This window comes from Lactuca virosa, chromosome 2 (assembly GCF_052849685.1).
Source record: "Lactuca virosa cultivar CGN04683 chromosome 2, Lactuca_virosa_CGN04683_v6, whole genome shotgun sequence".
NCBI classification, from domain to species: domain Eukaryota; kingdom Viridiplantae; phylum Streptophyta; class Magnoliopsida; order Asterales; family Asteraceae; genus Lactuca; species Lactuca virosa.
In genome coordinates, this window is record NC_136427.1 from 40401118 (window position 1) to 40463901 (window position 62784).

Sequence of the window (62784 nt, forward strand, 5' to 3'; positions counted from 1 at the left end):
TATATTGTGACCGGTTTTGGATGCTAAGGGCTCCTTTTATAGTGTGGCAAGGATTAGGGTTAGCACCATGTAAACCCTAATACCCATGACTCTTCATATTACCTAGGATCCATGGGTTAAACCTCCATGTATTATCCATGGACTACCATATTGGTTTAGCCCATCCTAAATAACATAAGCCCACACCATAACAATGATTGATTTACCAAATCAATCCCCTTATATTTAATTAGTCTCTTTTGATCACTGAATTAATTCCAAATTAATTCTTGATCAATACTAATTAAATAATATGATTTCATATTAATATATTAGAACTTATAATATATTAATAAACCATAAATAACCTCTTCTCAAAGTCCATCCTATCAAATTGTCCTGATGATATGCAACCCAAATGGACCATGCTACTCTCGGATCAAGTACATATCAATTAAAGTTATGGGCTTAGACACCTAATCCAACAGTCGTCCACGTGGATAAGTCTAATAACTATAATTGCAAGTACGGCTCCAAAATCCCGACTAGCAATCGTAGCTCTTAAAATCCGTTGTCGAACTCTGACCTAGTCAATGACCCGTCCATTAGATAAGGGATCATATATTCCTCCATTCTAGATATCGTATGGACTAAGACACGGATTTGAAATCATTCTCTCTGTCCATCTGTTGTTTCCCGATTTCCGATTTATGACGACTGACTAATTGAACAAATCAAATCAGTCCAGGCTTGGCCAAGCACTTAGGGTTGTCATCACTAAATCATCGAGGGGCCCACAGATATCGCTTTTATCCCACATTATGTAAAAGGAATGGATAAACCTTGACTCAAATGCTTGCTTGTACTTACTCATCAAATCACACACAACAATAAGTTTTATAACACCGAGTTACTGGTGCGTTTTCGTATCATCAATATGCAACCGACTTGTACAATACAACTCACATGTCTTGGTTTCAAGAATATATGATATTATCATGTCACAATCACTCATGATAAAATCTATAAAGTGATTCACGTGAGCGTGGGTTTAATCCAATACTCAAATCTTATTACAGGAGCACTCATGAATGTTTGTAGCAATCTTTTGTTATGTCTAACACCTTAGAAAATCCTACAAAAACTCATTCATGACAGTCTTCTTTCATAACCTACTTCCAAAGTATGATCGACTGTGGATAGTTTGAATAATCTTATTATTCGGGAAGTCAAAACATGCGAAGTGAAACACAAGAACAACCGAGTCCAATATGGTCTCAAAACTTTTGAATATAAATAAAAACACCTTTTATTTAATCACCATATTGATTACACATTATTCATTGTATAATATTTCGAACAATCAACTTAATCCTTGAATTATAACAATAGTTATCCCATGCTCCAAGCATGCACACTATGTTTACCTATGGTCCTTACTTTGTGAAATAGATCAATTGAAAACATTTCCAATGATGCTCATTTCAAAATTCCAAATCCTTATCATAAATGTAAGAATACCAAATTCTTGCCATTTACTGAAATTTGTTAGATTTTAAACTTATATGCAATGATCCTCTTGTAATGACTATGCACAAAAGTCATAGAGACTTGGCAAAAGACATTACAAAGTATTCCAATAGAGAGCAATTCCATGGAAACGAAGTCTCATATTCAAAGTGCATTCCTTTGAACATCCTTCTTGCATTAAGTTTTCTAATCTTACACATATTTAAATAAGAACTTCCACTTATGGAAACATTTCCATATTCCCATTTTGACTATCACTTCTGAACAAGAGCTACCTCTTCTCAGAGTATGTCAGTATGGTCCTTCCAAATTTTACACTATACTTCCAACTGTCCATAAGTAACCAATCTTTGGTAAACCTCATATTGTCCTCGAAAATTGCTTAACCATTTTAGTCATATCTCGTTCTAGTCCCTTTTCCCTCTTAATGCCCCAGACATTTGGAAAATTAGAACAAATTAATATTATAGCATATGCAAACGATCCTATATCTGAAGCATATGGGATACGTTACATAATGTTTTACATAAAGACATGATACTTTACCAGTCTCTTGCTATAACATTTCCATATATAGAATTTCCTTATGTCAAAATTTTTCAACATAGCATTCATATATATATATATATATATATATATATATATATATATATATATATATATATATATCCTTGACTAAATTTGATTAAAATCTCAATCTAAGATTTTAGATTTGAAATGAAGTATGAATTCCTCTCCCTTAATTATAGCAAAACAATTTTTCAAACCCAGCAACTTTGCGAATTGAAACTTTTGTTTTCTATAATTAACATTGCTAACTCGCAACACTTAACGTAATAATTGTGCTCCCACTAGCATAATAATTACTATCTTACTAGCATAACACTTATGCTCCCACTAGCTTTAACATGTATCCAAAATCAGTTGGACTTCTAGAAATCTATACTTTATTGACTTTCACACAAAAGTTTAGATTTCTGATACGAGATGCTTCGATAAGCCTTTATCTAAGATCATACACCTTTTATTAGAAAGTTCATATGTGTGTCTAAGCTATTCAAAACTTACAACAATAAGTTCTAAATGTTCAAACTATTTGCCATTTCTCATAATTTGAACTATGAAGAGGAATGTCGTAGTCATAATCGAATTTGAGAATGCAAATATCACAATTGCTAACTTTTTAAAACTACTTAGTGAAAGTGTTTTCCCACAATCATTTTCATGAATTGGAGAGAAACCTTATGACACTTATATTTTTATGGTGTATGTGTTCCTATCGAAGTGAATTTGTCAAAACCATAATCACAAGAAAAGGTTAGTGACAAATCCAAACTCATATGGACTAAACTTGTTCAATCTTAATTTCTTGCCACCTGGTAGCACAGGGGCCTACCATGTCTTCCAAGTTTGTTTAGCAGTCAATTGAGTACTCATAGAACTCACATGCATAGTCAACCAACTGGAATGGCACAGAAACAAGACTATGTCAACGCGATAGGTTACAAACCTCAACTGTTGCTAGTGATTAACAATAGGTTTATTCTTGATTAGTTCTTGAAGCTTTTCAAGGTATTTAAGACTCCCACTGACCTCTTGACATATAAGATTCTCTTTGTCAAGAAACATTCCTTGACAAACAAATATTCAAGAGTTAATGTCGTTTCTTATGAAGACAAACACTTCACACAATTGGTCTTAGTTGGTCTTTGTTTTTTCCAAAACATCACAACTACCAATTTCAAATGTACAAGAGTAGAAAACATTTTACTCTACATTTGATAAGCGTTATAAACCTTTCTTAAGATTATGTCACTCAAGGCTCGATCTTGGAGTACGACTCTAAGACTTGATTTTGGAACAAAGTATGATTTACCTTTTGATTTAACCATTTCAAAAATTCATGATTCCTCTTTTTAGCCATACGAATGCACTAAGATGTCCTTAGAGGATAAATTGTGATATGGTTTCAAATTCACTAAGATAATAATAAAACATGATACTCAAGTACTCTCCCTTCCTTTCAGATTGGAGAAACTTTTATCTTTCTGCCTAATTTGATTCTTCTTATTCGTTCTGCTATACATTGAAACCTTTTCAATGATTCAGAGTTATACTTAATCTTGTAAGCATAACCATATTTACTAAAACTTGTAGTAAATCATGACGAATAGTCTTTATCATTCTTTGTGGTGGACCTGACCGGTGCACAACCAAGTGTACATGATCCCCTAGTCCTTCACTTGACTCACATATACATGTGAACAAGGAATTAGTCTTAATTTCCCAAAGATGAAGGTTCTCATTCATCACACAATACAAGTCGCATGATTCCAAGTTTCTGTCCAACTGAAACTTGGGTGATGATAATATTTCCTTATTTGGTAAATTTTGACACTACCACAAACGAAAGAATCAAATCCATTTTCCAATATTGCTAACAATATATAAACACCAATTTTCATAAATGCCATTGCAAGGAAATATAAAACAAGATAAAATCAAAATTTTATTTATTTATAAAATGCGGAAAAACTTTTCCTTACAACGCAATTACAAATGAAAATTATGTTATTACATATGCCTAAGCAATCTATCATAACTCCTAAGCAGCAACTCAAAAATCTGATCATCGAACCATGCGATCGAAATCCATCTCTTCGCGATCAGACTCATCTTACTCTTCCTTTAAGTTTCCTTTCTTTTCTTTGATCCTACAAAACATCAAAATGCAATCTTATCACATCATGTATTAAGAATCTACAAATAGGAACTTAATAGAGTTAGATAATGTACTTACCTGAAGCAGAGTCAAACATTTTGACTTTACCATCCTTGTGGTCTTTCATGTAAATAAGGCAGCTTCGCAACCAATGCCCCTTCTCTTGGCAATAGAAACATATGGTCTCTTTGGGAATGGTACACGGGACATTCTCAGACTTAGCCTTTCTCTTTACCATTTGGTCAAGTGACTTGACCATGGCCAATCCCTTTCCATTGGGAAGAGAAAGCTTTTCTAGACTTCTAATGTTACCATTGTCAATGTCCATGGAAGTTTGGGAGATTGATCTTCCAAACAAATTTGCATTACCAGTGCGCCAAATCATTGTTGATTCAGCAGCAATTAGCAAATAGGTAAGATCAAAAAGGGTCATGTCGCGGTCTGTCATATAGTAGTCCTTAATGAACCCGTTATATGACTTAGGGAGTGACTGAAGAACCAAGTCAACAGCCAGCTTCTTTGAGACATCGACTCCTAACATTCCCGGTCTGTCAATGTGTGACTTCATCTCCAAGACATGTGCACACACAGACCTTCCATCTTGATGTTTGCTAGCCAACAGGGCTTGAGTGACCTTGAACTTTTCAAGTCTATGAACATGTGGGTTAGGGGGAATTATTGGAGGAGGTGGAGGAAGTGAAGAATGATTTCTAGGAACATCATCTTCATGAGGAAAGCTTTTTCCAGAAGATTTGGGAGGACCATAGTTGTCAGGACTAGACATCTACAAGGGAGAAATTCAAGTTAGTTGATTTAAGTCCTTAATAGAACACCCAAATGAAATATTAAGGCTAGGACCCAACACAATATTCTACAATTCGGAAAAGGGATGCCGTAATCCAATTGTAAAATATTTGAAGGTAGGTAAATGACGATTTACCAATTTCCACCATGAAAAACGAAATTGATTATTAAGTTTTAAATGAATTGAAATTCCTAGATTCTTTGAGATTCATTGAACTTTTCAATGGCATGTTTAAATTTCGATTGTGCCCTTCAAGTTTGTGACTGGGATGCCGAGGATCACAAACAAGGTGTGAATAACCATGCAAATTAGCTTGGTACACTTAATGTTACAAATCATCCAATCAATGTGTCGGTTAACCACACACGCTCCATTGATCTATGATTAACATCAAGCTACCCTTTGCCACACTCTGTCAGTCCCAGATTAGTGTGGCGGTTAACCACACACGCTCCACTAACGACTTAACAAGGTGCAAAGTGCAATTTCATGGGTTAGCACCAAACTCACATTTTTCCTAAGTAACTAAGATTGGGAATTTATAAGTGTTTAGTTACTTGGTATTTTCATTATAATTTTAATGAGAATGTCCTATCCTACCCCTTCGGCTAACGACCCTCCACCAGTCTAGGAAGCGGTGGGTGAGATTGGACACCCATTAAACCACCATTTTATAGGCAGTAACCTTATACCGCCTTATAGATCGGCTTCATGAATGAGGCCTACTAACGGTAAGACTGACTTGTCTTATACATATATATAATAATTAAGCTTTTAATATTATAATAGTATAAGGGTGTATTATAAACATTTAAAATACTAGGTGGTTTAATCTATTAATTAAACTATACTTTTAATTTAATTAAACTCAAACCATATAATTATGGACTTATTAATACTCTTTTAATTAATTATCAACAAAACCATAATTAAAGTTAAAAATTCCAAACTTAAGTTATGAAGTCAAAAGGTTTACTATTTAATATTTGACAATTAAAAACTTTTTTAATCAAATTTTAAATTCCAAAACTTGAGGGCAAGTTTTGTAATTCTTCTAAAAATCCTTGAGTTTTATAACTTATAATTTATGTTACATAAATAAGACTTTCCAAGTTCCATAACTTGAGAACAAGTTATGAAACTCTTCAAGACCTTTGGACTTCAAAACTTTATGGCTAGACTTGTAACCTTTCATGACTCTTGAATTGCATAACTTAAAGAATTAATTAGTTTTATGAATGAGACCTTTCATATCCATAACTTATGGAGGTTTCATAAACTATTTAGATCAAACATTTAACCTAATAAAAATAATCATATTATTTTATCTTTTACTAAATTGATCTAATTCAATTCTTGTAGCAAAATGATTCAAATTTTACAAATAATTAGTTTATCACAAAATCAAGTAATTATCTTAAAATTTGACAATCATCATGTTATTGGATGGGGATAAACACTACCATATCAGTAAAATCATATTTTATGAACCAGAATAGTTTGTGGTAATGATCCTAATCCAAAACAGGCCAAAACTCGAAAAATCTGCCAACAGGCTGCCCAACTCGTCGAGTCTGATAATGGACTCGTCGAGTTCATGAATTTATGAGCCAACTCGACGAGTTCATTTATGGACTCGTCGAGTCCAGCAGTCAGGCAACATTTTTCTTATTTTTTTCAACTTTGAAAATAACACAATTGCATCAATATAATATAAAACTACCCATGACTCTGATACCACTGTTGGGTTTTATGTACTCTAACATTCCTATGGTGCACACACAACCCTAATGCGTTGGATCTAAGTTTTCTCTAATTATACATGCAATATTCATTTCCAAAGCATGAAGCCTAAACTAGCATGCAATTGACATAAACAACATAGAAATGAGTTATAGAATTACCTCTTTGTTGTAGCTTGTAGTTTTGGCCTTTAAGAACTTAGCACCAATAGTGTGAATGAATCAAATGGAATCACAACACACCTTTGGACAAAGGAAGACTTTTGAGATAATATACTTGTACCAAAATCGGCTCCATGCTATCCAAGAACACTAGTGTATATTGTGACCGATTTTGGATGCTAAGGGATCCTTTTATAGTGTGGAAAGGATTAGGGTTAGCACCATGTAAACCCTAATACTCATGACTCTTCATATTACCTAGGATCCATGGGTTAAACCTCCATGGACTACCATATTGGTTTAGCCCATCCTAAATAACATAAGCCCACACCATAAGAATGATTGATTTACCAAATCAATCCCCTTATATTTAATTAGTCTCTTTTGATCACTAAATTAATTCTTGATCAATACTAATTAAATAATATGATTTCATATTAATATATTAGAACTTATAATATATTAATAAACCATAAATAACCTCTTCTCAAAAGTCCATCCTATCAAATTGTCCTGATGATATGCAACCCAAATGGACCATGCTACTCTCGGGCAAAGTACATACCAATTAAAGTTATGGGCTTAGACACCTAATCCAACATTATTTGTCTCGCTGATATCTTGAGAACAGAGGATTATATGATCACTTGTCTAAATCGCATTCTAGTTCAACAATGTTTTAAGAGCTACGATTGTTGGTCGGTTCCTGAATTCGTACTTGCAACTATAGTTATTAGACTTATCCAAGTAAGAGACTGTTGGATAAGGTGTCTAAGTCCATAACTATATTTGGTATGTACTTGACCCGATTTAGCATGGTCCATTTGGGTTGCACTTCACCGGAACAATTTGGACTTTTGAGAATAGGATATATATGATTTATTAATATATTATGAGTTATAATATATTAATATGAAATCATATTATTTAATTATTATTGATCAAGAATTAATTTGGAATTAATTTTGTGGTCAAAGGAGACTAATTAAATTTATAGGGATTCACTGTGTAAATCATTCATTCTTATAATGTGGGCTAATGATCCATGATTCCTTATGTTGGGCTTGACCCATGTGGTGACCCATGGATACTCCATGGAGGTTAAAACCCATGGATCATGAGGAATGTGGAAAGTCATGCACATTAGGGTTTACATGGTGTAACCCTAATGTAACCACACTATATAAGAAGCCCTTTGGTTCAAGAAATTGGCACCTAGAGTCTTTGAAAGAGTGTGGTCGATTTATGTGAGCTAGAGAGTCCTCTTCCAAGTTTCCAAGTGTTAGTGGTGATTTGTGATTCCACTTGAGGCATTCACATTAATGGTGCTAGGCTCTTGAAGCTCCAAGCAACAAGCTACAACAAAAGGTATGTTATCTAACTTGTTTTATTACCCAAGTATCAAAGTTTTGTATGCTTGTTAGGGTAATACCTTGGAAAATGAAAGTTTACATGTATAATAGATAAAACATAGATCCAAGGTATTTAGGGTTGCATGTACACCTTAGGAGTTTTAGAATGCTCAAAATCCATCAGCACGATCCACCTCTATCCCCGATTTTGAGACTATATATCCCAAGACAATCCCTTCTTTGACTATAAAATGACACTTCTCCCAATTTAAGACCAAATTGGTCTTTTCACATCTAGCAAGCATCAAGTCTAGGTTAGACAAGCAATCGTCAAAAGAAGACCCAAAAACAGAAAAATCGTCCATGAACTTTTCAAACATGTCGTGGAAAATAGGCATCATACATCTTTGGAACGTGGCTGGTGCGTTGCATAACCCTAATGACATCCGACGATAAGAAAAGGTCCCACTTGCGCAAGTGAACGTGGTCTTTTCTTGGTCTTGAGGATCAATATGGATTTGAAAGTATCCTAAAAACCATCTAAAAAGTAGTAATAAATGTGACCAGATAATCTTTCGAGCATTTGATCAATAAAGCGTAAAGGAAAATGGTATTTGTAAGTAGCATCGTTTAGCTTGCAATAATCGATGCACACACGCCAACCGGTTACCATTCTCGTAGGTATAAGCTCGTTCTCTTCGTTTGTCACCACCGTCATGCCTACTTTTTTAGGTACCACGTGCACCAGACTCACCCATTGGCCACCCGATATTGAGTAAATAATACCGGCATCCAAGAGTTTGACTACCTCTTACTTGACTACTTTTTGCATGTTCGGGTTTAATCTCCTTTGGCGTTCCACCACTAGTTTATCTCCCTCTTCTAAATTGATTTTATGTGAAAAATATGAGAGACTTATGCCCTTGATATCGGTGATCTTCCATACGATGACATTCTTTCGTTTCTTGAGTACTTTAACTAGGTTTCCCTTTTCTTGTTGTGTAAGATCAGCTGCTATGATGACTGACTTTTGTTCATTTTCTTCCAAGAATGCATACTCCAGATGTTCGAGCAAAGCTTTTGTTCAGTGACCACGACGTGGGCATCTTGCCATATCATGGCGTCGCAGTTTTTTCCGTCAGATCGAGTAAATTCAGAATGCCACGGCGTGGTGTTATTACCATGCCTTGGCGGGTCTTCACTTGCTTTTTTCAATTCATTATACTCACTCTCTTCAAGTAGCTTCTCAAGTTCTTGCAAATCATGTTCAACATCAAAATCACCTTCTTGTAGAACCATGTACCCCTCTATTTCATTTTTCGTCCATCCTCCAAGCTCTTTCTCCAAAATTTCATCGAACACATCTACCGAAATAGCCATGTCATCACTTATTCTTGAATGTTTTATTGCTCTATTAACCCCGGAAGTTACAACTTCTTCTCCAACTCGAATAGTGATTTTAGATTCTCTTATGTCTACCAAGGCTCGGACGGTGCTCAAAAAGGGACTTCCAAGACTAATTGGTACTTGTTCGTCTTCCTCCATGTCTAAAACAATGAAATTTGTGGGAAAAACATACTTGTCAATTTTAGCTAATAAATCTTCACAAATTTTTCTTGGAAAGGTCACCGTTTTTTTGCTAAGTGGATGGTCATGCAGATTGGTCTTGGTTCTGTGAGATCAAGTTTCTTGAAGAATGAATAAGGCATTAAGTTAACACTTTCTCCTGAATCGGCTAGAGCGTGGCTCGTGGCTAGATTCCCGAATTGGCATTGAAGTGTTAAACTACGCAAATCACCCATCTTCTTTAGTAGCGTGTTCAACATAGCGGCTGAGCAGGTTTCATTTAGTACTACTTTAGACACCCACCCCATCTTCTTTCGGTTTGTTAAGAGATCCTTAAGGAAATTTGTGTACTTTGACATTTTAGCTAAGGCTTCAATGAACGAGATATTGATTTCAAGGGATTTGATGTGCTCTAGTAACTTATGGTAGTCTTCTGTGACAACCGTCAATTTCTGGTCAAGTCAAAGTCAAATAAAGTCAACAAGTCAAACCGGTCAACTTAATTAACCTTTCGTATATTATGGTTTACATTATACTTACTTTTGTACAACTCGCTATCTTAATATAAAGTATCGCTTAGAGTTTTTCAATGATCAGAAAATCTAAAATTCTAAAAGGAGTAAGTGATGTGATAACTCGATAAGACACCTTTAAGTACCCTTCGGGGGCGTATAACACTCATAACAAGGCTTAACGAAGCCTACGGTCCTTGTGCTACGAAGAAAAACACTAATAAAGGCCCCCGGAAAAATCTCTCTAAATCTCTCCCACTCTATCTCCCTCTCTCCCAAATCTCTCTCTCTCTCTCTCCCAAATCTCTCTTTCTCTCTCTAATAACTCGAGACCCCAAGGCGGATATTGAGCTTTTCACTCACATTTAGTAAGTATTCTCATCCTACATTTGAACATTCTTCACACGTTCACTCAAATTATGAATCTCTCATAACAAATGCCGCCATATTTGTTCTTAGATCTTCAACTCTCGAAGCTTTTACCAAGTGTTCTTGACTTGGAAACCCCTTTTCTTCAGCATTCATCTAAGGAAATCACTCAAGGTGAGTTCATACCCCTACATTTTCATATTTTCTTCAAGTTTTAGGGGGGGGGAATACAAGTTAATACACCAAAAAGTTAACTAAACTCAAACATCATCCTTCATCAGAAAAGTTGAGTCCTATTCACGGACTGTTTTGACCATCTTAAACTTAATATCTTACAAAACTGTTTAATATGCAATTAGTTCAGGTTTATACCTTTCTAATGACTACTTGCACATCTCCATACGATTTTTCTACAATTTATGGTAATTTTTATAAAACTGTCTATCAAGTCAGAAACGAATTCGGACCAGTCTGTGAATATGAGCATTTCCACACAAGTTAAAGACTTCTAAAAATCATAATAAAAATTATGAATAAACTAGACACATTTTCTAAACTCTCAGAGTTTACGGATTCAGTTTTCGACTTCGTATGATTTCTCTATGATTTTTCTAAAACAATGTAGAAAGGTTAAAAACTAGCTTACAACTGTCATAACACTTTGTAACATGTTGAGCAAAGTGCTTATATTTGATGAACTCATATTTTATATGTGTTTTGTGTTAAGTTACATTTAAATAACAGAAATTACTCACTGAATTGTAAGAGTCCTTTATCATTAAAAACATACAAGATGAAACATAAGAAGTATAGTTTATGAATTGTACTTTTCAAACATACTACATAAAAAGGGGATTTATTTCCACCATACAAAGGGTTTTACATTCAAACCACACGTAAACTCGTTAACGTAAGTTGTGAGACAATTCTTCAATTGTACTCTTAGAGTATGGGTTAAAATTCCTGTAAGTTATAACTAGAGTCTCTTGTAGGGAGAGCGTGATAATTGTATATAGATCTATATTAGGATTGACACCCCACACCTTGCTGCTGGCTACAGCGGGACCTACAGGTCTACAAGTGACAAATGTCATAACAAATTCTAACGACTGAAAAACGTTGTATCAGGTCATCCAGTTGTAGTATGGTTATAGCGACTCACATAGGGAGTTAACAACACTTAAAGTTTACGGGAAATTCTATTTTAAAAAGGGTTTTATCTATTTAAAACTGCATTCTTCGTTACAATTACGAAACACACTCATACATTCGGTCTTGGGATTTAAGACTACATAACATTTTATAAGGAAAACATTGGATTTTTCTTGTGTATACATTACATTTACAAATAAGGGTTTTCCAACACTACAACCAAAAGTTTATGAACTCACCAACTTAATTGTTGACACTTTTTTGAAATTACTTGTATTCTCAGGAAATCAGTGAAACAGGAAATCAACAGCTTTTGAGGATGGGACGTTAAATCGTCAAACATTTCATTTTTGTCATCATAGTGTAATTGATTTTGAAACATGTAAACTCATACTACGGTGTAACTTTTTCAATTATAATTATGATGGTTGTATTTACTATGAGCACTATTATACTCGTTGTTATGATACTATACATGAAGTCATTCCCACCCCCGGACGTTTCCGCCATCCTTGGTTTGGGGGTGTGACAGATTGGTATCAGAGCATTGTTTATAGTGAACATAGTATATCAAACCATTTAAGATATACAAACTATAAACACAAAGGGACTAAGATTCTCTGATTTAAATGTTTCCATACAATTATACTTTTAAAAATAATAAAACGTTATTCTTATGAAAAAGTATAAGTACATACATGCATACCGGTATAGTGTCATGTCTAAGGAAAATGCAAAAGTTAAAAATAGAGGAGTTGTGCACTGTGATTATGCCTTGGGATGTGCAATCAAGTCTGGGAGGAATATAGCGTGATCAAATATATTCGTCTGAAAAGTGACTAGTATATGCCGGGGGATAGTCATAGTGGACAACAAGTCCATCAACTTACCAGCACCCATACAAGAAACGCGTTAAGAATCAAACACAACCGTTAAAATACTATAGGAGTATTTTATGTTGCTTAAGCACAACATTTCTAGATTCATTATGTGCCTCTTACACCCCTGTTCTCGCACAGACGTCATGGCAGGATTTCACTTACTCGGAGACCCCTACTTTCCGAACCAGTGGAACGGTGGTTGGATAGAAGCAGAACTGGAAGAGGATCCAGAGGAAGTATTCGAGGAGGAGCCCGAAGAAGACCCCGAAGAGGCTGAAGAAGAAAAAGAACCCGAAGAGGAAGAAGAAATTGACGAAGAAGAGCTCAAAGACGAATTGGAGGACGAAGAAGAAGAGGAGGAGCCTGAGGAAGAAGTCATCAACCCTCCTTACATCGCCAGGGTGCCTGCGAACCGTTTTGGCTAAAACGGGCCTGAGCCCCGTTGGGCAACAGTGATCGAGAGATGGAGTCTTCAACAACGACAACGATCACCATTTGGCAATCAATGGGGTTACTACGACCTCAGTCATGGGGGGCCGGCTGACAGAGCCCTCCCCGTCGTGGTCCAGCAAATCACGAACCTGGGGGACCAGAATAGGGAAATGGCAGATCGAGTTCGGGATCTCAATGCTGCTGCAGAAGCCACCGATGCACGTACTAGGGACTTGGAAAGAGACTTCTATCCCATGGACCAACTCATCGAGGACCTTACCACCGCTCGGACAGAGGTAAGGGAGTACCAGGTAAGGTACGCGGCTCTCGAGGAGAGAGTGATCGCGGCCGAACGCCGAATTCCGGAGCTACAGGGAGCCTCGACCTCGTCTCAAGGCCCGCAAGGGACCAGCTGATACCACCCGCCTCGAGTAGTGCTTGAACTACTCACATTTTGTTATAAACTAGGTTTACGAGTATGCGTTGGGGGTACTCTTTCCTGCAAGTAGGTTTAACCCTGTGTCTAAGTGTTTACACTAGTCGAAGGGTCTATGTGCTGTCAAATTTTTCCGTTACGTTGATATAATGTAGACCTTCTATAAGGTCAAATTTTCCTAAAAACATGTACTAAATTGTATCAATGAAAATTGGCATGCATTTTATTTTATTGGGAGGTTACCTCAGATTCCGTAACATAACATTACAAACGATTTGCTTATGGTAACTCGGAGATTATTTAATATATACCTCGAGGTTATATGTAATTAAGAGGCGATCGACTTAGAAATGGTGAGTCCGCCTTGGATCCTGTTCCTTGTTTGGTTGTGGGCTTAGGGTAGACTCATTAAGTTCGATGGTCTATTGAACCTTAGTTACATACAACTAGTATACATCAAGTGGTCTTAGGAGTGGATCAGGCATGGAACAACAATTCATGAGATTACATTTGATTCATTTCTACTAAATTCATGAATTTATTTATATATAGACTCCTATTATGAATTGCTTGCAAACATTTGAAAGTCGGGAAATACTATCCTTGAAAATTAATAACCTAGTTCCACGACACCCGAATTATAACCATTACTAAAAGACTTATACTCATTTCGTCTTTAAAACTCTACGACAGAAAGATGTCACCTCGTAGGTCTACTAGACGCGCTGGCAGAACGCAAACAAATCCACCACCGCCGCCTCCCCAGTTTGATCCTGTTATGTTCCAGGTTGCGGTTACGGCCGCAGTGGCAGCTGCTATGTCCCAAATCAGCACTGACGGTGCAAGGAGGATAGGGAGCGGTACTAATAACTCCACTCAAGGAGATAGCCAAGGGCGTCCGAAAGAATGTTCCTATAAGGACTTCACAAATGGCAAACCCGATCCTTTCAACGGAAGCGGGGGCGTCATCGCTTTGATGCAGTGGTTCGAGAAGACCGAATCCGTCTTCGAGATCTGTGCCTGCCCCGAAGCAAGTAAAGTCAAATTCGCAGCTTGCACTTTCACCGGCAGGGCCTTTACTTGGTGGAACGGCCGCGTAAAATCACTTACACTCGCCGTGGCTAATTCAATAAGCTGGGAAGACTTGAAAACCATGATGCTGAAGGAGTATTGCCCAAGGGGTGAAGTGCAAAAATTAGAGTAAGAACTGTGGGGTCTCAAGATGACGGGCTCTGACCTTGCAGCTTACACTGCCCGATTCAATGATCTAGCACTCCTCTGCCCAGCGATGGTCACTCCGGAAAGCAATAAGGTGGAGCGATACCTCTGGGGACTATCTTCCCAGATTCAAAATAGCGTGTTGGCCTCAAGGCCAACCACCTTTGACAGTGCCAAGGAGTTGGCACAACAACTCATTGATCATCGGGTCAGCCATGTCATTGTGACAACCACCTTCGATCAAGCAAAAGGAGGGAACAACAAGAGGAAGTTCTGGAACAATAAAAAGAAGCAACCGGCACAGGACCCTGCCAAGAAGCAACAAATTGTTACCATCCATGCTGCCACTACTCCTTTAACTCCAGTACCACTGAGACAATATGCTGGAACCCTTCCCAAGTGCAACTTTCACCACAACGGTCCTTGTCGGGAAATGCACTGCAACAGCTGTAACAAAAAGGGGCATACCGCCCGTTTCTGCAGGGCGTCTGCCCAACAAGCCAACCCGGCCACCAACGCCGGAGCAAGCCGAGCCTGTTACGGCTGCGGGGGACTGCCCAAAAGCTAAAAACGCAAACACCGGCGGTGTCGGAAGGATCTTGGCCTTAGGACAGGGGGAAGCAAGGGAAGATCCCACGGTGGTTACCGGTACGTTTCTCCTCAATAACACATATGCATGCATATTATTCGATAGTGGAGCGGAGAGGAGTTTCGTTAGCCACAAATTCAAACAATTATTAAAACAAAATCCCCAATCACTAGAAGATACATACGTCGTAGAAATGGCAAATGGAAAAACAGAAAGCACTAACGAAATATACTCAGGGTATACCCTCACACTAGACAATCACTCATTCAAAATCGATCTATTGTTGGTCTCAATAAAAAGTTTTGACATCATCATTGGCATGGATTGGTTGAGCTCAAATCGTGCCGACATTTTGTGTTACGAAAGGGCCGTTTGCCTTAATCTTCTGAGTGGCAAAACTCTCGTCGTCTACGGTGACAAACCTAGTGCAAACCTACAAATCATCTCTTGCGCCAAAACCCAAAAGTATCTCCGCAAGGAATACCACGCCTTCTTAGCCCACCTAGTGGATAAGAAACAAGAGGTGAAGGACGTCCAGGACATTCCGGAGGTCTGTAATTTCCCTGACGTATTCCCAAAAGACCTTCCCGGAGTTCCACCTACACGACAAGTCGAATTCCGAATCGACCTAATCCCCGGAGCTACCCCCGTAGCCAAAGCGCCCTATCGCCTAGCGCCGGCCGAGATGCAAGAACTATCTAGCCAACTAAATGAACTGTTGAGCAAAGGGTTCATTAGACCCAACTTCTCGCCTTGGGGAGCACCAGTTCTGTTTGTGAAAAAGAAGGATGGATCGTTTCGCATGTGCATCGACTACCGCGAGCTAAATAAGCTTACCATAAAAAACCGATACCCTTTACCCCGAATTGACGACCTATTTGATCAACTCCAAGGAGCATCTTACTTCTCAAAGATCGATCTGAGATCGGGATACCATCAACTACGGGTTCAGGAGGAGGATGTTCCTAAAACGACGTTCAGGACTCGGTACGGTCACTACGAGTTTGTAGTAGTGCCCTCTGGGTTAACAAACGCACCCGCAGTGTTCATGGACCTAATGAACCGGGTGTGCCGGCCTTACTTAGACAAGTTCGTGATTGTCTTCATAGACGACATCCTGGTCTATTCAAGGAGTAAGGAAGAGCATAGCCAACATCTACGACAAGTATTGGAGACACTAAGGGCGGAGAAATTATATGCAAAATTTTTGAAGTGTGAATTTTGGATCCGAGAAGTGGACTTCCTCGGCCATGTGGTTAGCGAGAAAGGGATCCACGTGGATCCGTCCAAAATCAAGGCGATCGAGAACTGGTCAGCACCAAGGACGCCTACAGAAATCCGCCAATTCTTAGGCCTCGCTGGCTACTACCGGAGGTTCATCCAAAACTTCTCCAAGATTGCCAAACCACTTACCACCCTAACCCAAAAGAGTGTGACTTTCAGCTGGGGAGAGAAACAAGAAACCGCTTTCCAAACACTAAAGCAGGCCTTGTGAAGCGCCCCGATTTTATCCCTACCAAAGGGAACCGAAGACTTTGTGGTCTACTGCGACGCATCAAACCAGGGCCTTGGATGTGTGTTAATGCAACGAGGAAAGGTCATTTCCTACGCATCGAGGCAATTAAAAACGCACAAGGTCAATTACGCCACACATGACCTCGAATTGGGAGCAGTAGTATTCGCCCTAAAGATCTGGAGGCACTACCTTTACGGAACAAAGTGTACTATATTTACCGATCACAAAAGCCTTCAGCACATCCTCAATCAAAAAGAGCTCAACATGAGGCAGAGACGATGGGTAGAACTACTGAATGATTACGAGTGTGAGATTCGTTATCACCCAGGTAAAGCCAACGTGGTAGCTGATGCCTTAAGTCGAAAAGAATACTTGGCTCGCCGAGTAAAGTCATTAACCATGACAATCCATTCGCACCCGTCCATGCAAATCAAAGAGGCCCAGCTGGAAGCTTTGAAGCCTGAGAATGTGACGAGTGAGGCATTAAGAGAAATGGATAAGAATCTAGAAGTCAAGGACGACGGAGCTCGTTATCTCATGAATCAAATTTGGACACCGAAATTCGGTGGGTTCAGGGACGTCGTCCTGAACGAAGCACACAAAACTCGATACTCCGTGCATCCCGGTTCGGATAAGATGTACCTGGACCTGAAGAAACTCTACTGGTGGCCGAACATGAAAGCCGAAATCACTACCTACGTGAGCAAGTGTCTAACTTATGCCAAAGTTAAGGTAGAGTACCAAAAACCCTCGGGTCTACTACAGCAACCTGCGATAACTGAATGGAAGTGGGAACGAATAACCATAGACTTCATAACCAAACTGCCTAAGACAACGAGTGGTCTTGATACCATTTGGGTAATCGTCGATAGATTGACCAAATCTGCGCACTTCCTGCCAATAAAGGAGACCGACAAGATGGAAAAACTTGTTGGATTAGTGTCTAAGTCCATAACTATATTTGGTATGTACTTGACCCGATTGGCATGGTCCATTTGGGTTGCATGGCATCATGCATTTGGATAGACTAAAATGAGAGAAATAACACTTAAGATTTATTAATATATTATAAGTTCTAATATATTAATAAGATTATTTAATTAGTATTGATCAAGAATTAATTTGGAATTAATTAAGTGATCAAAAGGAGACTAATTAAATATACGGGTTGATTGTGTAAATCATCCATACTTGTATAGTGGGCTAATGCTCCATGGATTATCAAGGTGGGCTAAAACCCATAGGATGCTCCATGGTGTTTTTGTACCCATGCATCATGGAAATGAAAGGCCATGACAATTAGGGTTTACATGGTGTAACCCTAATTGTGACACACTATATAAGCATCTTATTCTTCCCAAAATCGGCGACCATGAGAAGACTATGAAGGAATGGTGAGGGCTAGCCGATTTCATGAAGTGTTCCATTTCTCTCTAAGTTATTCCAAGTGCATTTGATGTTGTGTGAACCATTTGAGGTGTTACACTTGAGGCACTAGGCTCTTAAGCTCCATGGAATCAAGATACATCAAAAGGTATGTCTTTTAACTTGCTATATTACATATGAATCAATGTTTTGTATGCTAGTTAGGATAATACCTTGAAATATTCATATTTGCATGTATAATAGAGAAAACATAGATCCAAGGTATTTAGGGTTGCATGTACACTTAGGAGTGTTAGAATGCTCAAAACCCAACAGTGGTATCAGAGCCTAGGCTCGTTTTCTTGTTATACTTGCAAAATTGGCTGAAAATCGAAGTTTGTTGCTGTCTGAACAACAGACTCGCCGAGTTCATGAAGGGACTCGACGAGTCCAAGGCTAAACTCATCCAAATCGCCGAGTTGGTTCATGCACTCGACGAGTTGGACCCCCAGACAGCATATCTTCGACTGTTTTGGCTGGAATTAGACTAGGAACATTACCCTAAGCTGTTTTTCAACTTATAAACCTGTTTTTGATGTGGTAATGTTCATGCTAATCCAATTTCAAAGATAATTGTCAATAGATTCATGTTTTGTATTAGTTTAATGGTTAGGCTAATTACATGAAAAAGTTTGATTGAATTATCTTGTTCTTATGAGTTTCTTATATTAATAGGAAAGTTATGTGACATTGTTGTTTTCAATCCAAATTAATCTAAGAGTTGATTCTAAAATGTGTTTTTGTAACTTGTCCTCAACTTATATGAAAAGTCACATTTAAGATTCATAAAACTCATAAATATTTCCATAGGTTATGAATAAAGAAAAGTCATATTCTTTTATTAGTTTAAAGTCTTCCATAACTTGTCCTCAAGTTATGGAACTTGAAGAGTTTTTTGTATTAAAACTACTTTAAACACATAAGTTATGGAAATTGAATAGTTTTGAATAGTTTCAAAACTTGCCCTCAAGTTTTGGAATTTGTAAAGTTTTCCCTTATGAATACTTTAATTCCAAGTTAAGCCCTTAGAATTTTTAAAGTTAAAATTCAACCCTTATACTTTATAGTATTATAAGTTTATATATATATATATATATATATATATATATATATATATATATATATATAAGAGCAAGTCAGTCTTACCGTTAGTAGGCCTCATTCACGAAGCCGGTCTATAAGGGGGTATAAGGTTATTGCCTATAAAATGGAAACTTAATGGGTTTCCACTCTCACCCACCGCTTCCTTAACTGGTGGAGGGTCGTTAGCCAAACGGGTAGGACAAGGACTATAATTCTCCCTTCATTAAAAGTATTAATGATAAATACTAAGTAACTAAACCGTCTATAAATTCCCAATCTTAGTTACTTAGGAAAATGTGAATTTGGTGCTAACCCATGAAATTACACTTTGCACTTTGCTTAAGTCGTTAGTGGAGCGCGTGTGGGTAACCGGCACACTAACCTGGATTTAACAAGGTAGGCAAAGGGTAACTTAATGTTTATCATAGTCTCGGTGGAGTGTGTGTGGTTAACCGGCATATCGATTGAGGGGTAAATATTAAGGGTACCAAGTATATTTGCATGGTTATTCACACCTTGTTTTGTGATCCTCGGCATCCCAGTCACAAAATTTGAGAGGGCATAATCGAGATCGAAACATGCCATTGAACAGTTCAATGAATCTCAAAAGATCTAGGAGTTTCAAATCCAAGTAGAACCTAATTAAATTATTTCGTTTTCATGGTGGAAATTGTTGAATCGTCATTCGCCTACCTTCAAATATTTTATAGCTTGGATTACGGGATCCCTCTTCCAAGTTATAAAAGTATTGTGTTGGGTCCTAGACTTAATATTTCATATTGGGTGTTATATTAAGGACTTTAGATCAACTATCTTGAATATCTCCCAAAAGATGTCTAGTTCAGACATCTATGATCTTCCCAAATCTCTTGGAACTTCTCTTCCTCCACCTCCTCCAATTATTCTCCCTAACCCACAATTTCAAGGTCACTCAAGCCCTATTGGCAAGCAAGGTCTATGTGTGATCGCATCTTGGAGATGAAGTCACATATTGACAAGCCAGGAGAGTTGGGTGTCAAAGTCTTAAGAAAGTTGGATGTTCAATCACTTTCTAAGTCACATAGTGAGTTCCTTTGGGACCACTATGAAACAGACTATGACAAGACCCTTAATGATCTTACCTATTTGCTTGGTGCTGCTGAATCAGAAATGATTTGGAGTACCGGTAAAGCAAATTTGGTTGGAAGTTCGACTTCCTAAACTTCCATGGACATTGACAATGGTAACATTAGAAATCTAGAAACAGCTTTCTCTTCCCAATGGAAAAGGATCGGCCATAGTCAACTCGGTTGACCAAATGGTAAAGAGAAAGGCTAAGTCTGAGATAGTCCTGTGTGCCATTCCCAAAGGATCCATATGTTTCTGTTGCCAAAGGAAGGGGCATTGGTTGTGAAGCTGCCTTGACTACCTGAAAGATCTGAGAGAAGGTCTAGTCAAAAAGTTTTGACTCTGCTTCAGGTAAGTCCACTATCTAACTCTATTAGGTTCCTATTTGGAGATTCTTATTACATGATGTGACTGGGTCACATGTTGAAGTTTTAAGAATCAAAGAAAGGAAGCTTAAAGAAGAGTAAGCTGATTCTGATCGTGAAGATGGATTTTGATCGCATGGTTCGGTGATCAGAATTTTTGAGCTGCTGCTTAAGAGTTGTGATAGATTGCTTAGGAATAGATAACAACATTGTTTCATATGCATTTGCATTGTAAGGATAAGTTTTTCCGCAAGTTTTAAAATAAAAGAAAATTTTTGATTTTATTTATTTTAAGTATCCTTACAATGGCATTTGTGAAAAATTGTTGTTTATATGATTCCATTGATAGCAACATTGAAAATGGATTTGATTCTATTGTTTGTGGTAGTGTCATAATTTACCAAATAAGGAAAGATTCTCATCAACCAAGTTTCAGTTGGATAGAAACTTGGAATTATGCAAGTTGTATTGTATGGTGAATGAGAATTTTCATCTTTGGAAAATTAACACTAATTCCTTGTTCACATGTATATGTGAGACAAGTGAAGGACTAAGGGATTGAGTACACATTTTTGTGCACTGGTTAAGTCCACCACAAAGTTCGATAAGATTATTCGTTATGATTTACTGAAGTTCAGTAAATATGGTCATACTTACAAGTTTAAGTATATTTCTGAAAAATTGGAAAAGTTTCAATGTAAGGCAGAACGAATGAGAAGAATCAAATTTGGCAGAAAGATAAAAGTTTCTCCAATCTGAAAAGAAAAAGATGGGAGAGTACTTTAGTATCGTGTTTTGTGATCATCTTAATGATTAAAGAACCATATCACAATTGGTCTTCTAAGGACATCTTAGTGCATTCTTATGGCTAAGAAGAGGAGTCATGAATTGGTGAAATGGTTAAATCAAGAAGATGAGTCATACTTCGTTCCAAAACAAGTCTTAGAGTCATACTCCAAGATTGTAACTTGAGTAACACATCTTAAAGAAGGTTTATAACACTTGTCAAATCTAAGAGTAAAATGTTTTCTACTCTTGTACATTTGAAATTGGTAAGTTGTGATGTTTTGGATAAAACAAAGACCAACTAAGGCCAACTGTGTGAAGTGTTTGTCTTGATAAAGAATCCGCACCATCTCTTGAATATTTGGCAAGATAGTCTTATATGTCAAGAGGACAGTGGGAGTCTTAAAGATCCTGAAAGAATTTCAAGATCTAATCAAGAATAAAAACCTGTAGTTTGACACTATCACACGACGTGAGGTTTATAACCTATCGTGTTGACATATTTCTATTTCTGTGCCCATTCCAGTTAAAGTTGGCTTTGCATATGAGTTCTGAGAGTTCTCAATTGGTTTCATAACAACTTGGAAGCAATGGCAGGCCCCTGTGCTGCCAGATGGCAAGAAGTTAAGACTGCACAAGTTCAGTCCATATGAATTTGGAATTGTCACTAACCTTGTCTTGTGATTATGGTTTTGACAAAATTCACATGGAAAGGAACACATACACCATAAAATCTAAGTGTCATAAGGTTTCTCTCCGATTCATGAAAATGATGGTGAGGAAACACTTTCACTATGTAGATTTTAAGTAGATAGCAATTGTGATATTTGCATTCTCAAAGTCGTTAGTGGAGCGTGTGTGGTTAACCGGCACACTAACATGGACTTGTGAGAAATGGCAAAGGTCTAAACAATTGAGAGTATGATTACGGCATCCCTTTTCATAGTTCTGAAATTGTTTTTGATACACATGAGTGCTATCTAAGGAAAGGTGTATGTTTTTGATAAAGTTTTATCAAAGCATCTCGTATCAGAAATTTGAACTTTGGTAAGAAAGTCAATAAAGTATTGATTTCTAGAAGTCCAGCTGATTTTTGAGTACATGTCAAAGCTAGTGGGAGCATAAGTGTTATGCTAATAATCATCATGTTAGTGGGAGCATGATAATTATGATAAGTATTGCAAGTTCGCAATGTTAATTATAGAAAAACAAAAGTTCAATTGGGAAAAGTTGTTTTGCTATAATTAAGGGAGAGGAAATTGTACTTCATTTCAAATCTAAAAGCTTAGATTGAGGTTTTAATCATCTTTGCTCAAGGATATATATATATATATATATATATATATATATATATATATATATATATATATATATATATATATATATGAATTTTATATTGGAATGGCTCAACATAAGGAAATTCTATATATGGGTACACTATTTGCGTTCTAAAATTTGATTATGATTACGGCATCCCTTTTCATAATCTGAATTATGAGAACTTGGCAAATAGAAATATTGTAGAAAAAGGACTGGTCTAGTATCATGTCTTTATGTGAGACATCATGAATCGTGTCCTATATGCTTCAGATATAGGATCGATTGCATGTGCTATAATATTCATCCTTTCTAAAATTTTCCAAATGCCTAGGGCATTAAGAAGGGAAAAGGTCTAGCATTGGATATGACTAAAATGATTAAGCAATTGTCGAGGACAATCTAAGGTTTACCAAAGATTGGTTGCTCGGGGACAGTTGGAAGTATAATGTTAATTTTGGAAGGACCATTTTGACATATTCTGAAAAGAGGCAACTCTTGTTCAGAAGTGATAGTCAAAATGAGAATATGGAAATGGTCCCATAGGTGGAAGTTATTCATTAAATCTGTGTAAGATTAGGAAACTTAATGCAAGAAGGATGTTCAAAGCAATGTACTTTGAATTTGAGACTTCGTTTCCATGGATTGATCTCCATCGGAATACTCTGTAATGTCTGTTGACAAGTCTTTGTGACTTTGTGCATAATCATTACAAGAGGATCAAAGCATATAAGTTTTAAAATCTAACAATATTTCGGTAAATGGCATGAATTTGGAATTCTTGCATTTGCGGTAAGGATTTGGGACAGTGAAATGAGAATCATTGGAATTATGTTCGATCGACCTATTTCACAAAGTAAAGATCATAGACAAACATAGTGTGCATATTTGGTGTATGGCATGACTAGTGTTTAGAAAATATAGTGTACATGCTTGGAGCATGGGACAACTATTGTTTTAATTCAAGTATAAAGTTGATAGTTTGAAACAGTATGCAATGAATAATGTGTAATCAATATGGTGATAAATAAAAGGTGTTTTATTTATATTCAGAAGTTCTGAGACCATATTGGATTCAATTATTGTTGTGTTTCACTTTGCATGTTTTGACTTCCAGAATAACTAGGTCGTTCTTCCTGAATGACTAACTTATTCAAACTATCTACAGTCGGTCATATGTTGGAAGTAGATATGAATCAAGACTGACATGAAGCTGGATTGTAGATGTCCAAGGTATGGGACATAGCAAGTGGTGCTACAACATTCATGAGTACTCATAAGTTCTGAGTATTGGATTCAACCCACGCTCATTGGAATCACTTCATGGATTTTATCACGAGTGATCATGAGACAATAATATCTTATATTCTTCAAACCTAGAGATATGAATTGTTGCCTATGAGTTGGTTATACATTGATTGCACGAAAACGCATTTGGTAACTCGGTGTTATAGAACGTGCATTTGTGTATGATTCAACAAGTAGTAGAACAAGCATATGAGTCGAAGTTTATCCATTCCTTTTACCCTTAAAGGGATAAAAGCGATATATGTGGGCCCCTCGATCATTTAATGATGACACTTGTGAGTGCTTGGCCAAGGCAGGACTAATGTGATTTGTTCAATTAGTCGGTCGTCATAAATCGGAAATCGGGAAACAACAAATGAACAGAGAGAATGATTATAATCCATGTCTCAGTCCATATGATATCTAGAATGGAGAAATATATGATCCCTTATCTGATGGACGCGTCATTGATTTGTTCAGAGTTCGACGGCAGCAGCTTTTAAGAGCTACGATTGTTAGTCGGGTTTTGAAGTCATACGCAATAATAGTTTTATACTTATCCAAGTGGGAGACTGTTGGATTAGTTTTATGCTCCATGGATGCTCCATGGTGTTTTTGTACCCATGGATCATGGAAATGAAAGGCCATGACAATTAGGGTTTATATGGTGTAACCCTAATTATGACACATTATATAAGCATCTTATTCTTCCCAAAATCGGCGACCATGAGAAGACTATGAAGGAATGGTGAGGGCTACCCGATTTCATGAAGTGTTCTATTTCTCTCTAAGTTATTCCAAGTGCATTTGATGTTGTGTGAACCATTTGAGGTGTCACACTTGACGCACTAGGCTCTTAAGCTCCATGGAATCAAGATACATCAAAAGGTATGTCTTTTAACTTGCTATATTACATATGAATCAATGTTTTGTATGCTAGTTAGGATAATACCTTGAAATATTCATATTTGCATGTATAATAGAGAAAACATAGATCCAAGGTATTTAGGGTTGCATGTACACTTAGGAGTGTTAGCGTGCTCAAAAACCAACAAAACTAACCAGAACCTACATTAAGGAGATCGTGTGATTGCATGGCGTACCAATATCCATTATCTCCGACAGGGATAGTCGATTTACCTCACGGTTCTGGCAGTCGCTTCAAAAATCTCTGGGGACTAGACATAAGTACAGCCTACCACCCACAAACCGACGGACAGAGTGAGAGAACTATACAAACGCTAGAAGATATGCTAAGAGCTTGTGTTATTGACTTCGGTAAAGCGTGGGATACCTACTTACCACTTATTGAATTCTCGTACAACAACAACTATCATACTAGCATCAAGGTCGCGCCATTCGAAGCTCTCTATGCCCGCAAGTGTAGATCACCACTGTGCTGGGCTGAAGTGGGAGATACACAGTTAGCAAAGGGGCAAGTCCCTGACAACACCCTCACTGGCCCTAAAATCATAAGGGAGACTACGGAAAAGATCGTGCAAATTCGAGATAGACTGAAAGCATCTCGAGATCGACAAAAAAGCTACGCCGATAAGCGACGCAAACCCTTGGAATTCCAGGTTGGGGACCGGGTGCTACTGAAGGTCTCACCATGGAAAGGAACGATACGTTTTGGTAAACGTGGTAAACTAAATCCAAGGTACATCGGGCCGTTCGAAATCCTTGCCAGGATTGGCCCGGTGGCATACAAACTTCGGCTACCCCAAGAACTTAACAACGTACACCCGACCTTCCACGTGTCAAATTTAAAGAAGTGTTTGTCTGACGAGACTCTTGTGATCCCACTCGAGGAAATCGAGGTCAACGAGAGTCACCACTTCGTAGAAGAACCGGTAGAAATCATGGATCGAGAGATCAAGAGAACAAAACAGAGTCGCATCCCTATAGTGAAGGTCCGTTGGAACGCTAAACGAGGACCCGAGTTCACTTGGGAACGCGAAGATCAAATCAAACAAAAATACCCACACATCTTCCCAAACGCCTGAGGTCCCAGTCGAAACGTAAATTTCGGGACGAAATTCCTTCTAACGGGGGGATGATGTGACAACCGTAAATTTATGGTCAAGTCAAAGTCAAATAAAGTCAACAAGTCAAACTGGTCAACTCAATTAACCTTTTTTATATTAGGTTTTACATTATACTTACTTTTGTACAACTCGCTATCTTAATATAAAGTATCTCTTAGAGTTATTCAATGATCAGAAAATCTAAAATTCTAAAAGGAGTAAGTGATGTGATAACTCGATAAGACACCTTTAAGTACCCTTCGGGGGCGTATAACACTCATAACAAGGCTTAACGAAGCCTACGGTCCTTGTGCTACGAAGAAAAACACTAATAAAGGCCCCCGACAAAATCTCTCTAAATCTCTCCCACTCTATCTCTCTCTCCCAAATATCTCTCTCTCTCTCTCTCCCAAATCTCTCCCAAGGATCTCTCTATATTCCAAATCTCTCCCAAAGATCTCTCTCTATCCCAAATCTCTCCCAAAGATCTCTCTCTATCCCAAATATCTCTCTCTATCCCAAATCTCTCTCAAACTTTTATAAACATCCGTACCAACCCAATCCTTTCCTTTGTTAAAAAAAGCTCAAAATCGAAGGAGAAAAACCAAAAGGACCCTCTTGGTCCGGAACCCTCTTGAGAACCGGACAATTTCGCATCTTCGGACCTCCCTCAGCTTCGGAACTCCTTCACTCCGGAAAGTAGCTCCGTAATCCTTTGCTTCGGACCATCTCGCATGCCATAGGAGGACTCCGCCTCGGACAGCCTCGCATCTCGGAAGCCGCGGATCCACTTCGGAAGCTGCAGACCCACTCCGGAACCTTAGAAATGACTTCAGAATTTCCACATTTGGCTCCGGAATTTACATATTGACTCCGGAACCCTCGCAAATCCGACCCCACTCCAGATTTTCAACCATTCCGGACTTTTTAGTGATTTTATGTGGTTTTGACCCCGGAAATTTCCTCAGACTTGTAATTTTCATGACTTAAACTCTCCAAACTCATATTTTGATATATAAGACCATATATATTCGTATTTTAATCACATTTTTGGGGAAATCTTAATCTAAGAATAATATCTATTGTGTAAGATATGGATGTAGAGTGTTGACTTTTCATAAAGTATGACACAAACTATCCCCCATACCCACTTAGGACAACCTCCAGTCACTGTTCCTCCATACCTAGTCAACTATTTGTCCTCTCATACTCCCCTCCAGCAAGAGATCTTGATCAAAAGCTGGAAAACCCTCATCTCTCCTTCCACTTTACTCACTCTCTCACCAAAAAGCACACACCTCTCTCTCACTTTCTCTCTCAAATAACTCGAGACCCCAAGGCTGATATTGAGCTTTTCACTCACATTTAGTAAGTATTCTCATCCTACATTTGAACATTCTTCACACCTTCACTCAAATTATGAATCTCTCATAACAAATGCCGCCATATTTGTTCTTAGATCTTCAACTCTCGAAGCTTTTACCAAGTGTTCTTGACTTGGAAACCCCTTTTCTTCAGCATTCATCTAAGGAAATCACTCAAGGTGAGTTCATACCCCTACATTTTCATATTTTCTTCAAGTTTTAGGGGGGGGGGGGGGAATACAAGTTAATACACCAAAAAGTTAACTAAACTCAAACATCATCCTTCATCAGAAAAGTTGAGTCCTATTCACGGACTGTTTTGACCATCTTAAACTTAATATCTTACAAAACTGTTTAATATGCAATTAGTTCAGGTTTATACCTTTCTAATGACTACTTGCACATCTCCATACGATTTTTCTACAATTTATGGTAATTTTTATAAAACTGTCTATCAAGTCAGAAACGAATTCGGACCAGTCTGTGAATATGAGCATTTCCACACAAGTTAAAGACTTCTAAAAATCATAATAAAAATTATGAATAAACTAGACACATTTTCTAAACTCTCAGAGTTTACGGATTCAGTTTTCGACTTCGTATGATTTCTCTATGATTTTTCTAAAACAATGTAGAAAGGTTAAAAACTAGCTTACAACTTTCATAACACTTTGTAACATGTTGAGCAAAGTGCTTATATTTGATGAACTCATATTTTATATGTGTTTTGTGTTAAGTTACATTTAAATAACAGAAATTACTCACTGAATTGTAAGAGTCCTTTATCATTAAAAACATACAAGTCCTACAATTTTGCAATTCACAAGATCATAAGATTCAAGTTTAATCAAGAATGATGGTCATGAAAACTTAATTAAACTCAGAAATAAACATAAAAGTAGTTCTCATAAGCATAGAGATGTTCTTTAATAAGCTAAAGTAACAAATAACCAACTAAGCATAATCCTATCCATAAATCAACTCATAAAAAGACGAGTAATCTAATATAAACGAAATTCAGGGGTTTTTAGCCTATGATTTCAGCAAGTAAACACATAAAAACGAAATTCAACTTGTAATTCATAATCAAACACAAGAAGAAAAAGTATTAATAAGATGTTTTGCCTCAAATCTCTCAAATCCAAGCTTCTAATCGATCTTCTGCAACTCCAAGCTTCAAGGTACGTTCTTGGCCTTCAAAAGTCGACAAAAGCTCCAGAAAAAGTTGGGTTTTTGGAGGAATGTTCCTTCTATTTATAGTTTTCTCGAAGTCGGTCCACCACGTCGTGGCAAGTCCACCACGACGTGGTCTTTGGGTTTATCACGTAATCCGCAATCTTCGATGTTCGACGGGAAACTTCAAAACACCACGACGTGGTAATGTCACCACGGCGTGGGAATGAGACTTTTCTTCATTTTAGCCTTGATCCAAGTTCCTATCTTCTAGCTTCCTATTTGCTCCGAACATGCCTTTTACCCCTACAACACAACATACAATAGATTGAGTATCTTTTGTTTTATAATGAGCATAAAAATGACTAAAAATATTAAGATATGATGTAATATATATATATATATATATATATATATATATATATATATATATATATATATATATATATATGCACATATCAATATACCTAAAACATGTGCTATAGTTTGTCCCAATGGATAATAGGGTATTCGTCTAGCTATCTCCGACTACCTCTCTCTACGTTCATCTCTTTATAAAGAGGTTGTATACCTAAAACATGTGATAGAGTTTGTCCCAATGGATAATAGGGTTCATCCTCTATTGCCGAATGATCCATAAACTTTACCCTTACTTTTACACATCAGCTCCTAAACTTCCCATTTTGGGAAAAACAACTCCTAAGGTCAAAAGGCTTAACAAAATAAGTTTCTAATTTAAACTCTTTTAGTCATTAACTAGATTTGAATCCCTATATATTTAAATAATTATTTTTAATTATTTGATAGTCGATTTCTAACATTTGTGGCTGTCTAGGGTTTGCCGATCTTAAAACCTTAAATTACACAATTTAAAAACTATAAGGGTTTTAACGTACTAAAAAATAATAGGTTTTCTAAGAATTTGATAAAAATATGTTGGGTTTTATAATATTTTCCTTATATATAATGTCATTTATTTATTTAATTCATTTGTCCAACCTTAAAAGTTTATCTTTAATTATATAATTGTTCATATTATTTATTAAACTCTTTTTCTAATTAATGAAACGAAAAACAGAACGTTACATCATGATGTTAGTATGTGGTCTGAGTACACTGTAGGGTAAAACCCACATATACCAAGTGAGTGAGTAGCCATTAGAAAAAGGTTTATGCATACGGTATAAGTCATCCTACACGGACCACATAGAAAGAATTAGACAAAACTTCAAATTGGTCCCCGTGGTGTTTAAAAAACTATGGATAGGATCCAAAAAATTTCCGACTTGCATGAAAGGTCCAAAATCAAGAATTTTCCATGGTTTTGGTCCCTGATAATTTGAAAGGACTATTTTCCCTTATTTTTTTATTTTTTACATTTTTTTATTTATTTTAATATTTCATTAATTATAAATAAAAGAAAAAAATCCCACCCCACCCCACCTGTAATCTCTCTCTCACACACACACTCTCTCTCCCCCCCCTCTCTCTCCGCCTCTCTCTCTTCACACATCATCTTCGTCATCACATATTCTTCCTATGTAATAAAACCAAATACATATTTCATATATAGATATGAACACTGTAAATTAAAAAAAAAACACAGACACACATAATGGAACTGCAACTCAAAAGCATACATACATCATGCACATACTTCGTGAATTTAAAACATAAACACACACACACACACACAAACCAAGTAACTCAAAAATAAAATCCCACCCACCCTTCTCTCTACCGAAAACCCTCGATCTTTCTTTCTTTCTTTCTTTCTCTCCCTCTCTCTCTCTCTCAAACACATATACACATACACATACTCACATTTAGTGATTCACTTGCAAAACCTACGTACAAACGAATTGATGAACACACCGAGTGGATTTCGTCAAAAGCTCACAAGAACCATCTATCGGTGGCCATGGCTGATCGGATTTTAATCTTGATGGTCGGCCATGGTTGAAGCTTTGGTTGATCTCTCCAATTTAACACATACTATATATGAAACTGTTAAGTCATAATGGGCAATCTGATGATGTCGGTGGCTGGTGGAGAGGGAGAAGAAAGAAGATGTAGGTCAATAGTGAAGATGGATGAGGGAAGATGGAGAAGATGCAATCATCAGTGAAGAGGAATGAGGAAGGAGATGCAGTCAACAATTCAACATTGTGAATTATAATTGAGAGGTTCGAACAAGGTAGGCAAGAGATGGACGACAAAAGGTAGGGTACACGTGGGGTTAGGGGTGGGCAGGGCGAACCCAACCTTTTTTAATTAACTTTTTTAATTTAAAAGGCATTTAACTAGATATAAAAATATAAAATGAATATAAAAATAAATTAAAAGGGCAAAATCACCCTTTCAAGTTTTCCAGGGACCAAAACCATGATAATTTCTTAATTTTAGGACCAACACCATGAAAAATTCCTAATTTTGGACATTTCACGGAAGTTAGAAACTTTTTGGACCCTATCCATAGTTTTTTTTTAATACCACATGGACCAATTTTCTAGTTTTGTTAAGAACAAGTCTTTGATAGATGTTGTATCCTAACCTTGAGAGTTTCCACAGATAGATTCATCAACTGAAGCTTTCTCAATGAGTTGCATAACACCGATTCAGACTAGCAAAGAAAAATGATATACAATGAGCATGAATCAAAAATCCATGAACTCGATTTGTTCAAAAACAAGTTGTAACAACCTATTTCGAGAAGTTTCTTATTTCGGGATTTTGGACAATAAAGGGATCAAGTAAAGGCCTTGCGCTTCAAGGGAATATGGCTTAGACCCTATTGGATGTTGATAATATCGGTTATGCAATCCGAACCCTTGGTTTGTGTTTTGGAGTCAAAGGGTAAAACGGGAAAAGTGATGTTTCAGACTTCTTTCTTGGAATAAGGATTTTAGTTAGGCATGTTTTAAGTTCAAAGTAATTAGATAGTATTGTGCGGCTCTTCAATACCTTTCCGTGCATATAAAGATCATCGAAACGGAGTTGAAACGAAGAAGTTATGGTTGTTTGAAGTTAAGCTAGAAATAGGGAGTCTGACAGTACGCTCGGCATACACTAGATAGTACGATGAGCGTACTAGACTGAAGAACTCGTTTTTAGGGCATTATGATGGGCGTACCGCCGCAAAGTAAAAACCCTATTTTCATGGTTTCGATCCCTACTTAAGGTCTCTAACCCCTTGGGGGTCCTTCCTATCACGAACCTCTAACTCGAAACTGTAACGCCCGGGTTTCGGGGCTAAGCATTTTAGACGATGTAATAGTCTAGGTCAACTATTGTAACTCTTTTTGATGAAATAAAGATGAAATATTTGAGTATTTTGTGAATTATGTGAATTTATGTGCTTATTATTTAATTATAAATGTATAATTAATAAAGAATAAAAATAAGCGTCAAAATTAAAGTGTGAGATAAGCCCGATATCTTTACATAAAGTTGTAGTGGTCGAAACAAGGATTCCGGAGATATAAAGAACGCCAAAATCCGAGTTATAACGAAGAAGTTATGACCCGTCGAAGTTTCACGACGGAACCTGCACGACACCGGGAAGCGTAAATAGTGAATTTACGATAAAGCGATTTTTAGCCTTAGCGATCTAAACGAAAGTCGTAGAAAATGTTAAACCGAGAGTGTCCATAAAAAGAACGCCCAAATCTGACTTCGTATGAGGAAGTTATGATTTTTCGAAGTTTCGGCTTAGCAGTGTACAGCCCGAAGTTCGAATATTAGATCGAGCGGTTTTTAGCCGACACAACCTAAACGAGAATCGAAGATCTCGTTAATAGTAGCATAACGATAAAAAGACAGATGAAAACGGACGTTAGATGAAGAAGTTATCAATTTTTAACGGACCAATCCTGTCTCGGCCTATTAAAAATATAAGTTTTAAAATAAATTCAAAATTAGCCGACGGAGTCTAAACGAAAGTTGTAGAGTACGTTCCCGCCTACGCGTGGATATAAAGAACGTCGAAAACGGAGCTCGTACGCGAGAGTTACGAATTTTTAAAGTTTGTAGTCGAATTTGCGAAACTATGATGACGTGGCAAGATCTGAGCCGTTGCTTGTTGCCCAAGGCTTCGCTTCAGATGGAGACACGTCGCCTCGCATACGCGCCGCGTCCGAGGTTGGGAACGCCCAGCGTACCGTTAGCCTTATCCCTTCCGTGTCCGATGTGCGTGCCAGCTAGTGCGAAGCTGGCACCCGATCCGAAGTACGCCCCGCGTAAGCCACGGACTACGCCCCGCGTACGTCCGAGGCTGGCGCCTATAAAAGGGCTGCGAAGGCTGCCGAGGAAATCACTCATTTTCACAACTCTTTCTCTCTCTACTTTCTCTCACTACCCCTTTAACCCCCCCCCCCCTAAACCCTAGGAAAAATCCCTAGCACCCTAAGGAAGCCCCGAGGCTCCCGGAGTCCCGAGAAAAAGGGTCTTTCGGTTCGGAAACGCTGCTCCAAGCAAAGCCCGGTTTTCTTTAAAATCCGCTGTAAGTGAGCTACGCCTACGCAATTTTTAATATAACTTTTAAATAATTATAATGTTATTAGGTCCTTAAAATAATTATTTGGGCTATTATTATGAGTTATATTGAGTGTTATTTAACGCTTATATAATAATACTAATAGCTAGACTATTAATTAGTCGCGGTTAACGTTAAAACTAAACTCTAGTGGTATTAATACTAGGTTTTGATCAAGGAAAAATTGTTTTGAGATAACGAAGTGTTGTTCGAGTACCGAGTCACCACCTAATCAGGTGAGTGCATAGTTACTTTCATCTTACATATAGATATGAAGTATTTTATATAAATTACGTGCTATGTGTGCATATTATCTGAATACTTGCTGTCTATGTTGGATGAATGATCTTATACATGTTTTTCATGATTTAAACTGTATATGTATTTTATATCTACAAAAATGTTGGGGTAAAACATGGGTAGATGTAATAAGACGATGTGTGATAAAATGATGAGAGGCCTCGATGTTGTTGGTGATCCAGTCATCTAGCGGAGTAGATGACGACCACAAACTCTTCTAGACAGTCCAGTGGAATGCTAGCAGGCTCGCAACCTGTAGGTGTTTGTGAACGATGTGTTCACCGGTGTACTCCATCCCCCTCATGGTTGCCTTTAGGACATTTATTGCTGAGGAACCCCCTTGGCAGTAGTGTCCACCCCGATGATGATCCTTAGGCTAGGTCCCTTATGATAGGTGTTTAGGGACGTAAAATGAGGATAATGGGAACGGGTAATCGGGTTATTGTTGATTGATGAAATTAATAAACTTATTTATTGTGGGTTGAAAACCCTATGTGCTCACCAGGCTCCCAAGCCTGACCCACTCAGTTTCATGTATTACAGGTAGTGGCGCTCAAGCATAGATGTGATGTTTTGGATGTGGGATTACGGATATAGGCCTGTAGATATGAAATAATGTAGTAAGGCTTATATTGTACTATTTATGCTTTTGATCTGTATCGAACATGACATGTGACATCCCCATTTTCACGGCTAGAAAAGACCGATTTTGTTTATGTTTTATGAAAAAATCAGAGTACTTCTTTTGATAAAAAATGTGCGGAATTTGTTCCCAGTAAAACATGATAAATATGTTATCAAAGCATTTCCGAAGAAATGTATTTTTTATTCATTTTAAAACATTTGGGATGTCATTGTCAATACAGAAACATAAGCATAAACAGAACTTACATTCATTTACACTAGTGATCTACATCTCTTCAATCTCTCAGTGTAATGTAACTTCATATCGACACCTGTGATACAAATAAGCTTGAGTGGGTCAGGTTGGGAAACCTGGTGAGTACATAGGGTTTTCAACCCACAATAATATAATTATTATGTTTAATCATCAAACAATTATCCCAATTACCCATCCCCATTATCTTCGTTATTCTTAAAGGTCTACCCTAAGAATCATCTATCCTGCATTCGTTCATTTTGAAGTCCATCGCTTCCAGGGTTCATATGACAGGCACTAAGTCCATAGCTGTCAATGCTTGTTCGTAAAGCATTAATTCCATAGCTGCTAAAGTTCATTCATCGGGTACTAAATCCATAGCTACCAGTGTTTATCGAATAGGTACTAAATCCATAACTACCAACGTTTATCTAACAGGTACTAAGTCCATAGCTACCGGCGTTTATCCAATATGCACTAAGTCCATAGCTGCCGATGTTATTTATTAGGCACTAAGTCTATAGCTGCCAATGTTCACTCATATCATCTTTCATCTCTCATCATTCATCTACCCATGTTTTACCCAACATATTCGTAGATATAAAATACATATACATTTTAAATTATTTAAAACATGTATAAAATCATTCATCCAGCATAGATAACAAGTATACAGGTTATATGCACACATAGCACGTAATTTATATAAAATACTTCATATCTATGTGTAAGATGAAAGTAACTATGCACTCACTTGATAAGGTGGTGACTCGGTACTCGGACAACGCTTCGTTTACTTTAAAGTAATTTCCTTCGACGAAACCTAGTATTATTACCACTAGATTTTAGTCTAATATTTACCGTAACTAATTATTAGTCTTATTATTATTATTATTATTATTATTATTATTATTATTATTATATAAGCGTTTAAACAATATTTTCCAACCACTATGTACAGACAGAGGCCAGACATAAAACACCGGAGGGCAGGATCATTTTGGCATATAACACTTTTGAAATCCAACAACCCAGGCGGCCCTTCAAACCGGATTCCCCGTACCGTGAGTGGTTAAAAAGATATTATAACGACACTTATATATAACCCATAATAATAGCTCAAATAATTATTATAAGGTCCTAATAACACTACTATATTTAAATAAAAGCTATATTAAAAATTAGGTAGGCGTATCTTACCTACGAGGGGGTTTGGCTAGAAGCCGTGCTCTGCAAGGGCAGAACTTCCGAGCCGAAAGCTCTTCTTCTCGGAGCCGTCGAGCGCTCTGGGGCTTTCTTCTAGCGCTAGGGGAGTTTTTGGGAGGTTTAGAGAGTGTAGAGAGAAGAAAAAATGGGAAAGGTGTGAAGAAAATGAGGGTGGGAGAGGTTCTATTTATAGGGTGAAATATGGCTGAACGTGGTGCCACATGTCACCATCTGGTTGCAAGACTTGGGGAGAAAGCAATGGCCAAGATTATGCCACGTCACCCATTTTAGCACAACACACTTCCGACTTCTAAAGTCTGTAACTTTCGCATACGAACTCCGTTTTTGACGTTCTTTATATCGACGCGTAGGTAAAAATAAGATCTACAACTTTCATTTTGACTCCGTTGGATAAATCTTGACCGATCTTAAATTTAACAGTAGGAGGAGATTATACTGTTAAATGACCGCGAAAAATTCGTAACTCTTTCATACGGACTCCGTTTTCGTCTTTCTTTTTATCGTTGACTTCCTATTAATGAGATCTTTAAATCTCATTTAGGTCACGTAGGCCAAAAACCGCTCGATCTAAAATTCGAGTTTCGGGTCGTGCACTGCTATGCCAAATCTTAGAAAATTCATAACTTCCTCATACGAAGTCAGATTTGGGCATTCTTTTTATGCACGCTCTCGGTTTAATGTATACTACAACTTTTGTTTATATCACTAAGGCCAAAAAGGTTCTCTATCGTAAATTCACTATTTACGTCTCCTGGTGTCGTGCCAGTTTTGCTGTAAAACTTCGACGGACCATAACTTCTTCGTTATAACTCGGATTTCGGCGTTCTTTATATGTACGGAACCCTTGTAACATATACTACCACTTGGTTAAGATTAATCCTTATAAATAATATTCCATCAATAACTCATTTTTGATGCTTCTTGTCTCTAAATTGACTAGCCCGAATGTGCGGGCGTTACATGACATCCCGAGTCTTTTAATGAAATACATTTCTACGGAAATGTTTTTGATAAATCTTTATCATATTTTGTTTTGGGACAAATTCCGCAACACTTTTATTTAAAATGTTACTCTGATTTTCAAACAAGCATAAACAAAATCGGTCTTTTCTGGCCGTGAAAATGGGGATGTCACAGTTGGTATCAGAGCATTAGTTTAAGCGAACTAGGAATTTGTAGGATTTCTAGACTTAAAATTAGAATGCTAAGCGATGATTGTGAGGTGTGAGCACTAGCTTAATTTAGGAATTATGCCTAAAATGCTTTTATGTGCTAAATGCTTTGTGCCTGATATGCTGTTATTTGTTCGGATCTATGGTCTGTTGCCGACCGGATCTGGAAACCTTATGTGTTTAGGATTCTAAACGTACGACTACGATATTAGAACTAGCATGTAAACGTTTCGGAGAGATAAGGGTGATTTAAACGTCTATCCTGAATAAAGATCTAAATTCACCTTATTCGGTGTATAGATCAAAATGGCAAGAACCCGCAGTGGAGCTGGGAATGCAAATGGGAATAGGAATCAACCCCCAGTGATTCAGCAAATACCTGTTGTAGCGGATGTTCCTGAGCCAATCACGATGGCCGGAGTGCAAGCGATGATCCAGATGATGTTGGATCGTCAAATGGAGGAAACCAGACGTTTGCTCCAACAAAATCGCGAGGAAGCTACCATACCAATCGTAGAGCCCGAGCTGAATGATGGGTCGTCTGAAGGAGGAAACTACAGTGGGACTGTTGGTCAAGCCAACCCACCGATAGTTAGGCAAAACCACCAGGATGGAGGAAATGACGGACATGGATGAAAATACAAGGATTTCATGGCATCTAAACCACCGTGTCTATCTGGAAGCCCGTCGTCGGTGGAAGTCATGAACTGGATCTCCGAGATGGAAAGGATGTTTGAGAGTTGCGAGTGTAGCAACAGGCAGAAGACTGCTCTCGCGGTTCCTCTGTTGAAATCTAGAGTACTAAGCTGGTGGAAGCTACTAGCTGATTCAATGCCCAAAGGAGAAGCGAGCAAGATGTCGTGGGAGGATTTTATGGTGCAGTTAAAGATGCAATACTGCTTTGAGCAGGATCTTCTGGAGATCAACAACGAATTCCAGAATCTGAAGAAGGGAAGAATGAGCGTTACTAAATACGCTGCAAGCTTTACAGAGAAAATGAAGCTTGTTCCTCACCTCGTCCCAACTGAACTCTCCAAGGTTAACAAGTTTGCCCTCGGATTACCAGCGGACTTCGGTCCAATGGTCAAGCAAACAACCACTCTGAAAGCCGCCATTTGGGCTGCTAAGAATGTGGAGACCCAGATACGAGAGAAGGGTCTGGAGAGAGCAGGAGGTGGGAGAGAAAAGGAAATTTGATGGGTCGTCGAAATTCAGCAAGAAAAGCAAGTTCTCAAGGTCTGGTACGCAGAAGTCTGGAGGAGGTGAAGCCAAATGGTGCGACAAGTGAAAGAAGAAGCACCAGGGGAAATGTGACGGAGGAGTCACTTGTTTCAAATGTGGAAAACCTGGGCACTATGCCAACGAGTGCACGTTTACTAAGAAGGTCTGTTATGAGTGCAACGAGGAAGGGCACATTTCGAGGGACTGTCCGAAGAAGAAGGAGGCAGGAAGACCCAACATTCCACCGAAGCCGAAGGCAAGAGCGTTCCAGATGACGCTCGAGGCTGCAAAGGAGGCAGCAGACGTCGCTTCAGGTACCTTTCTTGTAAATGGATTGCCTGCCAATATACAGTTTGATTCCGGAGCAAACTATTCCTTTGTATCGCATAGATTTGGAGGAAAATTAGCATTGCCTGTAGAAAAACTTGATAATGCTCTAATTGTGGAAGTTGCCAGTGGCAAGTTCGTACCTGTTAGTAATCGTATTAAGAACATCGTCATCGACCTAAACGGAAACAAATTCCATGAAGAGTTGTTGCCCATAGAGTTGAACGGTTTCGACATCGTTTTGGGAATGGATTGGCTTAGCGCCAACGATGCTGAGATTCAATGCCGAAAGAAGATAGTAAGGGTAAACCCACCCGGAAAAGAGTCTTTTATGGTGTACGGGGACAAACGCCGAGTAAATTCTGGAATCATCTCCCTGATGAAAGCCATAAAATGTTTGTCCAAGGGATGTGCATCATACTTGGCATTCGTAATCGATGCTAAGAAGGAAAAGAAAGAGGTGCAGAATATACCGGTTGTGTGTGATTATCCGGAAGTCTTTCCCGAAGATCTTCCTGGATTACCGCCTGATAGACAAGTGGAGTTCAGAATAGACTTGTTACCAGGAACAACACCGATAGCGAAAGCACCATACCGATTAGCACCGACGGAGATGAAGGAGCTTATGACGCAACTTCAGGAGTTGTTGGACAACGGTTTCATTCGACCTAGTTCATCACCCTGGGGAGCTCCGGTGCTATTCGTGAAGAAGAAAGACGGAAGCATGAGAATGTGTATAGACTACCGAGAGCTGAACAAGGCAACAGTGAAGAACAAGTATCCATTGCCAAGGATTGATGACCTATTCGATCAGCTGCAAGGTTCGAGCTATTTCTCAAAGATCGATCTTAGGTCAGGATATCATCAGCTGAAGGTGAGAGAGCAGGATATCGAGAAGACTGCATTCAGAACAAGATATGGACACTACGAGTTCTTGGTTATGTCGTTTGGACTAACCAATGCTCCAGCAACATTCATGGATTTGATGAACAGGGTTTGTAAACCATTCCTCGATAAGTCCGTGATAATGTTCATAGATGACATTCTCATCTACTCGAAAAGCCAGGAGGAGCATGGCCAACATCTACGAGAAGTGTTGGAAGTCTTGAAGAAGGAGAAACTGTATGCAAAGTTCTCCAAGTGTGATTTTTGGATCCGAGAAGTCCAATTCTTGGGTCATGTGGTTAACCAGGAGGGAATAATGGTTGACCCAGCAAAAATCGAAGTTGTGATGAAGTGGGAACGTCCAAAGAGTCCCACAGAGATTCGAAGCTTTCTTGGATTAGCTGGATATTACCGACGATTTATCCAAGGCTTTTCTTCGATAGCTGCTCCATTGACAGCTTTGACCCACAAAGTAGCTACTTATACATGGAGCGAGAAGCACGAAGAGGCATTCGAGAAGCTAAAGAAGAAGTTATGTGAAGCACCGATTCTTTCTCTACCCGATGGAGTCGAAGACTTCGCAGTCTACAGTGACGCATCTGGGGTCGGGTTGGGTTGTGTTCTGACCCAAAGAGAAAAGGTGATAGCATATGCCTCTCGAGAATTGAAAGAGCACGAAAAGAACTACCCCACTCATGATCTGGAGTTGGCAGCGGTAGTATTCGCCTTAAAGATATGGAGGCATTACCTCTATGGCACAAAGTGCAAGCTTTTCACTGATCATAAGAGTCTCCAGTATCTCTTTAATCAGAAAGAATTGAACATGAGGCAACGACACTGGCTAGAATTACTCAAGGACTACGACTGTGAGATACTTTACCACCCCGGTAAAGCAAATGTTGTTGTTGATGCTCTCAGTCGGAAAGTCAATCTTGAAAGAAAAAGGCCAAGAGCTTTGAGAATAGAAGTTGTCTCAACGATTATGGAAAGTATCAGGAAAGCTCAAGAAGAAGCTTCAGAGAAGAATGAGCGAAAGGAAGAACGTTTGGGCAAAACGTTAGTGTTCGGTACAAACCGTCAAGGACTGAAGGTATTCCAAGATCGGATTTGGGTACCTAAGACGGGAGGAATAAGAGATCTTCTGATGGAAGAAGCTCACAAGACCATGTACTCAATTCATCCCGGTAGCACTAAAATGTATAGGGACCTAAAACCCTACTACTGGTGGCCGACGATGAAGCTCGATGTTGCGAAGTATGTGGCCGAGTGTGTGACATGTGCAAGAGTTAAGGCACAACATCAGAAACCATACGGGAGTTTAGAACCATTACCTGTACCCATGGGTAAATGGGAAGACATCACCATGGATTTTGTGACTAAACTACCCAGGACGAAGAACGGTCACGACATGATTTGGGTGGTCGTGGATCGTTTCACTAAGAGTGCACACTTCATAGCAGCCAACGAAAGGTGGTCTATGGATAAGCTTGCAAATGCTTACGTGAAGGAAATTGTGAGACTTCACGGTGTTCCTCTAACTATTGTATCGGATCGTGATAGTCGTTTCACGTCAAGGTTTTGGAGGAGTCTACAAGAGGAACTGGGTACGAAGTTGTGTCTGAGTACAGCTTACCATCCGCTGACTGATGGTCAAAGCGAAAGAACGATTCAAACGCTTGAAGATATGTTGAGAGCATGTACCCTCGAGTTCCAAGGTAACTGGGATGAGCACTTACCTTTGGTAGAACTTTCCTACAACAACAGTTTCCACTCGAGCATCAAGATGGCACCCTATCAAGCTTTGTACGGGAAAAAGTGTCGTACGCCGTCTTGTTGGCTTGAGGCTGGAGAAAAACAGTTTATGGGCCCCAAGATAGTCCATGAGACTGCTGAGAAGCTGAAAGTGATCAGGGAAAGAATGTTAGCAGCTCAGGATCGTCAGAAGAGCTATGCTGACAAGAAAAGACGACCGATGACCTTCGAAGTTGGGGATTCGGTTTTGCTTAAGGTCTCACCGTGGAAGGGACGTATAAGATTCGGAAAACGAGGAAAGCTAAGTCCAAGGTTTATTGGACCGTTCAAAGTTCTTCAGAAGATTGGGAACCAAGCTTACAAGCTGGAATTGCCCGAAGAACTCATTGGTATTCATAACACCTTCCATGTGTGTTATCTGAGGAAATTCACGGGAGAAGTTCTCGACATAATTCCGATCTCAGAATTAAGGATGGATGAGAACAAGAGGCAGATTGAAAAGCCCGAGGCACTTATTGACCGTAATACTAAGAAGTTACGACGCAAGATGGTCGACTTAGTGCCAGTCCAATGGAAACATTCGAATGGGTCGATTCTCACTTGGGAAACAGAGGATGACATGATGAGTCGCTATCTGCATCTGTTTGCTGACGCATGATTCCGGGACGAAATCATCCTAAGGGGGAGAGAATTGTAACGCCCGGGTTTCGGGGCTAAGCATTTTAGACGATGTAATAGTCTAGGTCAACTATTGTAACTCTTTTTGATGAAATAAAGATGAAATATTTGAGTATTTTGTGAATTATGTGAATTTATGTGCTTATTATTTAATTATAAATGTATAATTAATAAAGAATAAAAATAAGCGTCAAAATTAAAGTGTGAGATAAGCCCGATATCTTTACATAAAGTTGTAGTGGTCGAAACAAGGATTCCGGAGATATAAAGAACGCCGAAATCCGAGTTATAACGAAGAAGTCATGACCCGTCGAAGTTTCACGACGGAACCGACACGACACTGGGAAGCGTAAATAGTGAATTTACGATAAAGCGATTTTTAGCCTTAGCGATCTAAACGAAAGTCGTAGAAAACGTTAAACCGAGAGCGTCCATAAAAAGAACGCCCAAATCTGACTTCGTATGAGGAAGTTATGATTTTTCGTAGTTTCGGCTTAGCAGTGTATAGCCCGAAGTTCGAATATTAGATCGAGCGGTTTTTAGCCGACACAACCTAAACGAGAATCGAATATCTCGTTAATAGTAGCATAACGATAAAAAGACAGACGAAAACGGACGTCAGATGAAGAAGTTATGAATTTTTAACGGACCAATCCTGTCCCGGTTTGTTAAAAATATAAGTTTTAAAATAAATTCAAAATTAGCCGACGGAGTCTAAAAGAAAGTTGTAGAGTACGTTCCCGCCTACGCGTGGATATAAAGAACGTCGAAAACGGAGCTCGTACGCGAGAGTTACGAATTTTTAAAGTTTGTAGTCGAATTTGCGAAACTGTGATGACGTGGCAAGATCTGAGTCGTTGCTTGTTGCCCAAGGCTTCGCTTCAGATGGAGACCCGTCGCCTCGCATACGCGCCGCGTCCGAGGTTGGGAACGCCCAACGTACCGTTAGCCTTATCCCTTCCGTGTCCGATGTGCGAGCCAGCTGGTGCGAAGCTGGCACCCGATCCGAAGTACGCCCCGCGTAAGCCAAGGACTACGCCCCGCGTACGTCCTAGGTTGGCGCCTATAAAAGGGCTGTGAAGGCTGCCGAGGAAATCACTCATTTTCACAACTCTTTCTCTCTCTACTTTCGCTCACTACCCCTTTAACCCCCCTAAACCCTAGGAAAAATCCCTAGCACCCTAAGGAATCCCCGAGGCTCCCGGAGTCCCGAGAAAAAGGGTCTTTCGGTTCGGAAACGCTGCTCCAAGCAAAGCCCAGTTTTCTTTAAAATCCGTTGTAAGTGAGCTACGCCTACACAATTTTTAATATAACTTTTAAATAATTATAATGTTATTAGGTCCTTAAAATAATTATTTGGGATATTATTATGAGTTATATTGAGTGTTATTTAACGCTTATATAATAATAATAATAATAATAATAGCTAGACTATTAATTAGTCGCGGTTAACGTTAAAACTAAACTCTAGTGGTATTAATACTAGATTTTGATCAAGGAAAAATTGTTTTGAGATAACGAAGTGCTGTTCGAGTACCGAGTCACCACCTAATCAGGTGAGTGCATAGTTACTTTCATCTTACACATAGATATGAAGTATTTTATATAAATTACGTGCTATGTGTGCATATTATCTGAATACTTGATGTCTATGTTGGATGAATGATCTTATACACATTTTTCATGATTTAAACTGTATATGTATTTTATATCTACAAAAATGTTGGGGTAAAACATGGGTAGATGTAATAAGACGATGTGTGATAAAATAATAAGAGGCCTCGATGTTGTTGGTGATCCAGTCATCTAGCGGAGTATAGATGACGACCACAGACTCTTCTAGACAGTCCAGTGGAACGCTAGCAGGCTCGCAACCTGTAGGTGTTTGTGAACGATGTGTTCACCGGTGTACTCCATCCCCCTCATGGTTGCCTTTAGGACATTTATTGCTGAGGAACCCCCTTGGCAGTAGTGTCCATCCCGATGATGATCCTTAGGCTAGGTCCCTTATGATAGGTGTTTAGGGACGTAAAGTGAGGATAACGGGAACGGGTAATCGAGTTATTGTTGATTGATGAAATTAATAAATTTATTTATTGTGGGTTGAAAACCCTATGTGCTTACCAGGCTCCCAAGCATGACCCACTCAGTTTCATGTATTACAGGTAGTGGCGCTCGAGCATATATGTGATGTTTTGGATGAGGGATTACGGATATAGGCCTGTAGATATGAAATAATGTAGTAAGGCTTATATTGTACTGTTTATGCTTTTGATCTGTATCGAACATGACATCCCGAGTCTTTTAATGAAATACATTTCTACGGAAATGTTTTTGATAAATCTTTATCATATTTCGTTTTGGGACAAATTCCGCAACACTTTTATTTAAAATGTTACTCTGATTTTCAAACAAGCATAAACAAAATCGGTCTTTTCTGGCCGTGAAAATGGGGACGTCACAGAAACCCTACCCTCCTCTCACTTATTTTGACCACTGGCATCATTTTTGAGCTTATTTCTCCATTAGAAGGTGGAATCTTGAAGAACAAGGTAGTGAAAAGTGTATGGAAGAAGGATTCAAGTATAGATCCAGCAAGATTACATCATTTCTGGACCATTGTTAGTAAAAAGCTTCAAACTTGCTCATTAGTTTCATAGATCTTGTTAATTTTCATATTTGTCACTTTTTGGTTACTTTAGTGCATAAAGTTTAGATCTTGAAAGTTTGTGACCTAGTTATGGATAAAGTTGGAAACTCTATCCATCTAAACATCATATTTATTCAGATCTGAAGGTTGGAGACTTGGACTTAATGGATTAAGTTGAGAAAGATGCATGTTTGGTCCCTTTGAGACTTAAAGACTAGATCTTGGTTGTTTGGACCATCCTAATGGATAAAGTTGGAAACTTTATACATTATGGAGTTATTAAGAACCATAAAAATGAGATCTTGGTCCTTATATCCCTTCCATGCAAGAGTCATGATGTCTTAATGGATTATTAAGTCAGGGTTTTAGCTTTTGGGCCTTGTCTAGCCATGGAAAGTCATAAAGGTGGAAACTTTATGACTTAGAATGATGTTATGGGTCTAGATCTAAGTTTGGACGTGAGGTCTTTAAGGAATAAGTTCTTAATATGAAGTTTTGGATTCAGACGGAGTACGTTAGGCGTACCAATAGGTACGTTGCACATACTGGGTTAGAGTCCCATGGTTTTGGATGAGATACAACTACGCCCAACATAGTAGCTGAGTACGTAAGGCGTACTCATCCAACTTGACCTTTCATTGACTTTTTGACTTTATGCTTTGACCGTTGACCAAGATTTTGACCAAATGTGATCTAGGGGAGTTTTGGGTATTTTGAGTGGTATTTTGAGTTGAAGGCCCTGGTTTTTGTTTAGGAGATCAGTAGAGGCAGTAATCGGAGCATCGTTTGGTCAAACTATCTTTTCAGACTATGAGGTGAGTTTTCCTCACTATACTTGTGGGTCGAATGCACCAATGTCGGCCCATTAGGTTATGTATCATGGTATAGAGGATGTTGTTATGTTATATTGATCTGTTAGATCTGTATCCTAGTATATAGGATGTTATTATGAAGTAGTGATATGTATATATGTATGTTTGTCTGTTGTCTGGTTATATGATTATCTGTTTATTGGATATATGTTATTTGTTATATATATATATATATATATATATATATATATATATATATATATATATATATATATATATATATATATATATATATATATCGACATAGTGCGGTTGGGTTGAGGCAATACTGCTCTGTGCGGAAGCCAACAAACTCGGGAGCAATCCAGACATAAGCTGAGGGGCGGAAAGGCAAGCCAAACTTATGATGTGGGCTCGGGAGCAAGCCTTACATAAGTTGAGGGCTGGTAAGGCAAGCCAGACTTATGTTGTAGGCTCGGGAGCAATCCAGAAATGGGTTGTGGGCCAGAAAGGCAAGCCAGACTCATGCTGTGGGCTTAGGGTAATCCAACCTGATGGTTGTGGACCCAGTATGGATGTTGTTATATGTTTGTGTGGTGGTATTTTGGGGGAAGTCACTAAGCTTTGGCTTACCGTTTTAGTTTTATGTTTTAGGTACTTCAGATGATCGGGGTAAGGCGAAGGCTTGATCGTGCATATCTTTCATATTTTTTGAGATTTGATTTTGGGATACTCTTATTTGTGATTTTGACTTTTGGAAACTAAGTTTGTAAACATGTATGGTTTGTGGTTTGGTTTTGAAAAAAATCAAAAATTTTACCTTGATTTTCGAGATGTTACACAAGTTGAATTGAAATCAAGGAATGTGAAGTACCTCATCTTCATTGTTGTCAACAATCTCTTTAATCCTCATAACCTCACCAAAAATCAAGGAGTACTCTTCGATTTCATCGGTCAAAGCTTCCACAACTCCATAATCGTAACTGCTAATTTGATGGTTACCCACATTAAGGTCTTGTTGTTCTTCGTCTCCAGGCAAACCTAATTCCACCTTATCACATCCATAACATTTAATCAAATTACAAGAGAATAAAGTTTCAGCAAAGCCATATCTCCTAATTCGAAACTCTTTTGAGTAATCAGAAGCAACAATGATGATTGGCTTTCTCGATGGTTTCAAATATATCGCCATTTGAGCTCTTAAAATAATTCCTCCAGTAATACGTTCATACAACAGATTTCGAAGCTGCCATTGTAACCGCCTTACCTCCACCAAACTCGAAACGAAATCCACAAAGATCATATACTTCGATTATTTGAAAGATCTTTGGCGGGTTGTACCCGATTTGATTACACCCCACAAATCGAAAAGCTTTGATTGTGAAATAAATTTGGTAGAAATTACGGAGTACCAGAAGAACAGAAGAAAGGAACAACAACTAAGATGGAAGAAGGCGATGGAGGCCAAAAGATAGGAGGGAGAGATGGAACTCGATTTTTGGCGATGGAGAAAGGTGTGTGGTTCTGGATGGTTGATCGATCACGACGGCTGAGGGATTGAATTTTCCCCTCAAAACCTGATTAACAAATTCTATAAAAAAATGATTTAATTTTGGATATAACATGTAAAGGGTATTTTGGTAAATCGATATGTATTTTTTATTTTAAATATATTTTTTGATATTCAATTGATTTATATATCATTAAATTATAAAATTGGATATAAATGTGAGTTTAGTAGGTTAATAAGGATATATATGTAATTATGAACTTTGGAAAGATATAAACATAATTCTTTATATTATTGACGACAGTGAGTCAATAACCATCCCACACATATCAGCCCTTCAAACTCCCCAACTTTCAATCTGGACCGTAATAACTCTGTATTTACGGTTAGTCGGAGGTTCCCAGCCGTGCTCAACTCCTCCACACGCTTCCTTCTTCTTATCCCCCACGTTCACAGTCGATTTATCGATTTCGCTGCCTCCTTCCAAGAGTGTTTCAGTTATGACACTTCCCCTTTAACCAACCACGATAAAGAGGTTCTGAAAACCCTGGATCCAGTGCTCGTAGTTCCAGTCCTGGAGCCTCTTGTCAATATAAACTGCTTTTTGCAATTATATATTCTTATGTTTGTCCTTATGGGTGGTTTTATCTGAACCGATAAGTTGACAATGTTGACTTTCAACCAAGGTTCTAAATAACGCGAGGCGTGGCTTGGCGGCAAGGTCAAAGTTAAGCCATGACAAGCTTTGGCGAGCCATGACGTTTTTCAAGGCGTGACTATTTTATATATATTAAAATCATATAATTATTGAATTTTATCAAGTATATCAAGTTTTTAGAAGTGTTATATTAGTATTTAATATAAAAAGTTAACAAAAACTCAATTATTTTAGGCCCGATAAAAAAAACAAAAAAACCCGCGCCTTGAAAATAACTCGCGCCATAACGCGATAAGGCGCGCCTTGACACGTTATTTGGGCGCCACGCTTAACAAACCCGCATTGGACGTTTTTGACTCTTAAATTGGCTGTCGTCTTTATTTTATGTTATGTATGCAACACAATTATAAATACTATTTCAAGACATGAAAGATAAGTGGGTAGATTTGTCAACCTAGTTCTTAATGAAAGAGGGATATGACACTAGTTCTTAATGAAAGAGGGATATGACACTAGTTATTAATGTTTGCAAGAACATGTGTGAAATTTCTGATTTACTATGCATCTTAATGTTACAAAAAGCTCCGTTTAGGGACTATAAAAACGAAACTCAAACTAGGTGGACCAGAATTACAAGTTTCTGATATTGATAACATGGAGAGGGGCAGAGATTGGACTGCACAAACTCTGGGAAAGGCAAAGAGTAGAGAGGAGAAGTGTCCTAAAAAATGTCTGTAACAACCTTCAATCCCCTCTCCTCGCTTTACACGCACCATACGCTATCGCCAATTACCACCAATTTCATTCATTGCGCAGTATTCATCTCCCTCTGTCCCTTGGTTTCTGATTATGTTTGCTGTTTCTTATTTGTATCGACATTTTTGATTCGAAGATGAGATGGGTGTTGTGTTATTGCAGGAATTGAATCCCCGTTTGCGCTATAATGGTGCAAGGCTTCTGAGTATTTGTCCTCATGCTATTTCTTCACGAGACCAAGGTATATAAGAAATTGGGCTTAGTGTAATGTTGCTTGTTTGTCGTTCTTCAAGTAGCACTTAAAGCTTATCGATCATTGTTTAAACATGTACTTTTATCTGATTTCGATTTCAGAGACTCAAATATGTTTAATGTTGAATTCGAAATTGACATAGTTTCTTTTAGGGCGAATGTGCATTTAGATCATTCAGAAAATTGTAAAATTATATAAATATCCATATGTGAACTATCTGATTTCGATATGTAAACCACCATATGTGAACTTTTCCTTATTGATAGTTCCAGAAAGGAAATCCCATGTGCATTTTAGTACAAAATAGCATAATCTGAATATTAATCTCTATGGTTTCTCATATATATGATCTTTGCCTTATTGATTTAATCCACAGGAGTGTTAGATTCTGAACTACATTCTGTTCTTCAGTTGGCTACAGGCTCTGAACTATATGAGGTGGAAAAAATTCTTTTTGGAACAAGGTGTAACCTATTCACTCTTGTCTTGAAGTCAAAAAAACTGTATATGATTTTGTGGGAATATGAATGTTTTCTTATGCAACCCTACAAAAAATTACAACTTTTTTGACATGAATCTTTGTAATTTTTGGACAATCTTCATACTAATTATGTCAAAAAACTTTTCAATCCAGTTACTTTAGTCCATTGTTGAAGTCCATAGCAAAACCATCCGAAATTGATTATGTAATGATTGAGGAAGATCCTGAAGAGAGAGAGGAGTTTATAAGGATTTTGGAATCAAGATTCTTCTTCCTTGCAGCTGATGCTCGATCTTCATTGAGGTAAAGTTAGGGACAATTAGGTAATTTACATTTTTTGAGTTGAAGTAGCAAACAAGATGTAACTATATTCCAAAATCATGTCCTTCGAGTGTGTTTGTATGTGTGGTGTTTAAGTGATTGCCAATTGTAGAATCAGATAATCAGTTCCTTAGAGGCAGGGGTAAATTGGTAATTTTACATTTATGTTAGTAGTTATTTTCAGGGGTTGGAGGCCTACGTATAGGAATGTTTTGCTTGGTGTGAGAAAAGAACTAAAAATACCTTGTTCAACAAAAATATCAACCGAAGATTTGGAAGTAGAAATTTTCCTTCACTTGTTGCAGGAGTACTCAAGGTAAAGTAAATACTCAAAAATCAAAATATTGTCTTTTTTTAGTATTTTTCAATTTACTTTATTAGAAAAGTTGCAGACTTTCTATTAAGTGATGTATAGATAAGATGCTGAATGGATAAATGATGTATGCCTAGGGGAAGTGTTTATGTTTAATGAACAAAGATTGTTTCTTTTTTGGACTGAATGAGAGTGAATGACCATTTTGCCCTTGTGTCTAGAATTGATGCTGTACATTGGCACATTTTATATTTTTAAAAAATGTTTGCAGTGAAGGTTCAAGAAGCTTGAAAAACACTTCTGATAGTTTAGAAGTTGGCTTAAGTCCATGGAAAGTGCAGGCTTTTGCTGCTTTAGGACATGGAGCTGAAGAGATCTTTTCAACAATTCTGAAGGTTTTACTTATTTATGAATTATAATAATAATAATTCTTTTTACATATTTCTCTTTTGCCCCTTGTATTTATATTCTCTTTTGGTTATTAGAAAAAATGTTTTTATTAAGGGCTAAATGCAAGAAATGGAAACTTACTTTCAATGTTTTGTTTTCACTTTTTCCTATTACAACATTGTACTTTGAAAAAAAAATATGATATAATCATGTAGATTTCATGAATAAATGAAAGTATGTTGCTATTTATTGCATTTATTCCTTTTCTTTATTTTTGGTTTTATAGGGTGGAGGGATGTTTACAGTGGGAAAGCTATACAATTTGGTAAGAAATTACTTTTTTGAATAAATTTTCACAAATTGAATTCTCAACTTTAAAAAAATGAACAAAATCATGTTGTGTTGTAGATATCAAGTAAATTATCAGGCAAAGTGTTCTTGGAAGCAGCCAATTATCAAATAAAGAAGGAAGTTCTCAAAGAGGTAAATAATATATATATATATATATATATATATATATATATATATATATATATATATATTATATGTTAATGTTATGATTGTTAACAGGGTGGAAGAATGGCAGCTATAAACTTGGAGTCAAGAGCAGCTTTACTTGCAGCAAAACAGGTGATTGGATTTGGATATAAATATAATATATTTATATTATCATAATCTATTTATTTAAGTTATGAATTTTATTTAATGAAAATATTGTTTATGGATTGGTGATTTTGTAAACAGGGGTTAGCAGGTGCTGCATCGCGATATCTTGGAGTTAGGAGCATAATGGTGTTACTTGGTCCTATGTATTATTCCCTTTTTACCCTTCCACTAATAATACTTTATTTATTTATGTATTTATATTTATTTATATTTATTTATGCAGGCTATGGGGAACATTACTAGCAGACATTGTTATTCAAATGCTTGGAACTGATTATGCAAGAATCTTGCGTGCAATTTATGCATTTGCACAGGTAATCTCCAAAAAGTAATAAACTATTATTGCTTAATCTAAAAAACATTCATCATTTGATGATATAAATGAAAATGAATATATATACATGTGGTTTGGATTAATTTATATAGTAAAAATAATGTTATTTTTATATGGTGGATGTTTTTTGTGGTCCAGATCAGAATCTCACGAACATACAGGCTACCATCGGATAGCAGATGAGAATAGTAGTGATTTAGTTTTAACTTTTATAGTGGTTGGTTTACTTTGTCTTATCATGTATCATTATTATATGATTATTATATCATGTGTGTGTGTATATATGAAATGCAGATAGATAGTTTACACTTTACACAAAACAAATATAATTTTATTTATATGTTCTTGTTCCCCTAAGGTAGAAATGTGAATATGTTAAAGTGGTCATGGTATCAGGTATTAATATAAGCCTAAAACGGGTATCTGTGACAACTCGAAAAAATTTTGTTTTGAAAGCTCAGTCAACTCAACTGAGTGTCAAACTCATTGGTAATGAGTTCTAGCCTGGTTAAAGGTCATTCTAAGGAGTTTTAAGCCTAGTACACTTAAGGAATGAGTGTAGAATGTACCTGCTAGAGACACTGTTCAACAAATCGAGCCTTAACCTCTTCAAAAAGAGTTCACGGCCACAACACTTGAGTTTACGGCCGTAAACTCAAGGTGGGCCGTAAACTCCCCCTTAAGGACTCATTTTCTTCACTTTTCATTCATTATCTCATTTCCACTTCAAGAAACTTGATTTCTCTCTCAAGTATCATCCCGATTTTCATCCTAGATCATCAAAAGTTGTAAGTGTTCTTCCTTGATTAGTTGATACATCTCTTAATCTAGTTTCATCCATTGATTTCATCCATGAAATCATTCCATTTGCTAGATCTTCAAGTTTCACCAAGAACACACACTAGTGTTCTTGGCCAAAATCAACCATTTCAAGCCTCTATATCGTAAGTACTCTTCCCTACACTTGATATCTAGTTAGGACTCATGCTTAGAGCCTTGAAAACATCAAAAACACAAGATCAAAAGGAGTTTACGGCCAAGCCATCTCCCATGGCCGTAAACCCCTTTAAGGGTGCCATTTTGGCCATAAACCCTCCTAGATGCAAAGCTTGTGACCTAGAACCCTTCCTTGATGGAAATAGGACCTTAAACTACTCTCAAATGCAAAATGACCATGAGTTTACGGTAGTAAACTCCCTTGGGCCGTAAACTCATCAAAAGCCTCCATTGAATCGGTCTTTCTCATCCTTGTGTAGAGCAAAAGTCCCTAAAGCTTCCCTAGCCTTCAAACAAACACTTATGCATGTTTGACCATGAGTTTACGGCCGTAAACTCCCTTTGGCCGTAAACCCATGGTAGTAAACTCATATTAGTACCATTCCACTCTCCTTTGATGAATCACATGTGATTCCAACACTTGGTCAAAGTGTTTCCTAGTCCCGGAAGGTGTTTCCTTTCATATAGTTGCTTATAAACACTATATTCATGCCAATATATGTCAATATATGTCATTTAGGACTTGTTGTGTCTCGGGACTTCATTCGTGAAACTTCTCATCCTTACACGCGTATTCGTTGAATCACCCACATCAGGTGAGTTCATACCCCGTAATGAATCTTTTAACTGTTTTAAATGCTTTTAAGGGGGGGGGGGGGGGGGAATATAAGTTGAACACAATGATAATTGTGTAATTGTTTGTTATAAACATCTTTCAAAATGTTGCTTATGTCTTTTATAAGTGATCAAAACATTTCAAAAACTCTTTTAAAGTTTTGTTACTTTATAGTTTAATCAAACTCCGTTTTCAAAGTACAAGCATAACTTAGTAGTAAAATGAGTCTTTTCAATAACAGTTCAAGTAAAACGTTAGTAAACTATAATAGGTATAGTTTATGAAGATACTATTCATTACTTCTAGTACAATGAAGCATACAAAGAGTCAGAACATACATACATACATACATACTAGACAGAGAGAACATACAATACAGCTAGTACATACTATACATTATACAAGAAAACATATTATGATGAGAAACAAACAGAACAAACATATTAAGTTGCTATAGCATGGAACTACTACAGGATCTAATTATACCAATGAATCACTAACTCATTGTTCTAAACAAAAGGTGATAGTTATATTGGGTATACATGATCATATAACTTTAATGTGAATTACACGGCGTAGCAACTGGTTTGCTAAAAAGTCGCGTTTGGTTACCTTAATCTCTAGACAAGGAGAGCGTATAGTAGGGGTACTAGCCTTCACATTATGACCAGTATAAAATAAACATGTTTTAAGGTCATCAATACATCCGTATGTTATTTCAAACGACAACTGTGTACTTACATTTCCCATTACTTTCATAAAGTGACAGTACCACTTGAAAGTCAAATGCAAACTATTTTCGAGTTAAGATAGTTATAAACTAGGGAAAACTTACATTTTACAAACGACAAACAGAACAGTTGAGTCTAGTACATTCAGTAGAAAGGGACCATAATGCTAACCTTATGATTCCTTAATGTATACATCAAAAGATATATATATATATATATATATATATATATATATATATATATATATATATATATATATATATATATACATATATATATATATATATATATATAACAATAGGATCCGACAGATAATAGGATGTGTGCTCTCCGCTTCACTTCCTGTTCCTTGTTTGGTTGTGGGCTTGGAACGGATTCACCCAATCTATTATCAATTCGATTTTAGATATATATATATATATATATATATATATATATATATATATATATATATATATATATATATATATATATATGTTCAGTATACATTAAGTCATCATAAGGGTACCAGGTATGGGTCAAGTCATGGGACACAAAGTCAATGCACAGTTTTCTAGTACAAAACATACTTTCCAAATCAGAACTTTTGGTATACAAAACTAGAAACTTCCCAGTAAAGGGTTTAATCCATTTTATTAAACCAATATAAACTTAAAGGACTTTAGGTGATTAACTCTATAATACCTTAGCTTATACATCATGGTTATATATCATTAATACCCAACAGATAGTTGGATGGATGCTTTCCGCCTTACTTCCTGTTCCTTGTTTGGTTGTGGGCTTAGGGCAGACTCACCCAATTAACTATCTATTCGATATTAGATCATATATAGCCAGTATAACTAAGCGATTATAGAAGTAATCACTGTGGTCACCATTTTATTATAAGAAATAAGGGTTTTCTTAAAGAATATTTTCATCAAATATAAAGGAACTATTACAGTTAACTCCGTGAGTACCAAGTGAATACGCCAGGGTTATATACAACGATGATCAAACAACCAATGGACTGTGTGCCTTCCGCCTCATTTCCTGCTCCTTGTTTGGTTGTGGGCTTAAGGCAGATACACACAACCCATTGTTTGTTTACTCTGGGTTTTATATAACTTGTATCCATTTAATACTCATAGAAAGGACTGTAGAGTCATTTTTACTTATCTTTCATCAAAGCAGGAAATATAGGATTTTCTGGAGGAACAGACAAACTTTTCTAAACTAAACTTACTACATTTTACTACATTTTCAACTACATTTTACAGCTTACTTACATCACTAAAATCTTATGAACTCACCAGCTTAATTGCTGATCAACTCTTTCAAATAACTTGTATTCTCAGGAGACTAATAGACAGGTACTCGTGCTGGGAATTCAGAAGATGGAGCATAGTAGCTTTAAGTCTTGTTTTGTTATTTGCTTATGAATTCTATGTTTTGTGAACACACACATTGTAAACACTTTCTTTCTAATGAAATGGTTGTTCATTACTTGCTTACTATAATGCATATCTTGTGATACTAAACATGACGTCCTCCACCCCCGAACGTTTCCGTCGTTCCGGTTTTGGGGTGTGACAGATTGGTATCAGAGCATTGTTTATAGTGAACTAAGTATATCAACCGATAAAAGATATACAACTATAAATACAATGGGGCTTAAGTGCTCTGGATAATGTTATATTTTAAGAGTATAACGATAAGTTATAAAAATATACCTACTTGCTTATACATGTACATACTAGACCAAGTATCACAAGAAGAACAAAACTAAAGTATTTAAAGGTTGAACACTGTCGTCAAACCTGAACAGTTATGTAATTATAGCTAGGATCAATATAGCCTGATCAACTATATTCATTCGAGATGTGACCGACATGTGTTTGGGAGTGATATGGTGTTGCAACAGTCTTAAAACTTACCTAAACACCAGTCAAGAGAATTCTAGATCAAGTACATTAGAGTTAGAATACTATAGGAGTATTCTATGATACTATAACACAATAACAAGTTTGAAACATACCAAGTACATTACATTAAAGTACTATAGGAGTATTTTAGACCATGTAAACAACTTAGGTGACAACTTAAATGACCCTTACGGATAGGTCTATAATCTTGCAATGTATACTCCCAAGGTTATATATAATTGAGATTTTATAGACTTAGAATTTGTGATCTACGCTTCACTACCTGTTCCTTGTTTGGTTGTGGTTTTGGAGTAGGATCACTTATTCGAAGGTCTATTTAATCTTGAATTATATACAACTTGTATACATTGTACAATTATAGAAGGACTCTGTAAGGATCACCCCATAAAGTTACCCTAAATCTCATAGATTCTTTAGACACTTCCATTCTCGCACGACAAACCCAGATAGATGTAACCACTTCCTCATAAGCAGTCAAGAGAAGTTTCAAGGAAGGATCAGCCGAAGTAACCAGAACGTCTAATGAGTCACACTAATAAATAATAATCTTGGTTAACTAAATGAGTTAGTGGAAACACTACTCACATTACGTGTTAGGATTATTTTCTTACATGCAGCTGGTAACGGTTATTCAGGTAACAGATATTCATTCGAGGATAGCCATTTCTAATTCATAAAGTTTATTTGGTATAGACTTTTTATGAATTGTTTCTAGAACCCTGTGGAAGTCAGGACCCGATACACCCAGAACTAGGATAACCTTGTCTGTTTAGCTTTCGGCTTGTGTCCATTGCTTTAGACTTATTCCGTCTCATATTTGTATTCTTTTAGCAAAGATGCCTCCTCGTAGATCAAACAGACGCACTACTCCGATAACTCCAACACCTCCTCCACAAATCGATACGACAACTCTAAATGTTACAGTAGCTGCGGCTGTGGCAACAGCCATGGCTCGATATCATCCTACCAGTTCCAGCGGAGGTGGAACACCTGTTCATCCTACTCAAAGTGAGGTCCCTGTGCACTCGAGAGAGTGCTCCTACAAGGACTTCACCAACTGCAAACCTCTTTCTTTTAATGGAAAAGGTGGAGTCATCGCTCTGATGCGATGGTTCGAGAAAACAGATTCGGTCTTCGAAATCTGTTCGTGCCCAGAAGGGAGCAAAGTGAAGTTTGCTGCCTGCACCTTCTCCAACAGAGCCCTGACATGGTGGAACAGCCATGTTAAGTCACTGACCCTATCAGTGGCTAACTCAATAGGTTGGGAAAACCTAAAAGAGTTAATGCTAGAAGAGTATTGCCCAAGGGGCGAAGTACAAAAGCTGGAACAAGAACTATGGGAGCTCAAGATGGTCGGCCCAGACATAGTGGCCTACACTGACAGGTTTTGTGACCTGGCATCACTATGCCCCGGGATGGTTACCCCGGAGAGCAAGAAGATAGAACGATACATTTAGGGTCTGACTGCTCCGACCCAAGGAGATGTGTTGTCTTCTAACCCAGCCACATTTGGTAGCGCCAAACGCCTGGCCCAGCGACTCATTGACCATGGAGTCCGCCATGGTATAGAAGTCCCTGTTCCCGAGCCATCGAGGGAAGAGGACTATAAACGGAAGTCGGGGAACAAGAAGAAGAAGAAGCAAACAACACAGGACACCCCGCAAGAGCAACAAGTAAGTACTATGTACGTCGCTACAACACCCGCTGCTCCAGCACCTGCCAGTCGATATGCTGGAACCCTCCCAAAGTGTGGAAAGTGCAATTATCACCATACTGGAGTATGCCGGGAAATGCAGTGTTTGAACTGCCACAGAAAGGGACACACAGTCCGTTTCTACAGGGCACCGGCTCAACCGATCTCCCAAGTCCCCGGAGCTGAAGAAAACCAAGCCTGTTATGGCTGTGGTGAGACTGGGCACTATCAGAGGGACTGCCCGATAACAAAGAACTCAGGAGCAGATGGACGAATTCTGATGATCACCGCAGGGGAATCTACCCCGGAGTCGTCGACGAGCAGCGGTATGTTTTCGAAATAGTAATTACTTTGAAAATTAATTTATATTCATATAAGATTAAAACTTGGGGAAAACACTTAAAAAGTAATTATAATAACTCACATATTGAAATAGATCACAATATTCAAGAGAACTAAAAGATCCGTTTAGAGAAGCTATGATGGCGTATCATATACATCATGGTTGTGAATAACTAAGAGGCTGCAGGCTTAGAGTGAGTGATTCCGCCTTAATCCCTGTTCCTTATTTGGAAGAGGATTTGAGGCAGAGTTACTCAGTCGACTGTCTTATTCATCTTAAATATTCATAACTTGTATATGACAGGCGATCGTAGTGGTACCAAGGAGGATCATGATATAGAGTATCATCACCAATTATCAAAGCACTTTCATTTGTATGTATGCGCACATAGCGGTACGATACGTAGGAGTGTTAACATCAAAGGGAAAACAGAAAGCCCTGGATCATTTACAAAGAGTACATTTTCGAACACACTAGGAGTACATTATCGAACACACTAGGGATACATCATCGTATAACAGACGTTTCTTTCAAATTTGGCCAAAACTTTATTCAGTAAAGAGTCTGTTACTATCATTCGTCATGAATTGGCGTGGTCCTCACCATACTAAGTTCATATGTTTCTATCGCCTCGATCGGCAAGTTCTCGAAACTTTCGTCATTCGTATCGACAGTCCGACCTAAACCTCAGTATTGTCTTTCGTATTCTAAACCCTGAAGTACTCGTGCGAAGAGTACTTTGTCCTCCGAAGCATTATCGTCAGATGTCCGCAGACCGTCACGAAATACCACTCGTCCAACAGGCCAAGTTCGAGCACAGAGGCTAAGGACGAATACAGCCCACCTATCACTATTCAGTGTATACGCGAGGGTGGTATATGATTATGATTACGCAAATTTAGTATGTGTGTTTCCGCCCTATCTCCTGTTCCTTGTTTGGTTGTGGACCTGGGGCAGAGTCGCACATCCGACCGTCTTACTAATCCTAATTACATACGACTTGTATACACGAGGTAATGATAGATGGACCAAGTACGAAATCCTTTCGTGAACACCAGGGAAAAGTTGCCAGGTCTACGAGTGGATATTCTGCAAATCAGAGGAGCGCCCCAATAGTACTGCTAAGAAAGCTAATTTCGGGACGAAATTCCATCTAACGGGGGGATGATGTGACAACCCGAGAATTTTTTGTTTTGAAAGCTCAGTCAGTCAATGATGTGAATATTTAATGCACTAGTTTTTTATTTATAATTCCTATTTTATCGCATCTAAACCACACCTTACAGGCAGTGAACCCGATTGAGTATAGTATAACTTTGATAAGCAAGGGTGTCGAACTCAAGGGGAACGGTAGTGAATTAATTTAAAATGTTTGATTATAGGTTACACAAAACACACAAAAGCAGTAAAGAAAGGGTTTATTAAATCTCAAACGAACAACTAAATAGTAAATCTCGATAAACTGACAGGAAGACAAATCTCTTTAGGTACTTTGGTTTAGACAGATTACATCTTAAAATCATAGATAATTGCACACACAAATTTATTTATTCATGTTCACCGATTTCTAAAATGATTAGGTTCATGTTCACTATTACTAATCCTTTAGCAAACAAGTCAATTCAAGCAGTGATCAATTGATTAAACTAACATGTTTCCTAGTGTTCAGTTCGTATCAAGCAAGACTTGTAATAATGGTTAATTAAATTTATCAATTCAATCAACTTATATGTGATTGGTCGTCACATATACTCATACATTAATTTAATTATTTACTTGTTAACCCTAGTTTCATGTTCACTATTCCTAGGCATATAATCTTGATGGTCATTAAAATCATAAGAGGAAAGCAATCAAGCAAATGTTCATACAACTCAATATATTTAATAATTAACAGAAAATAATTGTCATTAACACATAAGGATCTTTTAACAAGCTTAACAAGATAAATTAAACACGAATAAAACAATCAAATATAGCAATTAATCCACAAATCAAGGTTTTATCTAATCATAAACTCAAAGCAAATGGTTTTGACACCAAAATCAGAAAGTAAAAACATAATAGTATCACAGTGGAATGCTAAACATGGTCACGATAACAAACCACATGATTACCGACACGAATCCGCTCTTTAATCCTTCAGATCTTCGCTCCTGTCAGCTTAACGGCCTTCCGGCCGCCTTCTAGACCCTCAAAACGGCAGTTACGAAGTTTTCTTGTCGCACAAGTCGAAGTGACATATCATAGATTATGAAAATGGTGGAATGATATGGGGTATTTATAGTTGAAGGGAGATGAAATTAATATGGAATATTAGAGTTTGATTGGAATTAATGGTGGCTTAGGGATTAAGCAAATAAAAATAAGATAAGTGATGCTTGGGGAATAAGTAACTTGGAGGGAATTTCCGTCGAGCTTTTATGCTTCATCTTCAAGGCCGATTTTGGATAAGATAAATCCCGAATTAGAAAAAAGGCACTCTCACATAAGTCGTAGGAAATTTCGTCTAGTTTTCAAAACATTTTAAATCTCGTAAATTGGACTACTGAGTCATCAGGTATACCCGAAACAATGAAGAGGGGTCAATCTGCCAGCAATATCCTTTTTGCATATTTTCAGCTCCATTCTCTTCCTTTTGTATTCCAGCTCCCATTTTAACTGTAATTGAATATTTCAAAACATATTAAGTATCTTTTAGTTCTAAATAACATAAAAATATAGTATAAAATAATAAGAAAACATCATAAATATATGCATAAAATAGACGTTATCAAACTACCCCACACTAGCCTTTTGCTTGCCCTCAAGCAAAACTGATTTTATTATCTCACCAATATCGCATAGAACAATACATTTCGAACCCAGCCATTATCCCAAGACCGCAATGCATGTAGTTGTGTCTACAATTCCTAAGAACTTCTCACTCCTAAATACTCACAATCTTTATGAACCTTCACCCCTTAGCTTATACGACATTCATTTTTGCAACCCTCCGAATCAATCCTCAGAAATCTTTCTTAACCTCAAGGTATTTTTGGTTAAACTACCAAGCATACATAAACTCTAGAAAGAATTACACTTTGATACCACAATGGTGCTCTTGGAATTCATATCTTCTTTGATATTTGCTTTGATTTCTTTGAATTCACCACCTTTTTGTTTGATTTTTGGTATCTTCAACTTTTTGATTCTTCAGAATTTTGATCTTTGGATTTCATACTTGACTGCTTCAAAATTCTTTCAAATTTTTGGTAATTTCTCTCTCTTTTTTTTAATATCTCACTTTTTTCGCTCATATCCTACATGCTTAAGCAAGGAGCTTAACTTCAACCTTTATTAGTTAAGGTATTAGTCTAAGTGCAATGACTACATAAGCTCTCCTGGATGGATTTCAGGTTTAGGCTGCAAAACATATTATGCCATATAAACCACCAGATTACCTTTCATATCTCATGACTTTTCACTAGGAAATGGGAAGCCACAAATACACTATAACATGTGTTGGCTCAAGTAAACATTTGGGTTCTCATCGGATCATCCCATACAATATTAGCAAAATTTAAATTCCTTTTTCGACCCCTACCCCACACTTATTTCATACAATGCCCTCATTGTATGCATAAAACTAATTAAGCACATAAAAACAGTAAAAAAGAGAGAAAAAGGAACAGACTCCCCTGGGGTAGTAGTGGCGAGATCGATTGGGGCTGCTAAAAGTTGCTCCATAAATGTGCTGGAAGATAGAAACTTGGAACTGCTGCTTCTGAATGTGCCAGAAAATAAAATCAAGAACACCGACTTCTGAAATGTGGTGCAAAGAATTGCAAACTAATGCAATGTGTAGTGTCCACGATGTGGGAAAGTGTCGACCACGTCGTGTCGTCGAGTGAAGTAAAATCTATATTGCGAATAATAGCATAGCCACGACGTGGTAATTGGTGGCCACATTGTGGTATCGAGAATGACAGCCTCCTTTCGCGATGAAAAACTCCCCCACGACATAGCAAAGTATCAACCATGTCGTGGCAGCTGGGACAATAATTCTGTTTTGCGTCAAAATAAAACTCCATGGTGTGGGAACAACTCATCCATGCCATAGGAATCAATGTATGGTAGAAATGCCACTCTTTTATATAATAAACTCTCACAATATCGACACGTACCCCACACTTATTAAAAATCGTGGCTCTCGATTGTAAACTTCAAACTCTCACACGACTTTTCCTCTCGTGATAATTTAGCATTCGACCCTAATTGTTGAAATTTCTCAAAGCATCCGAAGGGCAAAAATTTTGCAAAGATCTGAAACATCAAGAGCATCAACATGGAAAGCAAAACTTAAACAAACTAAAACTAAAAATAAAAATAAAAACTCACTAAAATAACAAAAAAAATAGCAAACCAAAATAACTAAAAAGGATATCACGATCACTCGTCTTCGTCGAAATCAAGCAACAATTGTTGATTAAATCCCTTGCATGCAAGAGGTGGTTTGTGAAAACAAAAACTTTCGGGACCTGTCAGACTATTTCCTTTGTTTTCTTTGCACCATTAACTAATAAGTAGAACAAGAGTTGACCAAACTAGTCAAGAGTAGCAAGAGTTCGGTCTTCCACTTAACCACCTTGATACGCCTTGCTATACTACGCCTCGTGGATTGAGTTGGACAAATCACCCAAGTAGTAGACTAAACAAGTCAAGAATTCCCTAATCGCTTGCAATCTCGGAACCCATGCAAAAAGTAAAACCAAGCAATGCGTATGATCACGAATTCCTGCAGATAACAACAAGAACCTTCCCGACAAGTGACATGATATCAACGAAAATAAAAAAGAAATAAAATTAAAATTAAAATTAAAAATAAATAACGAATAATCAAATAAACTAAATTAATTGAAAACCATTCCCCGACGACGGCGCCAAAAACTTGATGTGAATATTTAATACACTAGTTTTTTATTTATAATTCCTATTTTATCGCATCTAAACCACACCTTACAGGCAGTGAACCCGATCGAGTATAGTATAACTTTGATAAGCAAGGGTGTCGAACTCAAGGGGAACGGTAGTGAATTAATTTAAAATGTTTGATTATAGGTTACACAAAACACACAAAAGCAGTAAAGAAAGGGTTTATTAAATCTCAAACGAACAACTAAATAGTAAATCTCGATAAACTGACAGGAAGACAAATCTCTTTAGGTACTTTGGTTTAGACAGATTACATCTTAAAATCATAGATAATTGCACACACAAATTTATTTATTCATGTTCACCGATTTCTAAAATGATTAGGTTCATGTTCACTATTACTAATCCTTTAGCAAACAAGTCAATTCAAGCAGTGATCAATTGATTAAACTAACATGTTTCCTAGTGTTCAGTTCGTATCAAGCAAGACTTGTAATAATGGTTAATTAAATTTATCAATTCAATCAACTTATATGTGATTGGTCGTCA

At 37.5% G+C, this 62784-nt stretch overlaps 1 protein-coding gene across 1 annotated transcript; it reads left to right on the plus strand.

Moving 5' to 3' along the window:
• The first annotated feature begins 48150 nt into the window (after positions 1–48150).
• LOC145159054 (uncharacterized) lies at positions 48151–51374 on the plus strand. The gene is made up of 12 exons (XM_079077954.1): positions 48151–48318; positions 48422–48500; positions 48889–48976; positions 49147–49296; positions 49499–49630; positions 49899–50022; positions 50304–50342; positions 50426–50500; positions 50588–50647; positions 50762–50826; positions 50907–50997; positions 51156–51374. The coding sequence occupies exons 1-12, from the start codon at positions 48232–48234 to the stop codon at positions 51198–51200; spliced, it is 1035 nt and encodes a 344-aa protein (XP_078934080.1). The 5' UTR covers positions 48151–48231; the 3' UTR covers positions 51201–51374.
• Positions 51375–62784: the final 11410 nt, after the last annotated feature.

Coding starts and splice junctions, on each gene's coding strand:
- LOC145159054 (XM_079077954.1), top strand. CDS start 48,232: ATGTCTGTAACAACCTTCAATCCCCTCTCCTCGCTTTACACGCACCAT. Junction 48,977..49,146: donor AAAATTCTTTTTGGAACAAG/GTGTAACCTATT, acceptor TTTTCAATCCAG/TTACTTTAGTCCATTGTTGA. Junction 50,998..51,155: donor CAATTTATGCATTTGCACAG/GTAATCTCCAAA, acceptor TTTGTGGTCCAG/ATCAGAATCTCACGAACATA.